Source organism: Setaria viridis, chromosome 7 (genome assembly GCF_005286985.2).
Source record: "Setaria viridis chromosome 7, Setaria_viridis_v4.0, whole genome shotgun sequence".
NCBI classification, from domain to species: Eukaryota; Viridiplantae; Streptophyta; class Magnoliopsida; order Poales; family Poaceae; genus Setaria; species Setaria viridis.
Genome location: NC_048269.2, coordinates 26,282,718 through 26,343,665, shown reverse-complemented (window position 1 = coordinate 26,343,665; position 60,948 = coordinate 26,282,718). Strand labels below are relative to the sequence as shown.

Sequence of the window (60,948 nt, the reverse complement as noted above, 5' to 3'; positions counted from 1 at the left end):
GTCCTCCAAAGATCGCGATCGGCTTACCCCTCGCTGCTCGGGGTGTTGCCCACCTGAGGTGTGCCCCGACCTCAGCCTACGATACCCAGTCATTGCATGCCCGCACTGGACGAGCAAGCGGTGCCTCCGCTGGATCTGTAGGCTGGACGAGCAAGCGGTGCCCGCGCTAGATCTGCATGCCTGACCCAGCATCGATGGGGAGCCGCTAGATCCAGGTGTTTCGGCACTAGATCAGACCTCTAGCAAGCCCCTCCAGGACGAATGTGTCCTTTGCATGGGGAGGAGCAGCTATGTCCAGTGGCCGGTCCTTTGATTTGCTCCATTGCTGACCTCAAGGATGGCGGCGACAGCGGCGAGGGGAGTCGAGTGGGGGCTTTTTTGGCTGGCGGTGGTAGTCGCCCTCGGTTGGGAGCGACGTGGAGGGCCTCGGGTTTCTCACGTCCTCGAGACAATTAGAATACTCTTTCCCCTTGATCTTAAGCATTAAAACTATATTGACGTCCAATTGCCCAAAGATTCAACTGCTGATTGTTTATGCCTCAGCCACCATCAAATAAATTCCTGAAAGCAGTCACATCTGCATGTACTAAGCCTGTAACTGAAAAGGATTCCAACTTAGCAAGATGCCAATCCTTACCAGTTCAACTCTACATTGATGGATTCTATGCTTCACAACAAAATTCCAGCTAGCTGCATGCGACCTCGCGTCGCGTTCTCTGAACCACGAGGCACCGGCCGCTCGCAACCGCGAACGGTCTGAAAACCCAATCCTGACTCTTTTCATCCTCATGCAATTCAAATTTGCCTCTCTTCCATACGCTGTCACTTGTTTCATGTCACCAATGGCAAGTTGACATTGCAAAATTGAAGTTCTACGCCCGTTTTTTAATTGTCGGCGTAACCGATGAACACGACGCCGCGACAGGTTAGCCGTTCATGTGCGTTACAGAACAAACAGCATATCCTTTGGATTATCTACTACTGCGGCGAGGGATTCAAAGATACTGGCATGTACGTATACGTACTGCCGTACGTATTTTTTTTTACGCTCCATTATGCCATCCAATAGGAAATCATGTCGTTTGCTTCAAGATGCATGTATATATATACACATGACGGACCTTGAGACGAATGGCAGCATCTATCGCTCTGAAGAAACTGAGAGCGTCAGCAGCCAGCACCCAGCACGGGCAGAGGGGCTAGCTCCAATGGCTAGCCGCCGCGGGTCATTGGCGCTCGTCGTCCTGTGCTCGTTGCTCGTGCTCGCGCCGCACGGTGCCGCGAAGAAGCCCCGCCTCGTGCCGGCGATGTTCGTGTTCGGGGACTCCCTGGTGGACGTCGGCAACAACAACCACCTGGCCCAGTGCAACCTCAGCTGCAAGGCCAACTACGCGCCCTACGGCATCGACTTGCCCTGCCGCTCGCCGACCGGCCGGTTCAGCAATGGCTACAACATGGCGGATCAGCTAGGTATAATGCATCGGGAATCTAGGCACGACATTGGTTGTCTGTGGTCGCGGAGGACAAAGATTTTTTTTCTTTAAAAAAAATCTGAACAATTTTTTTTTAAAAAAATATTCTAGGACATGAGATGCACTGCTCGAGATGTTTGCGACTTGGAACTGTTGTGTAGAGTAGAGAGTAGGACTGTGACTGACAAGAATTATATTGTTGCCGATCGTCGACGAACAGCTCAGCTGCTGGGCTTTGCCAAGAGCCCGCCGCCTTTCCTCTCCCTGTCGAACGCGAGCGTCTACCAGCGGATGAGCACAGGCGGCATCAACTTCGCGTCAGGAGGGTCGGGGCTCCTTCCTGAGACCGGCTTCAACACGGTAATACGCGCGTGCACCTGCTCGGCGCCGCTCGGCCGTTGTTGATCGCCGTCGGTGCTCACCACTGGTTCTGTTCTGTGTGCAGTGTGGCGAGGTGATTCCCATGTCCGAGCAAGTCGGGAACTTCACGAGTCTCGTTCGAAGAAGGTCTGGAAGCGGACGAGACCGGACGGAGGCTGACCTCATCTCCAAGTCTCTCATCTTCATTAGCGTCGGCAGCAATGACCTGTTCGAGTATGCCGATAATTTCACACAAGCTAACGTCAGTGACCCTAGCCGTAACGACACGGAGTTCTTGCAAAGGCTCATTGCCTCCTACACGGGTTACGTCAAGGTGTGCATCTAAAGAACTCACTCTCTCCAACAAGATGACAATTTAGTTACAAAATGCATCGTTTCTCAACGTGAGGTGAAATGCTAGGACTTGTATGCCGCCGGGGCGACGAAATTCAGCGTGCTGAGCCCATCGCTGGTTGGCTGCTGCCCATTCCAGAGGGCGGTAGCGAAGCAGTTCAATGGCAGCGAACAACAGTCCGGCTGCCTCGGCTTGGCGAACAACCTCTCCCGGCAGCTCCACCCCATGATCGCCTCCATGCTGCAGGACCTCAGCCTGGAGCTGCCCGGCATGAACTACTCCCTCGGCGACGCCATCGAGATGGCCGAATTCGTCTTCAAAAGACCTAGAACGCGTGACTACAGTAATAATCAACTTATAACACTAATGCTCCTGACATAACCCTTGTCGTCAGAACTTTCTTAGCAGCGTTTCTGATGTTGATGTTCCTTTTTTTTTTTTGCATAGACTTCACCACGCTGGACCGTCCGTGCTGCGGCTCGGGCGAATTCGGCGAGGGCATGTGCAACACCTGGGATCCCCTGTGCCAGAACCGGAGCAGCTACTTCTTCTGGGACAGGTTCCACCCCACCGACGCCGCGTCGGCGATCACCGCGAACGAGCTCTTCAACGACACCGGGCACTTCGTCAGCCCGATAAACGTGCAGCAGCTGGTGGCGCCGGGACCGCGACCATAAGGACACATTATTTGGTTGCGTGAATGCCACTGTAATACAAGTAATAATAAGTGGCCGTGTGGGTGTGACGATTTAGGATGTTGATTGAGGGCTCTATAGAGATTGTTGCGCGCTTGCGGAAGGTTCTCGTGGCGGCGTGTTCGTGACCGAAGATTCCTAGACGCATTGACATCTATTTGCTTGTCATGTTTGTAATTGTCCCAAACAAAAGACGGGGTATATACACATCTCCAACGAATGATAATGACTGCATTGTGTTGTTTCTGTATTAGTTTTGAGCAAACTTGTGTCTGTATTGTTAAACCCTTGTGCGCCGGGTTAGTCCTTTTCGTAAGGTTGGAAAAACAAAGGGTGAATAGACAATATGGTCACTTTTCGTCAGGAGACAATATGGTCCTCAAACTTTTTAAAAAAATGATTTGATGCAGAAATTTGGTTTTTTTTTACAGCAAGATGAAGAAATTTGGTTATGTGCTCCGGGTCCAGCTCGGGGTTCACGGTCCAGCCCAGAACACCCCCTTCGGGCAACCAAGAGACAAACCACACTACAAAGGCCGAAAGCCCGTCGCTGCCGCCGTCGAGGAGGGAAAAGAGGGGGCGCGCACGACACGGCCCGCTTGGCACTGTTTGCTGCCAAGCCCATCTGCTCTGTTCGCTCGGCGCTGCCTCGGTCTCTCCCGTTCCCCGTCTCCGCGCCGCCACGCCTGGAACTCCGCCCCCGTCGTCTCGCCGCGAGGCGCCCGTTCCGGCGGCCGGGAGCTATTACTGAAACGAGATTAAGCGTAACCTGTGCTTGACCGCCTTGCTCGCAGCAGCCCGTGTCACCAGTCGGCACCGCGGGATTAGATAGGATTCAACACCCTTCCATGGCTGAGGAGGAGGCACGGAGCATCCTTGAACGCGCCGCGGAGTCGTCCTTCCCACCGCTACACGCCGTTCACCATCTCCTCTCCGTTGGGGTACGGCTGCTCTTACCTGCTTGTGTGATGTTGACTTACTTAGTGTTTGATACTTGATCACACCTTTCAGTTCGCCTCGGCGCGAACCCGTTAGATTCGTGGAGCGGTTTTTACGTCTGATTTTGTGTATATTCGAACACTGGTTTTTTCGCTGCTTCTGTGCTACAAGAGCATCTAGTACTATCAGGGTCGATTGTTTGAGCGAGTTTGGAAGAGAGGCTTTGATCTGTGGAGTGGCCTCTTTTGATTTAAAATTCTGACTGCTGTTTTTTCAATAGGGAGGAACGCTTTGTTTCCTTGTGCCTCTAGTAACTAGTAAGCATGCTTGGGAGGTTTATTTATTGAAATTGTTGTATATTCCCACTTCTATTGTTACTCAGTAATGTACATCTTACCTGCTGATGCTTAATTCATAATTGGAGAAACACGTTGAACACTCTGTTGTATTGCAGGTCTGTGTGCGCTGCATCCTGCGCCTGCTTGGAGCCTATAGCAGTGCCTGCTCATTTGCATCTCTTACGGCATCAGTTTTGCATTCGTTTCTTGAGGAGCGTGACAATTCCATAAAAGGAGGGTCATGTTCATGTCTGTCAGCAGATGATTCCTACTGCTCTGTCTGCTTGGGAGTATTGCTGCCAGCCTGGCATCGAGAAGAGGGTGTAGAAACGTCCCATGGCGGTTTTCACATTGACAGCATCTCTTCAATGATATCTCAAGTAGTGCAAAAGGAGAGTTACCTAGTTGACGAGTTCTCTCTAGAAATTTCACTGCCTCCAGTCATAGCTGCTAATGAGCGTGCGGTTAGGTAAGCATCTCTACTTAACAATACAGATTCAATCTATAAGGGGTGCTTGATACAATCATATATTGTAAATAAGTGCCATCACAACTTTGTTCAACTAGCGAAAGTTTCATAGCACTGGGCCATATTTAGTCTTCAACTCTTAATGGATAGTTAAATGCAAATTCATGCCTTCTCTATTGCTACGAAACATGTGGTAACGCATCAGTGTTTGTATAACATGTTGGCTTTTACCTGAACAGATTGTACATGAAACAAAAATTTGGCAATGAGAATTGGTTCAAGGACAAAATGTTTCCACAACAAATCATGTCAGTGAAGGAAGCCTTGCGACTTTTGATGGTGCCATCACTCGAGAAACAAATGGTTAGTGTTTTCGTGACTTCACTGTGATACCAGGTTCTGAAATTAACAGTTGCTTGTTCTCTTACCTCAACATGGTTGGCTGAATTGTTGCAGAATGCCAAACATGATAACTGTTCGTTTAGAATTCGCTTGACATATACTCATGATGATGCTTCACAGAAGCTTCTTAGTTTATTGCCGAATGAGCACGGCCGTAAAAGGAAAACAGGTTTCATTATACTGGCGCACATTTTTCAACCCAATACTTTATTCTATTTAAAAGCTAAGACATCAGATTTGTTCTCCAATTGATGTTTTTTTTTTTGTGATATAACAGATTCAAGAAATGGAAGTGATACTTCAAATGAGGCTCATAAAAGAAATTCAACAGATGGCAACAATAAACAAATAAGTGAATCAGATTCATTCATCTACAAGACTCTTGAGGGCATCCAAGATCAAGAATTATGTAATTTAATTCAGTTGCCTCCGGAAAAGGTGATTACTCTCTGCTCTATTATATCGATTGTTCTAAGGAATAGGAAAACATTTATACCAACTTTTTTGTCATCTATTTCGATCATTTCAGGTGTCCAAACCCTGCCATCTTGTGATATCTTGCATGAGATCCCCTATATATATTGGTGGAAGGTATTTGAAGGTGTGCACAGTTAATCCTTTATCCAACCTGCATCATCATTCATAGCAGATAATTGTATGTATACCTTTTTTTTTATTTCACTAGGTTTCTGTTCCCTAATGATACTATTCTTCGTTGCCAGCTGTCAAGGAATGTCAGTCAATCATGTTGGATAATAGATGATGAGAGAATGGGGGAAGCTTCAGTTGAGGTAAGCTTGTCTCTCACTCTCCTTCCAAAAAAGGAGTGCTGCTCCTAACCAGCTCTGTAACCTTTTTAGGAGATAATTGGGGAGAACGTCCGTGTCATCTGCAGAGGTGATAGCTGCAAGTTCCATGCTGCTGGAAGAGAAGACATTGATGTAATGTTATGATCTGGATTCTGGAACTGTGCCTGTTGATATTTGCTATGCTGAACATATCATATATGCAGGTACGGATGCTTGGATCTGGTCGTCCATTTCTAGTTGAACTATTGAACGTTCGTTCCATCCCATCTGAAATTGAAGTTCAACAAATTGAAGACAGAATTAACAACTCTGAAAAGAAATATGTAAGCTGAATCCTGAGACTGAATCAAAATCGTAGAGGATGCACAAACTGAAACGCATTTGGATTGCATATGATTTGCTTATTTCATCATTTCGTAGGTCAGAGTCCGAAATCTCAAGTTGGTAGGCAATGAAATATGGACAATGATGCGTGAAGGGGAATCAGAGAAACAGGTACTACATGCAATTGAGGACAATATCATTGTGCTGAATGATGCTAGATTTGTTACTGGCTTCCTTCAATCTATTTTCTTTTTTGGTCCTGCCATGTTGCATTACCAACTGAATTGCTGAACCTATATGTTGCCTTGACAATTAAGGCTTATTTTACTATATATTGCAGAAGCAATATACTGCCCTTATATGGACTTCTCGTGAATTGGCGGAAAATGATCTACATAATATATCTGTTACGAAGGATATGGTATGCCCAAACCTGCAAAGTATTGTCTCGATTGATGTTCTGTAATTTCTTTGTTCAATAAAATTTGTGTCATAACATGTGACGGTATTCTCGTGGCTCTGTTGTAGGAAATTGTACAGAAGACCCCAATAAGAGTACTTCACCGTAGAAGCCCATTAGAGCGGAAACGTATTATACACTGGTGAGCCTCAGCTTTATATATATTCCACTATTCAAAAATGGGCATAATCTGAGCAGCAGTATTCTTGTCCATCAGGATGGAGATTGAGAAACTCAAAGGCAGCTCAAACTATTACTTGTTGCATCTATGCACGCAGGTTGGTACTGCAACCATCTTGCCATTTTCCACAGATAATTTCACTGTATATCATTATCATTGGTGGCTGTATGTTTGTTTTTCTGCAAAACAAGATGGATTATAAAATGTTCCAGAGGTTCAATTCCTTTTTTAGTAGATATCGCTAGGAGAATGCATAAAAAGTGAGGCCCAAATGTGCATTCAGTGTTCTGTTTGCTCTTTCTCATAATCCACTGTTATATGCTCATAGGCTGGAACATACATCAAGGAATTCGTGCACGGCGATCTTGGACGCACGCACCCCAGGTATCATTGTCTCTTTTCTTTTCCTTTATTTAGCCTTGTCATTTGCCTACAGTCACATTTACAGTAGCTTACTGTGGTCCCATGAAATAAAAAAGATGCATGTTTAGCCCTCGTTCCATTGCTGTTGCAGTATCGGAGCCATATTTGGGTGCAGAGCTGAGATTTTGCAACTCGACGTCACTGATGTTAAGATGGACTTCCTCCAATAGGCCATGCTCAACTAGCACGGATGGCTCTCGCGGGTGCCCCTGCAATCTACACTAACAGGTCGCCACCCCTGCAGTCTTCTGCAGATAATGAGGCAATGCAGCATTGAGAAGCGGCTCCAAAATATGTTCCGCTCGCTGCCCGTACAAGCTCGGCTATATTTTTTTACTCCTGCGTTGTTGAGAAACTCAACATGTTATTCCTTGTGCTGCTGTACAATGGCATTATATGTACATTGAGTAACACTGCGCAATGCACGACTTTATCTTTTTTTTCCCCGAAAAGGACGGCAAGAACTCTGCCGGGAAATTTAAAGAAAAGGCAAGTGCAACTATATACAATACTAATCAAAGAAAGGGAGAGAGCAACCATGACAACCAAGAAGCCACTTCTCGAGAGAGAGAAATCAACCGCCGGCGGAGATATAGCAATTGAAACTCTGTTGAATTGATCAAAATTAAGTAAGAAGGACGCTTCTACAGCTTGCAGTTCAACTCGCTTGAAAGTACGTCGGTTCCTCACTCCAAACGTGCGACTATACTGATCTATCTAATGCTGTCATCTGATAATCTCCAAGCAAGCAAATGGCAGTATCACTGTTAAGCCCATTGCACAATTTTTTTCAAAATTTAAGTGTCATTGCCTCATTGGGCAACCACATCTGACAATCTCCAAATAAGAAAACTGCATCATATTTTAACTTGGTAACTTGCATACACAAGGTACGACAACACAAACTATCAGCAGCAACTACGGAGCCGTATTAAATCCAATAGAAAGGTTAAGCCAAATAAGTAAAGGGTTGCCTCTGTAACTCAATGACATATCATGGTTCAGCCCAGTGCACCAATTTGTTCAGAATTCAAAGGTACTATTACACCCGAACTATGTTTGGGGTACAAACATGGTTCAACCATATTAAGCACAAAAAGGAAACTGAACAGAATCTTAAATCAATATACATCGCTGCAGTTTGGTGATTATTAGCCGAGAAACTGAACATCTGCCTAGCTCAAGCTCTGCTGCTCATCCAGTCCTGCTTGGGGATGGGTCTCCAATATGCTATGGTTCATGAAACTTTACAGCAGTTGAATGAGCCCACATAAGTCACAAACACTGAAGACTTGCCTCAAATTACTCAGACAGTTCAGTAGGAAAGCAGCATCACTCAGCAGCCTGCACATAAATATTTGTTTCAGGATTAGAACTCAGAACTACATCATTCTATACACATAATATAATATGCATAGCCATTTCTGCTCCCGAAGGCCAACATGAAACAAAGTTATCATTCCTAAAAATTTAGTTATCACTGCATGATGATATTTTAAACAGTAATGCCCTCATGAGTAGCTTATATGCAAGTTTGCTTCCATTCTTTTTTAGATGTGTCCACACAAACCACCAGAAAAATTTGATGAGATTAAGTGACAATTTCAATTTAAATGTCTTGATGCTGATGACGGCAGGTTCACATAAATCAGATTAACTAAAAATGACCTATGACATAGGGAAAAACATGTCCAGCAGATAGAAGTTGTGGTAAATATCTTATGTAAGCAAACCTGGTTAAGAGGATTGTCTGGAGATTTCTTCCATAATTTCCATATCATGTCCTTGTACTGATTCAGTGTTAGGCCTGGCTTTTCTTCCTTCAGCTTTGGGAGTTCTGCCTCTTCAAATGCCTGGCACAAAGATTGTTTCAAATGCATTTCAGCACCAAATGTCATATCAAAGAGTGGTTGAGTTAAATGTCCTATCAAACAGTTGTTGAATCAAATGCCTACTGAAGTTGAAAAAATAATCAGACCAAGTTGAAAACATAACCATGCAGAACAGAACACACTGCCTTATTGAAAGCCATGTAATTAAATATGTATCTACCTGTCAGTTACACTTACACTGTATTCCAAATTCAAGTAGTGAATATAGAAGATAATGAGTGTAATCTTTGAAAACTTAGATATTTTTACTTCTAATATACATGACACGTTACTTCCTAGGTTTGAACCAAATCAACTGAAATGCTATATTAAGTCTAAATGCGTCACTTATCAGCTACTATTGTACATTTTTTACAATTCTCAAATTTTGATACCATGACAAAGTAGGAATCAAACCAAAAGGCATTATGCATATGCATATTCCTGAGGACAATCACAAGCAGGAACAGCCTAGAGCAGGAAAAAAATGTACAATCCTATTGCAGTATTGATTTTGATATCGCATCTCAACCATGAAGACAGTGTCTACAAGAAGTCTGTTACACCTAATGGATCAGGTATTGACCCCATCCGCCTCCTACTTTAGAAAAAAATCAAAGTTAATTGTATCTACTGATGATGAAGATAAGCCATACATCACAGGAAACACTTGGCCAATTACTAAATCATTTTTAACCTTTTCAATTGCACAGCCTCACAGGTCAGATGAACCAAACACTAGCATATAACCTAATGACCATTCAATGGTAGAATTAGACAACAGTTTGATTTTTCCAACATATCTAGAATTGTAGATTTATATTTTCTAAATGATTTACAAAGTTTCAAATAGCTGGAAACAATTTAGAGTAAAGGGGGATGGCAAATTTTGGTCAAATTATTGTACCTTGAAGGACGACTTGAGGCGCCGCTCAGGATGCTTGTCAGCGGGCAGTGCCGCCTGCGGATCGACAACCGACATCCGCGCGATGGCCTCCTCTACCGACCTGGCCTCGATGAGGGAGTCGTCCCTGTTGGTGTTGGCGACTAGGACGACGCGCTCGTACTCCTCCTCCTCGGCCATCCGGGCGGCCCGCTTCTTGGCTGCCTCCGCCTCCCGCTCGAGGCGGAGCCTCTCCTCCTCGCGGAGGCGCGTGAGCTCGGCCTCGGTGACCTTGGGCGGCGGGGCCGCGACGCGGGACGCCTTGCGCGCGGCGGCCTTGGACGGCGCCGACGCGGACGCCGCCACGGCCGCGGCCTCGGCCTCGGCGAGGCGGCGGTTCTCGGCCTTGCGCGCCGCGGCCTCGGCGCGCTTCTCGGCGTCCTCCTCCCGGCGGCGCGCGGCGCGGGACTTGGGGCCCTCGGCCTCGGCCCAGTACTGCTCCTCCTTGGCGCGCTCCTGGCGGTCGCGGCGGTCGGCCTCCGTGGCGGATCGCCGCTCGCGGGCCGCCTCCGCCTTGGAGTTCACGCCCATCTTCTTCGGCATCGCGCCACCCGCGTGCGGCGGCTGGCGGCGCGGCGCGGCGTGTGGCTGGGCGGCGGCGGGATTGCCGGAAGGAACTGCAATCTGAACTCCGCCACGCGAATTGGGGGGGTTACGTTGTGCTGTGGGCGAGGTGAGGTGCCTTGGCTGCAGAAATTGGCCGGCGGCGTGGGGTGAGTCCGGCTAGGGCACGCGTTCGAGAATTGTTCTCTACGCGGTGCTGGTCTTGGATGACGGAATCAGGTGGATGCGCAGACGCACACGTTTCCCTTGTTTGGGATGGGACCTGGCGTGGCGGTAACAATTCTCGAGAGCCAAGAAGTGTTCAATCAGAATGAGTATGTTATTTATACTCCCTCGGGAGTCGTTTTGGACAGCGACAAGGTCTTCAATAGCCTGTTCGCTTCAGCTTATTCAGCCGGCTTATCAGCCACCAAACAGTGTTTTCCTCTCACAACAAATCAGCCGTTTCAGCTTTTCAGCCGGCTTATAAGCTGAAGCGAACAGGCTGCAAAGTATTACTTTGACTCATTGTTTTTATAAAAATATTTATCAAAAAGTGATATATGTATATTTTTATGAAAGTATTTTTCAAGACAATCTATTTATATGGCTTTCACATTTCCAAACTCAACAACTTAAAAGTTATTCATGATTTATATTCCCAATGTTTAACCCAAATATTATCCAAAACGATTTTATTTTCCTATACGGAGGGAGTATGTACACATCATGTAAGCCGTGTCGAGTCGACCCGGGCAGTTATACAGTACATCACGTTATAGCCTCAATACCGGTTCAATCTAGTAGCCTGCTAGTACTAGCAAAGGGCCGCCTGCCAACTTCGCATGGTGGGGGTGAGGCCGTCGGAGGCTCTCAATCGATCCAAGACACGCCCATCATCTTCGCAGCGAACGCGTACCGATCCGCCGCCTCGTCGATCTGACAAACAGAACAGAGCGATTCAGGTCAAGTAAGGGATTGGAGCGAGCACAAGATCAGGCGTTGCGCCGTTGCAGAGGCGCTCGAGAGAGGCAGAGCATACGATCTTCTGCGTGGAGCGTCCGCAGCCGTGGCCGCTCTTGCGCTCGATCCGGCCGATGATGGGGTTCGTCTGCGGGCTGCCCTCCGCGCCCGCGCGCAGGACGTGCTGCAGCGTCTGCAGGATTGGCGGATTGGATAGGTTGAGACGGGAACGAGCCCTCCTAGGTGGAAAGAAAGAAACAGAGGCAGACCCCCAACTGGACTGTAGTATCACGTACGTACCGCGAGGAACTTGAGCGTGTGCGACGGCACCACGCGGTCGTCGTGGTCCGCCGTCAGCAGCATCGTCGGAGGGTACTGCCCGCCCCAGCACACGCGGCGACGGGGGTCGTCGTCACCCTTCTCCTCCCACGGCCGCCGCACGTTGTGGAGAGGAGAGTACCTGCACCATCGGTAGATTCAGCAGTGAGTAAGAGCGATGACGAATTGACGACAGGCAAAGCTATGTTGCCCCGACGTTCAGACTTTCAGATAATGAAACTGTGTCATACGTACTTGATAAGCCAATGGAATTCTTCCTCGTTCTCCGAGCATCCAAAGTCGCAGGTCCAAGCACGGCCTGTGCAGATGCAGAGGAGGAGCACACCCCATGAGATGTCACCATAGCTGAAGCAAAACTAGTTTTGTAACAAGTCGTGGTTTTCAGGAACAGAGGCGGAACCTATGGTGAACTTGTGGAACCGAAGCATGTCCATCACCCCCACATGAGCCAGAGCACACCCGAACAGATCAGGCCGCTGCAACCACAAGTCCAAGTCCCCGCTCATTTCTCCTCCGCACCAAAACCATGAACTGACACAGCACGACACGATCAAGACTACTGACCTGATTCAGGCAGGCGGCTACCAGGAGCCCCCCGTTGCTGCCGCCCTCGATGCACAGCCTCGTCGGGTTGGTGTACCCCGCGGCGACGAGGAACTCGCCGGCGGCGATGAAGTCGTCGAAGCAGTTCTGCTTGTTCGCCAGCGACCCGGCCCTGTGCCAGCCCTCGCCGTACTCGCCGCCGCCCCTGATGTTGGCGACGCACGTCACGAACCCGAGGTTCCTCATGAGGACGACGCGGGTCACGCTGAACTGCGGCGTCATGCTCATGCCGAAGCCGCCGTAGCCGAACAGCAGCGCCGGGTGTGATCCGTTGAGGTTCAGGTTCTTCTTGGAGACGATGAACATCGGGATCTTGGTACCGTCCTTACTTGGATAGAACACCTGAAGAAAACAAACAGCAGATACTTCAGATATGATGTTCAGGTTAGTCAGACAAGAAAAAAAATGTTTCTTGACAGTTCTTTTTTCCCCCAGATTATGAGAGTTACCTGCTTTGCTTCAAACTCGTTGCGATCAAAGCCAGGGACTGAAATCTCTCTGTACACGCTCATCTCCGGGACTTCAGTGCTGACATCGCACCTATAGATGATTCCCGGGGTAAGGAAGCTCGCGAACTCGATGAACACTTCAGAATCCACTCGTCTACCGGAGATCCCGTTGACAGTGCCGATGTCAATGGGTATGTCATGAAGCAGCTCCCCAGTAACCAGGCTCCTCATCTGCAGGACATACTTGACATCCGACAGGTAGTTCACCAGGAGCTTGCCGCCATGGACGGCGCAGGCCGATTCCAGGACGGCCTTCTCGTCCTCAGGAAGAACGTCTGCCCACGATCCGGACTCGTCGACGTCCACCCTCGACAGTTTGTACCTCGGAGCGTCTTTGTTAGTGAGAAACGTGAACTCGGTGCCGTCGTTGGCGATGAGTCCGTAGTACGCCTCGAACTTGTCCACGAGCTTGACGAAGGGGAGCATGCCGTGGGTGCCCCTCATGCCTTCCAGACCATGAGCGAGAGCTGAGAGGTCGCAGTAGTACAGCTTGTTCACCGGCTCTGAAGTTTCTGAAACTGACAGAATCACATACTGCCGCAAGGAACAGCAGATATCACATTAGGATTACCGTCGCTTTTGCCAGTGCTTAGACAGGGTAGGTGAAGAACTTTGTACCAAAAAAAATACCTTGCCGTCTTCTGTGACTTCAGGGATGTAGATGTACTTGGGATGGTCAGGGTCTCTCCAGCACAGCACGTCCTGCGACTGGTCCGTTCCGAGGAAATGGTAGTAGACTTCGTGGTTGAGGTTGACGTCAGTCTTGATCCCGGATTCGAGTGCTTCACCATCCCTGCTCACCATCACCAACATTGCCAACTGAATCTCGAAACACAGTTGCCATTTCTTCAAAAACAAGTACAGTCGTGTAAAACTAGAAACTTTGGCACCAACCTTGGAGCCGGAAAGCGAGAGTAGAAGAACCCCAGCCCGTCACGAGTCCACGCGATGCGCGAGAATTTCACCCAGGAGAGCGTGTCTGGCAGGTGCTCCCTGTCGCGCACGCGCATGACCCTGATGGTGACCCAGTCACTGCCGCTGGCGCTGGTGCCGTAGGCGAGGTGGTCGCCGGCGTCGCTGACGCCGACCATGCCGAGCGACACGGTGCCGTCGTCGCTGAAGGCGTTGGGGTCGAGCAGCACGGCGGAGTCGCCGCCCAGCCCGTGCTGCACGTAGAGGGCGCTGTGCGGCCGGAGCCCCGGGTTGTGGAAGTAGAAGTAGCTGCCGCCGCGCTTGAAGGGCGCGCGGAAGCGCGGGTGGTCGAAGAGCGAGGTGAGCTGCCCGCGCAGGCGCCCGCGGTGGTCGCAGGTGGACAGCACGGCGTCGGCCACGGCCGCCTGCGCGGACACGAATTCCTTGACCTCCTCCGAGTCCAGCTGCTCCATCCTGGTAACCGGCAACACAGTACCATGAGAAGCAGAACTACGTTTCTATGATTGTGAAGGAAGGAACGAATCGAATCATGTATTACTAATTTGTTTTCCAAAACCTGTTTTCATTCATATTTGATCTACTATGCTCGATGCAATCCATGTGTTCACACATGACTGATACGAAAAGTTTTGAGCCATCCCTAGCAGACCCTCTAAACAGCCTGCTACTCCATGTTAAAAACACGCACTTCAGCATGACTTCTACTTGCTCCTTATTTTGGGAAGGATTCCAATTTTCCCCTCCACACTCTATTCCTAAGGCTCTATGGAGCCCTCTATCCATGGAAATTATTGTTGGAGTTGGACACATTTTTATAGTCCTTAAAAAATAGAGAATCCCATTTGATCTCTAGAGAGAACCCCATTTGATCTTTAGAGATTTTGATTTGAGGGCTATCGTTGAAATTGCTTTTAATCAAATGGGATTAGGAAAAAATCCCTCCAACCATATGTATGGAAAGTGAATTTTAAAAGGAGTAAACAAATAATTAGAGATCAAAGCTGGAGGAGCGACATCATTTGATCCAAAAGTTTCTTCACGCAACAGCAGGGCTCCTTGACTCCTCAATCATACCAGAAAAAAAGGTTGTTTTCGACTTGTCGGTGGTCAGACTTTAGCACCAGCGGGCGGCACCCTGGATGCCGGAATGGAACTTGGAGGCACGACACGATTGGTTTCGCGGTGTTTAGGTTAGAGGTCTGGGTTGAGGATCTGGCGGTGTAAACCGTGCCTTGCTGCGCCAGGGAATTCAGAGGATCATGTGGGGCTCTGACAGAGCCACAGCAACAGAGGGTGCATTGCATGTGTACTTTCTGAGTTTTTACCGCCTGTGCTGCAGGGTACTTGATGCATCACCGATTCACCGTGGTGCTTAGGTGAGGAATCAGTAATTCTCTTAGGAAACGGTAATTCAGCAAAAAAGAAAAAAAAGAGAAGGGGTGGATTGGACCATGAAGTTGTTTAATTCGACTTCTGTTCCAAAGGAAAAACTACAGTTCCAAAAATAAACATAGTTGCTGATTGTTCAGTGAATAAAAGGCGTTTCTCTGCTATTCTTCAGAGTATGCTCTACGTTTATTATGCTAGGCAAATTTTATTACAGCAATAACGCTAGCAGTAACATATATACTCCCTTCATCCACAAAGGCGTTCCTTTAGATTTGTTCTAAGTCAAAATGTTTTAAGTTTGATCAAATTTATAATAAAGAGTATCAATATTTATAATACTAACTAGGTATGCTATGAAAACATATTTCATAATGAATCTAACGAAATTTGGTAGACATAACAAATATTGATATGTTTTTATAAAAATTTGATCAAATATAAGATGGTTATAAAACTAAATAGACACTCGCATAGGGACAGAGGAGTGCAAAGGAACATAAAGTACTTCCAAGAACGAGAGTTTTTCAACAAGCTACAGAGAAATCAGGTGAAAGGCACATGGAGACTCACCATCTGTAGGGGTCCGGCACGGGAACGCCATGGTAATCGTCGACAATGCCGTCGTCGCGGCGTGCCTGAGGGTACTTGAGCGGCAGCAGCGGCTCGTCGGCGGCGGCGAGGGACCCCATGGCGACCGGAGAAGAAGCAAAGCAACGGCGTGGTAGCTAGGCAATGGCCGCCGTCACGCGCCAAGAGCGGGAAGCAGGCACGAAGAAGCCACGCGATGGCAACACAGTGGACGGAGCCTTATATAGAGGTAGAGCCCCCAGGATGTGATCATGCGGCGGGCGTTTCCTTTTCGTTCTTTAAAGAAGTTTAGGCAGCTAACTATGCCGAGCGAGAGAGAGAGAGAGTACCAGAAAAAAGAAAAAAAATCTGCAACGACGGATAAAGTTTCGTGATAATCCATTCGACATCTTTGCTTTGCTTTACACCAACGCAGGTCTGCTGGCAGGGGAGAAATTAATATAGAATGGATTTTGTTTATTCTCGTACAGAGAGAATCAGAGAAAAAGGAGGGGAGGCAATTCCAGCAGACTGAATAATGTGAGGCCACATTGACCTGCAGGAACGCGAGGATGTCGCCATGGGGGCGTAACGATGTTGCCATGCATGGACTCATTCATGGGGATGCGTCGCTGTCACGCGCGAGACGCTGCACTACTGCACAAGGGCAGAGCTCACGAGCCATGGCCTCGTTGGAATATACTGTCGAGGTTCTCCTCTGGTTGTGTATTTTTTTTTCTTTTTACTGTCGAGGATCGAGATTCTTGGCTGGGCCTGGGCGTCCATCTCTAGGATTGGGGATATGCAAAAATTTGTTGAGTAAATACTAAAGATCAGGGAGGGAACGCTCACTGTGACACTGTTCCTGGACCCTGTATCGTCGTCCCCTGGCAAGTGGCAGTAGGGTAGTTTGTTTTCAGTTTTCACTCCATCTCACACAATCACCGCCGAAGTGAAAACCTAGAGCTCCGCACTTGTCCAGGGCCCACAACCCACTTTTGTGTACGAAAGCACATACCTCTGGCTGGACCTGGAAACTGGCCCAGTTTTGTATACCACGCGGGCGGAGACACCGTAGTAGGCCCGCAGACGAAACTGATCCTTGTAATATTCTCTGCCCAGAAAGGCAGAAATGTTCTAGAATCGTGGGCTATATGTGCCAGAATGCAGCCCACTCGTATAATAACCTAGTTCTACCGGAGATCCTATCCGCACGATCTCCTCCCATCGCCCTCGTGCAAACATCTTCAACCGTTGCATCTTCTCTCCAAACCCTAGCCCTCCAGTTATCATGCCAGCTTGAGCTGCAAGCGTACGAATCAGTTGTAGCTTTTTCCTTAGAGTATTCTTTAAGGTTTATCAATTCGTAAAAATGGTTATAGGATCTAGACTAACTAAGCATCGGGAAACATGATTCGAGTTGCAAAGTGATTGTGAATAGGCATAATAGACATGGATAGATAAGAACATCATCAGATATGAATAAGAGGTAACTCATCTAGAGCAAAATTTGGACTATGCATATATTGTAGTTCTAGCTAGATGGCAAGTAAACACATGGTCCTCATTCAAAGCATCTTTAAACCATCACATCTAGTTTGACTCCCAAAAATCCCCACCTTACACGGTATTAGATCCTGTCACGATCCTACCTATCAGCGCAGGAAGTCTAAGAGCATGAACGTAAAGCACATGTCTAGATGTTATGATAGATCAGACATGCAAATCTAGTCACCATGACTACAAGAACACCATATGCAATCTACAAGCTTTATAGATTGGAATAAGCAAACTCATAATAGTAGAAATCATAGAAGGAGGCATATGGATCGCTAATGAATCGAAACCAATCTATTACTTCACCATGAATAATTGTTCATCACAAAGATTTCCACCGAGGCCATACCCGTGACTTGTGAATCCTAGCTCCAGAACTCCGGCATGGATCTTCCTCGCAGGGTGATCACGCCGGCTAGAGCCTAACCTAAGCTATCTTCCGGACAACTGCATGGCCCTCAGCTCTCTGTAGATGGTTGTCCCTCAAGTTTCTCAGCTTCTTCTGCTTCGGATCTGATCTCCAATCTCCGTGCTCGATGAAATATCGGGGTATTTATAGTCTGGAGAGGGTGCCATCCAAAAGGCAAGTCAATGGGGCGAGGGAAAGGCCCAGGCCGATCGGCTTGGGAGGGTCCAGGCCGATCGGCTTGGGAGGCCTTCATTTTATTACCCCCTCGCGTCCAACTTCGTCGTCAAGTCTTCTCTGATATTTAGGAAACTTATTTTTACTTGCATGCGAGCTTGTCATGTCAATAGCCTCGGGATCAGGATGGATCTTGATATCTTTCCAAAATCCTACTTGTTTAGGTCTTTGATCCTGAAGTGAACTTGTCATATCTTGTGAAACATAGCCCTTAAGTCTTCTTGGAGGGGTCCTCATCGAAGATGAGGATGAATGGGCTCCATGGGACCCTAGGCCGATTGGCCTGGGCTCCATAGGCCGATCGGCCTCGGCCCTTTTTGGGTCTCTAGCCTTCGTCTTTTTCTGGATTGTTGCTTGTCTTGAGCCTCATCCAATTATGCTCCAATTAAGTCCAATTTCCTAAAAAATAGAATGTCCTCCAAAACACAATGCGTATGCAAAAATGGCCCAATTATTGAGTATGATCAATAGTTATGATATCATTTGTATGGCATTACTGAAGATAAACAGGAGTAAAACTGTGTAAATGACGAGCATCAACACCCACACACCTGCCCATACCTGCATCCCTCCCCCGCCCCGGCCGGCGCCTGTAGCTCGCGCCGCCACCCCACACGCGTGCCTCGACCACCGCGCCGCCGCCAGCCCCCACGCGGACGCACCGCCTCTGGCTGACACGTGCCGGCGGCACCCATGCCGGCTCACTGGCTGCCAGCCTTCCGGCCGCCATGCAGCCACACCACCGCGCGCCTCCCCCGCGGCTGTGCGAGCTCGCCAGCACCGGAAGCCAACTTTTTCATTCAAATGTTGAGTTTCAACTTTTTTTAAAAAAATGTTCCAACATTTTTTCCCTAATCGAACATTTTTATGAAAAATGTTGGGTCAACTTTTTTATAAGATTAGAAGACCTAACTTTTTTTATAAAAATGTTGGTTCAACATTTTTTCCAACATTTTTTCAGTTAAAATGTTGAATGGGCCATTATCCTAGATACGATCTAGGCCTTTATGGTTCTATTGTTTCTACAATCTTTTATTCATCAGTCATGATGTTCATAAACCCTTTGGCCCTTTTTTCCCTCAAAAACAGATAACTAACTGTATGTATTTTGTTATCAACAAGCATGTCATCTATAACTCAAACTAGCGAATTGGGATGAATAATTTCCATGACAAGAAATCTATCCAACTTAGATCATGAATTGTAATTTGTAACCATCACTTAGTGTTAGGTTTGCTTCTTATGGTGAAGCTCCTCTAGCTTTCAATTCACCACGAGAAGTGATTCTATATGATTCTTTATATAAAATCCTTCAAATGTTGAGTTTCAACTTTTTTAAAAAAATGTTCTGACTTTTTTTCCCTGATCGAACATTTTTCACGAAAATGTTGGGTCAACTTTTTTATAAGATTAGAAGACCCAACTTTTTTATAAAAATGTTGGTTCAACATTTTTTTCGTTAAAATGTTGAATGGGCCATCATCCTATATACGATATGGGCCTTTATGGTTCTACTGTTCTAGAATCTTTTATTTCCTTTGCTTGTCATCAGTCATGATGTTCATGAACCCTTTGGCCCTTTTTTTCCTCAAAAATAGATAACTAACTATATGTATTTTGTTATCGATAAGCACGTCATCTATAACTCAAACTAGTGAATTGGGATGGATAATTTCCACGATAAGAAATCTAACCAACTTAGACCGCGAATTATAATTTGTAACCATCACTTAGTGTTAGGTTTGCTTCTTATGGTGAAGCTCCTCCAGCTTTCGATTCACCTCGAGAAGTGATTCTATATGATTCTCTATATAAAATCTTTCAAATGTTGAGTTTCAACTTTTTTAAAAAAATGTTCCAACATTTTTTCCTGATCGATTATTTTTCAAAAAATGTTGGGTCAACTTTTTTGTAAGATTAGAAGACCCAACTTTTTTATAAAAATGTTGGTTCAATAATATTTTTTCGATTAAAATGATGAATGAGCCATCATCCTAGATACGATCTGGGCCTTTATGGTTCTACTGTTCTAGAATCTTTTATTTTCTTTGGTTGTCATCAATCAGGATGTTCATGAACCCTTTGGCCCTTTTTTCCCCCCTCAAAAACAGATAACTAACTGTATGGATTTTGTTATCGACAAGCACGTCTTCTATAACTCAAACTAGTGAATGGGGATGGATATTTTCCGCAACAAGAACTTAGACCACGAATTGTAATTTGTAACCTAACAATGGTGAAGCTCCTCCAGCTTTCGATTCACCATGAGAAGTGGACCATCATGTTCACACTGTTCATATAAATTAACGTCATTAGTCTTTCAATCGACAATTGACTCCATTCTAACTCAGGCTCGTGTTTTCTTCTCGACACATATTTTCCTCTTGGCGCACCGCACATGCACCTAGGTCACTTGCCCCTCCTCGCACCTCCTTCCACCGCAACATTCGATGGCGTCTCTACCATTGCCATCCACATCACGATAACATAAGACTTCTCCACCAACGGCCGTCGTCTCTACCATTGCCATCCACATCACGATAACATAAGGGCTATGTTCGCTTCAGCTTATTCAGCCGGCTTATCAGCCACCAAACAGTGTTTTCCTCTCACAACAAATCAGCCGTTTCAGCTTTTCAGCCGGCTTATAAGCTGAAGCGAACAGGCCCAAGACTTCTCTGCCAACGGCTGTCGATGGTCTCACTACCTCGCTTCTCTGTCCCCGTGCCCGCTTCCTCCATCAGTTCGGCCTCCTCTCCCCAAACTCTTTCAAAGGACGCGGAGTACAACCAACCCGACAAACCCCCACCCCTAACCCTAGGCCAAAAGCCATGGCTGTTGACTTTGGAAGATCACTGTGGAGCATCATGTTCACACAGTTCATACTCAATTTTAGGTGTTTGTGTAGGACGCTTGTCAAAATAAACAGTCACGGTGTTAACACAATGTAGCAAGCCGCATGGGACAAGCCACGTTGCTCTCATATGAGATGCCTTTAAGGCAGCGGGTATCAGGAGGATCGCCGGAGCAAAGGCGAGGTCAGCTGCAAGCCTACAACTGCAAGGCAGTGACCAACGGTTGAATCAAGCGCACGTGAGGGACAAGGACGCGCATCAAAAGCGCCCAAAAATAGCCATGGTTAGCCCACCGGAGCTCAGCACCAGGATCGCACAGCCCCAACTAAACTTCGCTCGCCGGCGGTTGCGGGGAGCACCGCGTCTGCATGCTCGCCAGCCACGACCCCAGTGCACGCCCCCGCCGTTCCCCCCGACCCCTCCGGTATATACTACCCGCGAGGCTCCCCTGCGCTCCCGTAAACGCGCGCCGCGCGCCCGTCGCCAGAGCAAGCATCGCCTGGTGGCCCGCTCGCTGCCAGACGCGTGCGCCGCGCTACCCGGCGAGCCAGGAGCCCCTGCCCTTTTGCTCGCGGCCGGGACAGCGCGCTCGCCGCTGGTGCATGCGTGCGTGTGCGCCTTCGTGTCCCGCTCTGAGGCTCTGGCTTGCTGCTACCGCCAACGCGCCCCCGCCCCCGCCGGCGCGGCGCGCATGCATGAGCGTCCACGCATGCCTGCCTGTCGCCCCGCGTTCCGAGCCGAGTTCCCCTGTCAATAGCAGACGAGCCGGCCTGTGACCGAGCGGCTGATCCGATTGGGTTGCCGCCTTCCGCCGGAACCATGGATCAGCAGCGGAGGAGCAGCCTCAGGTCGTACGGGTCCAACGCCTCGTCCAAGTCGGGCTCCTTCGACTTCGACCACGACCAGGACAAGGACCGCGCCGGCAGCCAGCACGGCGACGGCGACCGCCGCGAGGTCGTCGTCAAGATCGATGCCGAACCGCACTCGCCGGTCTCCCTCAGCGCGGCCGCCGGCGTGTCCCGGAACAACTCCGCGGTCAGCACTCCGCGGGCCGGCGGCGCGGTGAGCATGCTCGCGGCGTCTGCGTCCGGGTCGAGCGCGTCGACCTCGCCCAGCGTCGGCGGCGACGCGTCCCGCTCCGGCGACTCGTTCAGCTTCAAGAACCGCCCGCCGCAGTCGCCCTCGTCGCCGGGGGAGTCCAGCGAGGACCCGCCCAGCCGCCTCATCGGCAGCTTCCTCCGGAAGCAGGCGGCGGCCGGCGGGGAGCTGTCGATCGACCCGGACTTCGAGGTGGACGACATGAGGAGGCCACCGCGCGCGCCGACGTCCGTCAGCGCATCCAGGGAGCTGCGCGTCTCGTTCCAGAACCCCCACAAGCGGTTCTCCCCGTCGACGTCGTCGGCGTCCTCCTCCTCCTACGACGGCGGCGACAACCGCAACCAGAGTGGCATCGACGGGGACACCGCCGAGGTGCTGCGCTGCACGTCGACGTCCACCGGCTCCTCCCTTCTGGCGCGCAGCAAGACGCGCTCCCGGCTAATGGACCCGCCGCCGCCGTCGAGCGCCCCCGCCAACGAGCCGGACCCCCGCAAGTCGTTCGTCTCGAAGGGCCTGCCGCCCAAGTCCGGGCAGCTCCGGTCGGGTCTCATCGGCAAGTCGGGGCTCATCGGCAAGTCGGGCGGCTTCGACGACGAGGATGACGACCCGTTCGTCGACGAGGGAATGACCTCGGACTTCAAGCGCGACACCATGGACTGCCTCCTCATCATGGAGTGGGTCAGCCTGGTGGTCATCGTGGGCGCGCTGATCTGCAGCGTCACCATACCCAGCCTCTCCAGGAAGAAGGTCTCGGGTCTCCACCTCTGGAAGTGGGAGCTCCTCGTGTTCGTGCTCATCTGCGGCCGCCTCGTCTCCGGCTGGGTGATCCGCATCGCCGTCTTCTTCGTGGAGCGCAACTTCCTGCTGCGGAAGAAGGTGCTCTACTTCGTCTACGGCGTGCGCGGGGCCGTGCGGAACGTGCTCTGGCTGGGCATCGCGCTCGTGTCCTGGCACCTCCTTTTCGACAAGGACGCCAAGCGGGAGACCCACACACTGGTGCTCCCCTACGTCACCAAGGTGCTGTGCTGCCTCCTCGTCGCCACCGTCATCCGCCTCGTCAAGACGCTGCTCCTCAAGGTGCTCGCCTCGTCCTTCCACGTCTCCACCTACTTCGACAGGATCCAGGAGGCGCTCTTCAACCAGTACGTCATCGAGACCCTCTCCGGCCCGCCGCTGGTGGACGAGAGCCGCATGATGGCGGAGGTGCAGAGGCTCCAGAGCGCAGGGGCGGCCATCCCCAGCGAGCTCGAGGCGACGGCCATGCCGAGCAAGTCCGGGCCCGTGCCCAAGAGCGGCCGCCTCACGACGGCCCCGTCCAGGCGAGGGGGAGGGGTCAGCAAGCAGCTGCAGAGGCAGAAGACCGAGCGGCACCTGGACGATGGCATCTCGATCGACCAGCTCCACAGGCTCAGCCAGAAGAACATCTCCGCATGGAGCATGAAGAGGCTCATGAAGATCGTTCGCTACGGGGCGCTGACGACCATGGACGAGCAGCTCAAGCATGCGACGGGCGAGGACGAGCTGGCCACGGAGATACACAGCGAGTATGAGGCCAAGGTTGCGGCCAAGAGGATCTTCCAGAATGTCGCCAAGCCTGGATCCAAGTGAGTGCTAGTACATCTCTCTTCTCTGCAAAAGTTAAATCTCAGTACACATTTCCGTGTTCAACACTTCGTTTGAAATTTGAACATATATCATGGCATCGTTCGTTCTGAACTCTGAACCTATTGCATGCAGGCACATATACCTGTCAGATTTGATGCGCTTCATGAGGCAGGAAGAAGCCTTGAAAGCGATGGATCTTTTTGAAGGAGCGCAGGAGAACAACAGGGTCAGCAAGAGGTCGCTCAAGAACTGGGTGGTAACGATCTTGACACAGTTTCTCCTCTTATCATCCATCTCAGAGAGAAATTTCCTGGTGCTTATTGTGTTCCACTGTCGTGTGAATTTCTGTAGGTGAACGCGTTCAGAGAGCGCAAAGCACTTGCCCTGACGCTCAACGACACGAAGACCGCGGTGAACAAGCTCCACCAGATGGCCAATGTCGTGGTCGCGTTGATCGTGCTTGCGCTCTGGCTTCTCATCCTAGGGATCGCAACGTCCAAGTTCTTCGTCTTGCTCAGCTCGCAGCTCCTCGTGGCGGTCTTCATGTTTGGGAACACTCTCAGGACCATCTTCGAGGCGATCGTGTTCTTGTTCGTGATGCATCCTTTCGATGTCGGCGATCGATGCGAAGTTGATGGAATGCAGGTGACTGGTTCTCCTTGATGCTCTATCTACACTGAATAATTTTGCTTCGCACGAGCTGAACTGTTAAAATGCGCACCAGGTGGTTGTGGAGGAGATGAACATCATGACGACGATCTTCCTCCGATACGACAACCTCAAGGTGTATTATCCAAACAGTCAGCTGGCCCAATTACCGATCATGAACTACTACAGGAGCCCTGACATGGGAGACGCCGTCGACTTCACTGTTCATGTCGGAACACCAGTGGAGAAACTGTCCCTCATGAAGGAGAGACTATTGCAGTAAGTACCAATGCATTAACATCAGTCCATTTCCAAAGATTATAATATAAATTCTTTATGCCATCTGAGTATCTGACTGCTTAATTAAGATTACTGATCCTGTTTTTTCTTTTGAAATTTCAGTTACCTCGACAACAAGAAGGAGCATTGGTACCCTGGCTCCATGGTGGTCCTGCGCGACGTGGACGACACCAACAAGCTGAAGGTCTCCATCTGGTGCCGCCACACGATCAACTTCCACGACATGGGCATGAGGTTCGAGCGGAGAGAGCTCCTGCTGCAGGAGATGATCAAGATCCTGAGGGACCTCGAGATCGAGTACCGGATGCTGCCACTCGACATCAACGTCCGGAACGCGCCTACCATCCAGTCCGCAAGGATGCCGTCGACATGGACGTTCAACTACTGAGATCATGCTGGATACCTTCGTCAGACTTGTTTGTGAGGTTCTGCTCTGAAGTTTGCTAGAAGTAGAGTAAGTATTCCAGAATCCTAAGCCAGTGTTCCCCTGAGTGCTTTGAGCTGTGACAGCCTGCTGACGAGAGAGGCAACAGGTCTTGCTGTCCCTGCAGCCATCACTAGTGCTTTCCTGTAGTTAATTGTGTTGTTGGTCCGTACTTTTTGTGCCTATGATGACAAGTAGACATCTTATATGCTACAGAATAAGTGTGATTATTTAGCTCATCTAAAAGATTGAAGTTATGAATAATTGTGTCTATTTCAATTGATAGAACAAAAGGAATTTTATGAATTTATTCTACATGCAAATATTGTATATCATGCTAATTCTCGAAACAAAAAGGTACGCCCATCTTTATTTTGGATCGAACTTGCATTCTCTGGGCCAAGTATGAGGAGGCATTGGCGTTTGCATTTACAAATGGAGGTACAAATCTTGTCACTGTGTGCCATGTACTGAAAGTCTGAAAGAAAGAAATTAAACGTGACGGCAATACAAATGCTCAACTTAACTGGAAATCAGCAGCAATCAGATCGCATGACGCTGTCACCTGGTGTACCTTGACGGCGTCGAGAGCAGCAGCTGCCGGGAGCGCACGCGCACCTGCAGCCTCACGAGCACCTTCATGAAGCGGATGGCGACGTTGGCCTGCTTACGCACGTACGCGCCCCGCGCGAACGCCTGCAGCTTCACCAGGCTCCTCAGGGCGCGGAACGCCTGCCTCGCCTGACCACGAAATGGATGGACCTGATCAGAGCCTGAAGCACTAGAGATCATGCATCCTACTGAACTTTATGCAGATCGATCAGTTGTGGCGTGCGTACCAGGTGGCCGCGGAAGTGGGCCTGGATGGTGGCGGCCGCGGAGTGCTCCACGGGAAACTCCTGGTTGCCGGCTCCTCCCTCCGCCGGCACGGCCGTCGCCGCGGTGGCGCTCGTCACGGGCCTCGGTTCCACGGCCCTGGTCGTCGTTCCGCAGGGGGGCGACTGCGCGAACACGCGGTTCATCCCGCGCGGGCGCGGCCACCGGCGACGGCGAGGCTTTGGCGTCTCGAGCCGCTCGACGTCCGCGCTGCGGCTGAGCCGAGCGGCGCCGGACGGGCGGGTAGTGGTGCGTCGCAGGAAGCTCTTCCTCGCGGCGGCGTCGTCGCCCCTAGCATCGCCACCGCGGCCGCCATGGCGTTGCCGAGGTCGCCCGTGGCGGCGGCGTGCGCCGAAGCAGCAAAGCAGACGCCGGAGGAGCGCGTCCATGCGGTTCTCGATCTGGCGGTGCCAGGCGGAGATGGCGAATTGGCGAGTCCACGCGGCGGACCGCGGGTTTCGAAGTGCGCGGGTGCAAAGAGGAGAGAAGACGTGCCAGGATGAAACCCAGCGATGGAGGGATGAGCTGTGTAAGAATTTTGTTGTATCGAGAGAGAGAGAGAGAGAAAGATGGATAACTTTGAGCCGGCCCATAAGAGGGCCACGTAATTGATCAGAGCAGGCCGACCGGGCCCACGTACGCCTGGATAACCTCAGCCCGTAGACCCAAACTGCTAGGTCCATGCCCCCAAAACGTTAGGTCCATGCACGAAAGGCTGAAATTCCCCATCGCCGCCGACCGCCGAAGGGACGCCTCAACACGAGACGCCGGTGGCCTCGGCGACGGCCGACGGGCGATGTCGGGTCGGCGGAATCGAGGGCTACGCGCCGCGCATCGACTCGTTCGAAGATGCGTCGCGTGATGGCTTTGCCCTTGCAAACCGCAGCTAGGTTCGCTGTCTGGATCACCACCTCTTCTTTGTCGGCACAAGTTTGCGTTCCCCAAGAAGCTTCGGTGTGGAATGATTCCTTTTCAGCCTTCGCGAGGGATTTTGGTCTGGACTGACTGCAGAGTAAAGTAAACTCCCCATCTTCTAGGTTTTCATCGTTTACCTTGTGCAATGTCGATATCTTTTGAGACAATCAATTGACTGGTAGTGACGATTGTTGTATCGACTCATTCACTTAGCTTCCTGGCAAACCAGACGAAGTACAGAGGGGAGACAAGCTAATAAATGTAAGGTAACTTCTGTTTTGTGCTACAGTTTAAATTCATCCCAGTGAAATTTGATTGTATTTTCTCCACAGTTCTCTAGCTAGGCAGACTGCTTGCTTTGTCATGGCAAGTTTATATGCACCAAATATGACAGTATACTATTAAAGGACTTTAGGACTCTTTTTAAATTTTTAGATATGCCGCCTTGGGTAGATAGAGGACTTGTTTACTCTTTTAAATTTTAAATACGGTGTCTTGGATAGATTGGGGCGCTGCAAGAAACAAAGGGAGAAGTTGTGATGGGATATTTGATGTTACAAATAGATTAAGAACTAATCTGGACGTTGTGTTGACTTCTCCATGTACCTAAGCGTTGCTCAATAGCTGTGCTATAATTTAGGATGTTGCTAACATGAAGAAATGTCCTTGCTGACAGATATATCCACTTCCTCTGGTTTCCCTTTTTTTAAAAAAAAACTCAGTGGAATCATTAGCATACATGCATCTTACTCTATTTCTTTTTTGTTTCATTATCGTTCCCTCAGGCTCACTAACTTGTTCAATTTAGGAAACTTGTTAGCGCCAATTTTCAAGAATGCGCAGGACTGCTGCGTAATCACCTTTTTGTTGATTTCCAACATGTATACACTTTGAAACTTCACTAAATGCTGCAACCTATATATTCCAAGTAGTCAAGGATTCAGGTGATAGAACATAGCGGCAAGCAATGCTGTTTAGACAATTTCTCATTAGCAGCGATCTTACTTTATATGTGAAGCAACATGGTTATCAATATTTGTTACATGATCTGGTAAGTAGTACTGGAAGACAGATATTATACAATTAAACACCAAATTGTTAACAATATGTGCAACTTATTCGACCCAAAGTATAACCGACACATAATCACATCCATCTTTCCTGATTTCCCAACATCCCAGCATTTCCCTGGCATGAACGCCTAAAAGATCGCACAAGCAGTGGAATTTGGCTGACATGGAGTTGATGTGAAGAACATGGTGCATCTCTCCTGCGGAATATATGTGATAGCATGCTTGCTTCCACCGTTTTCATCCATGGACAGTGCAGGCGCATTCAGATAAGCATAAGCACTTCTTGTCCACCTGCACCCAGTGGAAGAAGAAGGTGGTCTGTCATATCCATATGCACTTGGATATGTAAGATTCTTCTCCTAGGACGTAAGCACTATAATATAAGCATGGAACCGTGTGATAAATTGATCTTCTGAAAATAGCCATGTGGGTACTGCATCATCAGAAACATTTTTATAACATACATTACTAAATTGTGATCTACGTATATTGACTCTTGGTTCCTTAGTCTAGTTGATTAGCATCTATTTTTTTGCTACAGGTTCTTGGATTCTTATATTTTTGATAGGATAGTGCTCATAACCATTATATGGCATTATGACAGGGAATCCAACTAAGGGATTGGATGGAGTGGGATACAGATTGTTTTCCACACTGGGCCACTTATCCAATTTCTAAAGGATGATGGAGCTTGCTATTTAGAAAGGTGCGCACCACCGACAGCGCAACTACAGAAAGCAGCAGAAAGAATGGGTAGCTTTTGTTCAAAAAAAGGAGGAATGGATAGCATGATCCTATGAAGAGTTTACCAGTGTTTGATGCCAATGATCCGTGCCTCAGTGCTACCGGCAGCAGCCGGCCCCATGGTTGCCCCACCTCCTGTGTTCCCCTCCTCGAGGATCTCCCTGATCATCTGCTCGAAGAGCACATAGTCTTCCATCTGCTTCCAAATGATCGGCTCACCAAGTCACACGATTGTAAGAAGACTCGAAAAACATGATCGTAACAAGACTTGAAAAACATGATCGTGGTAAGATGCATCAGATATCCTTTTTTGATTGCCTCTGATGAATTTTCTGATATGTTAGACATGATGCTGAAAGCCTGAAACCTAAGTAGGCTGTACTGACAGGTAACCGATACAGTTGGTCAAATGCAAGGACTGACCTTGAGCGCCTTGGCTTTGATTCTTGCAGCCTCCTTGTCGGCAGCGAGGCGGCGCTCCTCCTCTTCCACCTCCTTCCTCCTCCAGAACTCGTCGATCTCCGCCCTCGTGATGCTGTACACTGGGACGGCCGCCATGATCGTTGCAGCTCTGGCCTCCGGGAAGCAGGGCTTTGGTGGCTGCAGAGGAGGGAACCGGTGGCAAGAGGGATGGGATGGCCGGTCTATCTCTCTACCTCATATATATGCACTGCTACATCTTTATCTGCAGGATCTTGCATCACCCGGCCCACCTACCTATCTGCTGATAAAAGCTAGCCACAACTTACGGTCACAGGCCACGGGTGCAGTAACCTGAGCTTCGATCTGGTGGAGAACGATAGGTTGGGTTGGGTCCCGTTCCGTCTACTCTTCTCAACCATCAGTTGTGCAACTTTTGTTAGTTTACTTGTCGTTGGTGGAGAGCCAATGACTTAAAAATGAAGATGGATGAACAAAGTGGGGGAGAAAGGTGGTTGGGGGCTTGGGGGCTTGGGGGTACAATAAAAAAGAGTGAAAAAAGAGAGGCTAGGAGTGTGCATGTGTGTATCCCTCAGTCTCACATCACCACAACTGTTAGGAGCTTCGTAGGGTTAAAGCAGGTCATTGGAAATGTCTGCGTGACTTGGCAGGAATCACCGTGTGGTCGTTCGCTTTCGTCAAAATGAACGTTAGGAATCAAGGTGGTTTGAGTATGCGTCAAGGATCAAGATGAAACCTGTTACCATCACTTTACTGCTCTGGATATCATTGTGTATATTCTGAAACACAGCTGTTGATGTCAAAACTGAAAAAAGTTAGAGCGGAGATGGCCTATCACAGTCACATGCTACCAAGATGATGGTAACTGAAAAAAAATACTTGTCACTGGTAACTCGGATTGCGATCATTTTCCAGTTAAGTGATACTTAGCTACCAAGATGATGGTTGTGATGGTGACTTTGAAGCATCTATTTTACTCCGGCACGGTGACGATACCCTTTGTATTTGACTTACGGATGTGATTCCGGCAGTCCTGATAAATAAATATTCCCTCCATTTCATATTGTAGATCATTTTAGTTTTTCTATATTTATAGATACTATTATGTATCTAGATATACACTATATATAAGTGCATAGCAAAAATTATGTAACTAGTCAAAATGGTCTGCAATTTAGGATGGAGGGAGGGGACAATAATCATCTGGAGCGGATGCTTTCCGAATGCAAACCCCCCAAGGCCGAAGTGACCCGTCTGGCTTTTTATAGAAACCGGGTTTATATTTCACATATGTTTTGGTGGTTACAACCCAAATCTTACAGAGACACTCTTGAAGTAAGTTCCTCCTGGTCTTCCTCGCCACTGGCGGTCGGAGCACCTAGCTTGAAACCGACCTCCTCCCCGGCGAAGGAACATAGTTTTTTGTTGCCGTCTTGAGCAGCACATCGAACACGACCTACTTTGTAAACGCTGAACGACCCGGCTGAAGAAGATGGTCATTGGTCATCGCATCGCTAGAGATCCTAGCTCACCGGATGACGACGAACCCCAAGGGGAGCAGAACCACCAAAAAAAAGGTGGAAACCAAAGCCCAACCCAGCTTCTCAAAGAGTTGGTAGATGTACCTCCCTAATCTTCCGCCAGCGTTATCTGACGGAGACGAGGAAGGGACAAAAGAACCTGATGCTGCCGCCGCTCGCGATGTCGGGGAAACCGTCGTAGATGTCGGAGGAGCCCACACCGAAGCTCGACATGGCGTCATCCTTTCCGCCTCTCCGCCGTCGCACACTGGAGCCGCAGCAGCACAGGGAGATGAACCCACACCGCATCACCGGCATGGTCAAACCTAACCCTAATCTACCTAATCCAAACCTAGTAGAGTAGGATATGTACAACGGCCCCCCAATCCACAGGTCCCCACCCTCCTCCGACACCGACGAGGCTGGCGTAGGGGGGAGGACCTAGCAGATTCGGCGCCGAAGTGAAAATCATCCTCGACTCGCCCTGTTGTACTGTAGAGAGGGGAAAGGAGAGGAGACCAGAAGACCCGAGCCCACACTCAACTGACCAACCGAGCCTGGCTGGTTTGCTGCCACACCATTTATCACCAGCCCACGGCCCGGAGTGAGATGTGAGGTCATTCAGACTTTGGGCCATCCACACTGAATTTCCAAGCTTCCTCTCAAGCCGAAGGCTGAAATCTCAAGTCTAAACTCGTCGGATTAATAATTTTTTTATATATTTTTTACGATTTTGCAGAAATAAATAGTCAAACCAAAAATTTACAAAAATAGACCTATGCCGCCGGACCAAACGGCGGTAGCAGCTTATTTCCAGTTGAAATGGCGATAAGGGGTCTTACCGCCGGGTGAAATGGTGGTAAGGCTCTTACCGTCCCCCATCCGGCGGGCCACCCACAGGTTGGAATGGCATTGGTTTCGAGGAAGTTTTGCCGTTTCATCTGGCGGTAAGGGCGCCCCGCCAGTTCAAACGGCGGAAGCCATCCCTTACATTATATATACGGCGGGGCCTCCCATTATATATACGGCGTGCGGCAGCTCCCACCCATGCGCCAGAGCAGATGAAGCAAGCCAGCTAGCAAGGGAGGGAGGGAGACCGAAGGCAGGAAGGGAGAGGAGAAGGGAGGGAGGGAGGGAGGAGGAGGAGGAGGAGGAGGGAGGGAGGGAGGGAGGGGAAGGAAGGAAGGAAAGAAGGGGGAGGGAGGGGAGATTGAAATTTTCGGTTGTTGCTTCATTTCAGATATTTCTTTAAATCTCGTAGTTTAGTTAATGTAGATATTTAGTAGTACATAGATCTAGGAGTTAGTTTAGTGGATGTGAGACTTAGAAAAATCTAGCGGATTTTAGATGTGGGAAAATGTAGCATAGTCAGTACAGTGGATTTAACTTAGATATTTAGTTCACAGTAAATTTAGTTTGTTGATTTATGTAGATTAAATTTAGATGAATGTTATTTGCATTGCTAGGGTTATATTTTGTTTAGGTATTGACAATGTAGTTGTTATAGTGATAGTTGGAATTATTAGATTTAGTGAGAACCTTTGTGCTTGTCACGTATATTATCCCAGGTAGATGCCTATGATAAATTTAGTTCGTAAGGTTGGTTTACTCTTAAATAGTTGTTAGTGTGGATGATAGAATTAAATGATTCCACCATTTATTGAAATGAAGGCGTCGTTCGAGTTAATTTAAGTTATTGAGAGTAATTTAGACTGCTCGTTTCGTGTATGTTGGCAGGCACGTCGGATAGTTTATATTTCCAAGTCTTCTATAGTCCGGGGGAGGTTAGATATGGTCCAGAAGGGATAGATTTGAGTGGATTTCCTTATTTCTGCAAGTATTTACCAAGAGCAAGAAAGAGGACTTGGGGGGCATATGCAGGTGGCTTTGTAAGGATTTCGGTGTTGATAGAGATCAAGTGGATGTGTCTGTGACGGCTGTAGCGAAGAGACGGTCCGACATAAACTTTTGGGAGCTGCTCCCGCTTGAAGGAACCTCAAGCTACCGAGCTTATGTAAAGGGTTGCACGAGGCGCGGTTTACCGCTCATATGGTATGTTCAACGGTTCACGAAGGTTGGATCTAGCAGTCAAATGGAAGAAGAAGTGGGAGGTGCTGAAGTTGAAGTGGAGGAAAATGTGGAGAGTACTGATGGGGCAAATGAAGAACTTGACAATGATGGGGCAGAAGGGGCAGATGCAGAGGATGATGTTGCAGCCTATGAGCCAAATGCAGGAGGACCGTGCACATGACGATGATGCATTCGTAGCGTACCTTTGGTGGTTCTTGCCGAGGATTAGGACGCGGGTCACGTACGTTCCGAGTCAGCCACCGACGCAGACCGCGCCTATCACGCAGACGTACCTGCGCTCGAGGGACTTCAACTTCGACGTTGCGGTAAGCTTCTTCATCATCTTTGTTACTCAACTTGCATCATGTGGTGTGGCTAACTTCAACCCTATCCTCTTCCCAAAGTACAACGTTATTGCAGAGGTAGCCACTGAGCTGACGTACAACGTCGAGCACTTCCAGCACCTAACTAATCATCAGCACGAGATGCTGTACAAGAGGACCTTAGGCGCCTGCAATAGGTTCCTAAGGGTCGTCAGCTACTGTGGCAGTTGCGGGGACGTCGGGCTTCCACCACGGGCTGCCTACCCTCGTTCGTCCTCTCCACCTCCTACTCACCAAGCTGGTATGTCCTCTCAGCCACCCGTTTGTCCGCTGTACCCCGGCCCCTGTACTGCACCACGGGCACATGCACATTCATCAGCGGCCGGGCGTCTTGGGCCACACCGACACCACCGCTGTTTTGGCATGCCCCCGCACGGCCTGTCCACTGTTCCACGGTACCTGACCCTGACAAGTACGTGAACATTATTTTGTCGTACACCATTGATGAAATGTTATCCAATTAACCTTACTAACTAATTATTTCTTAACTCAGCCTCGCATATGTACGGAGCTTACAGTGGAGCGAGCCCTCTTCTACTGCACCAGGCATAGAGCTACACCACTACGGTGCGTGATGAATACATGTATTCTATTCCATTTTAAATACGCAACAAAACTAACAATACCATTTCCTTGGTTGCTTAACAGGGTTTGCAGACCGCGGAGGGGCTTCGGAGGACTCCATCGAGGAGGAGGGACAGAGGTCCAGTGTCCATGCTTAGGTGGATGAAATGTTGAGACCCGAGCCTGACGTGATCAGTGCTTCGCAGTTGCGTGACGCCCCGGCGCGACCCAGGACTTTGCGACACCACCTACGGCTGCAGCAGGACGTCCGCCTCGTGACGTTGCCCCACGGGAGCCCTTGATGTACGACCAGTTCCAAACTAGAGCTGCGCAGCGGGCAGCGAGGCGTGGTCGTGATCACGGTGAGCCTCGTTTCAAGCGAGGACGCATTTAGTGCGTAAGACCTCTTTTTTTACGTCAATGTAGGCTTTCATGTGTACGATTGTATAGCGTACGATGTGTGGTCATCCGCAAACTACTTTATCTAGGTCGGGAGTTAAATCATTTTTAATTATTTCATTCAATCACTCTATCTCTCTCAAATTACGAATTTACATATTTTACTTCCAAAAATATCATAAAAAATAAAGGAACAATATTTAAAATAGAGGTATAGCCTCAAATTATGAAGTTACGTACTGCAATGGAACTACATAATTCACTTTCATAAATGTCATAAAAAATGAAGGAAAAAAAAATTAAAACGGAGTTATAGCCGGTTGAACCGGCTGCAGGCACTTACCAGCCGGCACCCTTGTGCCGTTTCAACCGGTGAAAGGTAGGCCTACCGCTATTTGGTCCGGCAGTATAGGTCCATTTTTGTAAATTTTTGGTTCGACTACTTATTTCTGCAAAATCATAAAAAAAAAATATAAAAATAAAAAATTATCGGATTAACCAAGAAAAGAAAAGAAAAGGCCCGGCAGGGAATGAGTTGGCTGCGCAGACCAGCTGTTTCTCCATCACCGGCACCACCGAATAAAAATCGCCCCCGCCGCACTGTGTGCATATATAGGATAGCGTGATTCCCAGGCATTGCCTGAATCTTCTTTTCCATCTCGAGACAACCAGACAACGCATAAAGCTCAAAACCCGGCCAAGAAGCAAAACAGCTAGCGAAGGGGATTCATTTCAGCAGTTGAGTTGAGCATCACGTCAAGTCAAGCTTTGCCGCCAGTTGCCCTCGTATCATATCCTCGTCATCCCTTTGCTCACAAAAGGAGCACTCGGAAAACCACCCCTCAAACCGTCTCGTCTCGTCTTGTCTCCCACCAGCCACCACCACCTTCGACGGCGGCTCGACGTCGTCGTCGGTCGTCGCCGTCCTGCCCAAACGAACACAGAAAGAAGCAGCAAGGAGGCGATGGGCAACTGCTTCACCAAGACGTACGAGCACGAGATACCCATCACCGTGGACACGCCGCGGCGGCCGTCGCAGCCGCAGTACCGGCCTCCCCACGAGCGCAAGACCCGGGACGTGCCGCTGTCCTCGGGCTCGCGCTGGCCGTCCCGGACGCAGACGCAGGCGCGGCGGCCGCCCTTCCCGTCGTCGGGGTCGAGGATGGGCGGCGCCAGCCGGCGGGCGCCCTCCGGCGAGGTGGGCCCGGTGCTGCAGCGCCCCATGGTGGACGTGCGGACGCTGTTCCACCTGGAGCGGAAGCTGGGGAGCGGGCAGTTCGGGACGACGTATCTGTGCACGGAGCGCGCCACGGGGCTCAAGTACGCGTGCAAGTCCGTGTCCAAGCGCAAGCTGGTGCGCCGCGCCGACGTGGAGGACATGCGCCGGGAGATCACCATCCTGCAGCACCTCAGCGGGCAGCCCAACGTGGCGGAGTTCAAGGGCGCCTTCGAGGACGCCGACAGCGTGCACCTCGTCATGGAGCTCTGCACCGGCGGGGAGCTCTTCGACCGTATCACGGCCAAGGGGAGCTACTCCGAGCGCCAGGCCGCCGCCGTCTGTCGTGACGTCCTCACCGTCGTGCACGTCTGCCACTTCATGGGGGTCATGCACCGAGACCTCAAGCCCGAGAACTTTTTGCTCGCCAGCCCCGCCGACGACGCGCCGCTCAAGGCCATCGACTTCGGCCTCTCCGTCTTCATCGAAGAAGGTTAGCTTAATCGCAACCAAAAGTTTCCAGCAAGCTGGGCTCAAAAGTTGCAGCTGAAAAGTAATAGTATCAAACAAGAACAAAACAAGCATACACGATGTTGCTAGAGAACAGGGGACAGTATAGTTCATACGCCGCACTAACCTGATCACTATAGACAAGAACGAAACGAACAATTCACCATACACGCACAAGTAATGCAAGGATATTGCCCCCAACCAATGCAGGTAAAGTCTACAAGGACATTGTGGGAAGTGCATACTACGTGGCGCCGGAGGTACTGCGCCGGAATTATGGCAAAGAAATTGATGTCTGGAGTGCTGGAGTGATCTTATACATTCTTCTATGTGGGACACCGCCTTTCTGGGCAGGTGAGTATTGATACATCTTCATCCTAACGTAGTACACTACCTCAGCATCAGAGGCTAATTTTCAGTGTTTGCATATATCTGAGCAGAAACAGAGAAAGGCATATTTGATGCTATACTGGTCGGCCAGCTTGATTTGAGCTCCGCCCCGTGGCCCTCCATATCTGAAAGTGCAAAGGATCTCATCAGGAAAATGTTGCATAGAGATCCTCAGAGGCGCATTACTGCAGCTCAGGCCCTAGGTAGCACTCTTTAACTGCCTTATCATATATCACTTCAGTTATGGAGGCAAAGTTCATCTGCATTTGTATGGTTTACATTTCATCCCAAACAAATGAATGACTCTATGTGCAGAACATCCATGGCTCAAAGATGCACCTGACAGACCTATTGATAGCGCAGTCATGTCAAGAATGAAGCAATTCAAGGCTATGAACAAGCTAAAGCAACTAGCACTCAAGGTAATCTCCCTAACAAGAATAACTACTTTTTCGCCTGTGTCAAATTGAGCTTGACAGATCGTCTCCTTCTACTGTAAGGTAATCGCGGAGAACCTATCACCAGAGGAGATAAAGGGATTGAAGCAGATGTTCAATAACATGGATACAGACAAGAGTGGCACAATCACAGTCGAAGAACTGAAGGAAGGACTGACAAAACTAGGATCAAAGATTAGTGAAGCAGAGGTTCAGAAGCTTATGGAAGCAGTAAGATTGCTTATTTCGTTTGACTTTCAGACTATCACCAAGTTAAGTTTAAGTGTATGAAATGCTTCAATAATAATACTTTGGTCGGTGCAGGTTGACGTGGACAAGAGTGGCAGCATTGATTACACAGAGTTCCTTACTGCCATGATGAATAAACATAAACTGGAAAAGGAGGAGGATTTGATCCGTGCATTTCAATACTTTGACAAAGATGACAGCGGGTAAAATTAATTCTGTTGAATCAAGAAAGTCATTTATTTTCCATGCATCACCTTGATGAAGAGCTATACAATTGAATAATGCTAGAATTTTGTAAAAGCATATTACACGCCACTCATTTTGTTCATAATATAACAAATTAACAATGCTCAATACATGCTAGTGTCGCAGTGTCATTTTGCTTGGTTAAACTCATTTGCGAAAACAAAAAGGTTCAATATAATTAACCCGAGACAACGTACATAACAACTGCAGGTACATAACAAGAGACGAACTAGAACAAGCTATGGCAGAGTATGGAATGGGCGATGAAGCAAGCATTAAACAAGTACTAGATGAAGTTGATAAAGACAAGGTGAGAATATTCTTCCCAGTAACCAATCCCAGTTGCATATATCTAATCATCACCCCACTGAATACACAGGATGGGAATATCGACTATGAAGAGTTTGTGGAAATGATGAGGAAGGGAAGTTATACCTGAGGCATCTCTGATCTCATGATGGAAGAGGTTGTATATATATGTTTCAACAAGTACTGCAAGTACAAACAACAATGCAAGTTTAACTCAGAACAAGTTGTTTTCTGCAATTATGGTCCGATAGTAGTATGTACATTTGTTGATAACCAAATATGCTGCAAGAGAGAAATTGTGCAGACTTAAATATTGGCATCATACATACATACATACTCAAAAGGATATATATAACCTATCTGAAACCTGGAGCTAATCCTGGTGCAAGTCACTTTCACTAACAAAGTATATTTCCTTTGTTTTAAATTAAACATGTTCAAGATTGAGGCTAGGAAAAGGGAAAATATGCTTAAACAAAATTATGTAATTCATGGAAAACCACAATTTGTGCAATATATGAACAGGGAAATGCTATTGCATAGCCAGCAAAGAATGACAAATACAGGGGTAGGATAACATAGTTTCTGTTAGGTGTTGTTCACCCAAAGTAGCTGAAAGCCATCAGAAAAGGTAGCCAATTTTCTTAATAGTGCATACATAAGCTTATATGTCCATAACATTGAATCCATGTAAGTTGCACTGCTGGGGAGATATTTGGTGATTTTTTTTCAATGTGAAGTGCAAACTAACCTGTGGTATTCCATATATGTATAAAAAGAAGTTATAAAGCAAATAAAATGAGAACTAGCTGACCTTTTACATATGGGCCCTATGAAAAATGGGCATCGGTCCACAGCCATATGGAAAAAAAATCCGAACCACATTATTGGAGAAAGAACTCTGAAAATGGAATTTGTGACTTCAGCTCATTGGCTCTTCTGCTGAGATTACGCAATGTCTCTATATAAGGCTCATCTCCTTCAACTGCAATTATTTTGGCAAAGTCCCCAGTGCCAAAATAGTCCACCACCCTATTAGCGGCCTCAAGTCCAGTTACATATGCCTTTTCCTACGATAAAAAAGTATCAACCCATAAATACAACCTTTCACTGTTTCTCCGAAACATTTCGTGACATATTATGCCTCACTTTTGAAAAGGATCCATGTCGATTGACAATCCAATCACCAGCAATAAACAAATTCGGAAAAGAAGTTGATCCTCTTGGTGTGTACTTGTAGGAACCTGCAAGAAATGCATTTTTTTTTTGGTGTACCAAATTAAATATTCCTCAGAGTATAGTCTGAAACAACATTCTAAACCAGCACTTGAGATGCACTTATACCACAAAAGTAGGATTTTTATTATTATTATGATTCTTGGTCATCGTCACAGAATGAATTCACAACTGACATCAATTTGCTTGGACACTATGAACTGAAATGATTTAGAGCATAGCATTACAAATTGTATACAATGCTTAATGGTAGCTTGTTAATTACTACATACAGAAAGTTATCAAGAACAGTGGCCTTTTAAGCATTTACATTAGAAATTTAAAATGAGATCATGATCTCACTTCACCTGGAAGAAAGTTGATTACAGATTTAGGAGATCTCCTGACTGATTTTTGGATCACACTAGCACCCTCAAAATCTTGTATGCATTTGATAAGATGCAGTGAAGCTTCAGAGACAATATCATCATCATCTAGAGGTATCAGCTGGCTAGCATTATACTGCAAAAAGAAATTAAGTGTATATGATACATCCTAGCAGAAATGCTGCATATTTTTTAATTGAATAGAGGTGGCCTTGAACATACAAATTCAGCCTCCACCACTGTTATTGATTCTTCGTAATAATCATCATATATTGAGGTAAGGTCAAAGAACGTCCAACCAGATGAATCATCAAACCCAGAACATACGTTGGCAACCTTTGGAATTGTGATCTGCAAAATTTCATAAAATTATATTGGGGGCACAACGTGTGAACAGTTAGCAAACGAAGTGCATACTCTGCTTACCTTTTTGTCAAACCATAATTTTACAGAGATCACATCTACTGCAGACAGGTGAAGAAGATTGGCGAATTCTCGATGAGACCATAGGGATGGACTTCACTTGTCAGAAAAGCACATAAATTAATTGCAGATTTCAAGTTGTAAAACTTATGGCTCCTCTAAGTAGATTATATTTTCTTACCAGCTTCCAAGAGTACTACTGAATGTAGTAAGCTAAGGCAAAACTGACCCAGGACTCATGCAGTGACCACATACAGTATTACCTGTTTTTGACAATGGACTGTAGAGAAGAGAGTCCCGTGGCTGAAACAAATGCATCTGCCTTATATACATCGTCACCACAGACAATAGCAGAGATGCATCCACTATCCGTATCTATAGTCATACTTGATGGAACTTTGTTTGCTACAAATTTTAAGCCTTCCATCTCCAACAATTGCAGCCAAGGAGATAAAATTTTTTCTTCTACTTCGCCACAGCACAACAAGAAGTCAGAGTTTTCCTGTAAAATAGGGAATTCATTAAAAAAAACTAGACCTACAAAGAGACAACAAGATGATAAAAGCTTCATTTATCAAAGTATTATCTTAAGGAAAATGATCATTGATGATGTCGAAGAGCATAGGCATAGAACCTGATGAGACAACATATAGTAGTACAGCATCCCCAGCGTTGCAGCTGCACTACATTGCTCACCAGGAGCAAACAGGGCTGCCTGAATAGCTGGCTCAAATACTTCCTTGTAGAGCCTTTGAGAGCAACCGTACATCTTAAAAAGCTCTCTTGCAGTCACTGCAGATGAAGACACCAGCAATAATTTGAGAAAGATAAATAAGTCACAAAGACACCATCATACACGTGCTCAACTCTGAGCTAGTTGGCAGATTCAAAATGTTGAGACAATAGACAATGAGACTTTCTTACTTGCATCATATTTCCTCCAAGCAGTGTCAGTGTTGTCAAAGTCAATTACTGGACCAAAGCAATGCATAAGTGGTTAGGAAGTAAGCTGATGTATAACACAAGCTGAACAGTTGGATACCCGTACCTGCAGCTATGACAGGAATTGAAGTCAACCTATCAATCAAAGGAAGGTTAGGGAACTGCAACAAAGAAAATTCAGGATATTATGACTAATTTAGAATCTGATAAAAAGATAACCAGATTAAGATACAAAGAAAACGTACCTCTGGATATGCAAAGACTCCAAAGGGAGCTGGTAACCGTGGCTGGTTATGAAATATAGGGAATTCGACCTACATGGTGATCAGAAGGATTAAGTTAACATTCAGGATGGAGGGACGTTAACATATAGTAGATAATTTAATCCAGACTACAGTGCGGTCAGTATAAACTAATATTGCTATAGTCCGAAACAAATTCCTGAGTTTTCCTACTGATATCCAGTATAAGTAATAAATCCACCAAAGAAATAATTCCAAAAGGCGTAGAGAAATTGACGGATTCATTCCTCGTCGGATTTATTATGAGAAATTCATTAGCTATGATCCAATGCAGTAATTCACTAAACAAGTGAGAAAACGAAAATAAAGCAAAGAAATTACTGAAAGGCCCTCTGGAGAATAGTAGGCTGCTCTATTCCAGCCCGTGAAAGGCGAGATCCCCAGCTCATCGACTAAAGCGAAGATGTTGCGGTACGGGTACCAGAATCCTGTGCGCAACGCCACGATGAAGGAATTACTGAAACAAAACTGGCACCAGATTGAAATGTATAATACGATACTGTACACTGAAGACTGAAATACCTCTAAGGCCAACCTCCTCGGTTGGGCCACTCTCCGCGGCGAGAAGCGTGACATCGTACCCCTGATCATCAAAACGATTTGCAGATTGGCAGTAACGATCAAAACTACTCCTCCAAACTTATGTGTACACGAATCCACGAGCTACTACAATCCACAGGAGAGCTCTAGCGCGAGGCGAACCTGTTTGACGAGGTGGTGCGCGGCGGCAAGGCCGGCCCAGCCGGCGCCCGCGACGGCGACCTTCTTCCGCTGGGACTCGCCGCCTGGTGAGGCCTCTGCCCTGACGGAGCTCCCTCGGCGGCGACGGAGCCGGCGGGGGATGGCGAGCAGTGGCAGACGGCCTCCGGCGACGAGGGCCGAGCACCCGCACATTCCGTCCGCAGGAAGCTTCCCGAGTCGAGGAGAGCGCGGCGACGAGTGGCTGATTGTCCCCGCGAGGTGTTCGTCTGTATGCCCCACACACGAGCGGAGTGTCGAAGTCGAACGTTCACGTCTTCACTTTCACCCCACCTTGTATGAAACTTTACACTTTTGTCCCCTGAGATCTCGAATTTGAACACTTTGGGTCCGTATAAGCCAAAGGAACGATCGGCTAAAACCAATCAGAAGGTTTGCTTGGAAGGGAAAGAGTGCCTACAAGTTTCTTAGTTTATTAACTATTAAGCTGACATCTAAGACCACCTAAGATTTACATGTTTTAACAATATATCTGACACGTATAGGTTTTTGCCACAAGTCTTGTCAATTTTGATACGTGGCATCTAAGATCCAGTTAGTAGGATATGCATTTTAGGTTAAGCTGATTATTGTGAAAAAATTATTTTCATGATATCTGAGGCAAATTTTACAGTACTAGGCGCTTGGAAGCTTTTCTTTGCCGCGGCTTGCCTTACCAAGCTAGGCAAAAGAAAACACGCTTGTTTTCGTTGCCGCATCACGTCGAAGCCTGCGCTAGGAAGTTTCGTCTTGCTGCAGCAAGCGAGTCGAATCGACTCTCCACGGTGGACAAGGCGAGGCAAGGCTACCTCGATATCCGGAGATATTTAACTATTTATCATTCTTATGGATATGACACTTCTTCGGTTGCCATTCTTACGAATTTACCTACAGATTTGTCATCCCTGCATCAATGAAGCAACATTTTTACCATTTTTGCAGACGTGATCTGCCAACTCACTATGCCAGTGTGGATGAGGGACACGAAATAACTAAAATGCCACCGCCTTATCCCTTCAGCCCCACGGCTTGCCCAACCCTCAGAGCAACTCCAAGAGGCTGCTAATCTTACCCCCAATACCTTTTTTAGGAAAAAAGAGAGAAAAAATGAACTCCAACAATCCACCTAAACCTTCCCCAATTTTTTAGCGACGCTAAAAAATAGCCTGCCACCGCGTATATTTTAGCGTTGGCGTTCCTCCCCCAATCCTGATTCCCGCACGCCCGCGCGTCCCTTCCGATGGGCCCAATACGATGACGTGGCCTGTGTTTGAAATATTGGGGGCTATTTATTAGCGATCTGCTGTGGACTAATATGTTTTTGGAGGAAATTTTTTTAGGAGAACCCCCAATACATAGTTTTGGGGAAGAATTTTTTAGAATACTCTTGGAGTTGCTCTCAGCCACAAGCCGCTCGTTGCCTCATTCCATTCCCCTTCTCCCTCCACTGATTATGCCACCGCCGGCCGCCTCCCTCCGTGCAGCGCCGCGCAAGCACCGGACGCCGCCGCTGAACACACGTTGGTCACGTCGCGTGCTCCCTTCTACCCTCCGCGCCGCCCACGCTGGCTGCCCTATACCTCTACCGCCTAGCGTCCCTGAGATCCGCACCGCAGGTGACCGTCCGACCCAGATCTCCGTGTGCGCCTCCGTCCCACCGACGATACCTCGTACATCCCGTAGCTCCCGCTGCCAGAGACACTCACCTGGCTCGGGTCCATTCTCATCTTTGGCGTCGTGTGGACATTGCTAGGCGAGCGAGCCCCCATCAAGGAAAGCTGGCGGTGTTTGGCAACACTCCACTTCAGAAAAAATAGCTTCACCCCACCAACTCCGCAAAATTTCCTGCCAAACATGTCCAGCTCCACCAACTCCAGCTCCAGAAAAAATGTGGAGTTAGGGCCAGATCCACGTTTTTTCTGAAGCACCTCAAAGGATGCTCCAAAAACACGAATTTCAAACCTCCTCGTAGAGTTGTCAGTATTTAACCACCGTTACCACCGATTGCCCACGTACAACGTTTCTATTTCCCGAGCCCCCACCTGACCTTCTTCTTCGTCGCGTTGTAGAGGCCGCCAGCTGCAGGGAGGGCATCACCGTCAGCCATGAAAGGCATATGAGGACTTCCGCTGAGTTGCTGACGCCCGCGAGGACCCGCGACCGCACCGCCGCAGCCTCACGCGGTGGCGCCAGGTGGCTCTACCCCTGTCCCCCGCGCGTCGTGCCACCCTGACCCCCGCGGCGGCGTTGGGGCTGCAGGCTGCTAGGCCGTGGGGGCTCCTTGCTGCGCATCGTGGCCTGCAGGGCCGCACCCTCTTCGCGCGCCATCGCTCCATGGCCGCTTCGTGCTGCTGGTGGCCGCCGTGGGGATGTTGGTCCTCGTCGTGGCGGGCCTCCCGCGGGGCTGCGCCACTACCGTCAGCGAGGCAAAGCCAGGATAGGTCTCTGACCGCAATTGCTCCTGCAACAATCAATCGTCCTCTTTCGTATAGGAACTTCAATTCCTTTTGAGAGTTTTTTTTATCTTCGATTTGTTCAATCTCAAATGAAATGGAGTGCTCGATTTGGAAGAAGAGCAAGCTGCTTGCTTGCTTGCATGACCGGTGGAGATGAAGGGAGCAAGAGAGAGAAGGGATCCAGTGTTGCCACAAACGCCGGGCTCCAACCATCGTCCTGAAGTTGGACTTCCAGAAGGCATTCGATTCAGTGGCTTGCGCCTCCTTGGATGCAATTCTGGAGTTTTGGGGCTTCAGGGAGGGGTGGCGTGCCATGGTCAGCTCACTCCTCGCCACTGGGAAGACGGCGATCATGTTGAATAAGGTCCCCGAGTCGTGGAACCAGTGTCGCAGAGGCCTACGGCGAGGGGACCCACTGAGTCCCTACCTCTTCCTTATTGTCGCTGACCTGCTACACAAGATGATTGCCACCGACAACAGTGGGCTCCTGCATCCCCTCGTCCCTAACATGCGCCCTGCACTGTGATCCGGTACGCGGACAACACCCTGGTCGCGCTGCCGGCGCTCCCGAACCAAATCTGGCGCTTGAAGGGGATCCTCGACGCCTTCGCCGCTGCCACTAGCCTCCACATCAACTTCCACAAGAGTGAAGAGCAAGATGCCTGGAAACTAGCAGCTGTCCTAGGGTGCCCGGTAGTGAATTTATCTCAATCCTACTTGGGCCTCCCACTCTCCGTCAACAAGATCCCCGTCTATGTGCTCGACTCGCTCGCCATCAAGGCAGAGAGGTCGATCCCCGGGTGGCGCACCTCCTTGCTGACGTCGACGGGCGGCTCACCCTCACCATTGCCGTCTTGACGACACAACCTCTCTCCGCTGCCATTGTCCACTGTAGAGAAGCTAGACAGGGTCAGGAAGGGGCTTTTCTGGAAGGGTGCCACCAAATGCTTCGAAGGCGATTGCAAGGTCGCCCCGCACTTGGCTTGCAGGGACACCGATGATGGGGGGATTGGCCTCAAGGATCTTGCAACCGTGAACAAGAGCTTGCTCCTCAAGAACATCCACAAGCTCTTCATCGGCGAGAGCAACCCATGGACGGATTGGATCCACCTCTGGTACGATGACGGCTGGGCGACGAAGGACACACCCTGCTAGCGGTCCTTCAAGAAGCTCATCCCCGAGTACCGCGCGCTAACGACCATGTCACTGGGCGACGACCTCACCACCTCATTCTAGCATGGCGCCTGGGTGGAGGCGGGGCGGCTGTGCGAACTCCTCCCCACTCTATACTTTCACTGCCTCGACGTCGAGAGCACTGTGGCAGAGGTGCTCCTCGCGTCCCCCGGCGCCGTGCCGGCGCTCCTGGCGTGGAAATCGTGGGTGAAGACCCGCAAGGCCTCGAACCTCGACCTCGAGGAGGCGGACTCCCTGACGTCCGCAGCCACGCCGCTCCTCGTCGCATCGAAGGCGGCGGGGAGGAGCGAGGAGGACGAGGTGCCGGTGCCCGGCGAGCGGCCGCGGCTCGGGGAGGAGCACACAATCGCGCAGGCGCTGACGTCGCTGGACTTCTGCTTCTAGCTGATGTTCGCGTCGTTCCTGATGGGCGTGGGCGACATGGTCATTTTTCGTGGCCCATCCATGCTGGGTACTATAGATTTCCATTTGGCCCGCGGCACGTGGGCCGGCCCACGGCACGACAATTTGGCCCGGTACAGGCACGGCCCAGCACGACGGCCTTGCAGGCCGGGCCGGCCCGGCCTACATCACGGGCCGGGCCTAGGCCGCTACCTCAGCACGTGGGCTGGCCCGGCACGGTCTGGCACATTTGGCCCGTGGGCCAGCAACGGCCGGCACGGCCTGTTAAGGCCTGCCAGGCCTGCCTCGGCCCGGCCAAACGGCCGTATATAACGCCGCGCGGCGCCGGCGGAAACCCTACCCGGCCCCCGCTCCCTCCCGCATCGACTCATCGAGCCGCCTCGCCTCTCTCAGTCTCTCTCGCTCTCTCGCCTCGCCTCCTCCCCGCTCCCTCCCGGCTCCTCACCTCCTCCCCTAGATCTAGATCCACCGCCGTCCTTGCCCGCCGCCGGCTCGCCGGTGGCCCCTCCGCCTCCTTCCCCCCCGTAACTGCTCCTCCACTCTCAGATCCGGCGTCCTCGCCCACCGCCGGCTTGCTGGTGGCTCCTCCGCCGGCTCCGCCTCCCTACCCTTGTAACTGCTCCTCCCCTAGTCTATTCTCAGATCCGGCGTCCTCGCCCGCCGCCGGCTCGCCGGTCACCCATCCGCCTCCCTCCCCGTAACCCCGCTTCTCCCTTAGCCCCTCCGGCCCTCCGCCTCCCTCGGTTCCTCGCCTAGTCGCCTCCTCCCCCCGACCCTCGCAGATCCGCCTCACTCCCTGGTTCCCCACCGTTGCGGTTCGTCTTCTCCGGCTCCGGGCTCCGACTGCGCAGGTAAACACCACTCCTCTCGTTCCTCTTCTTCTTCCGTTCTTCGACACCTCACACTCTCACAGATCCGCCTCCCTCACTTTCTTCTCTTTCATCGTGTAGGTCTCCTACAGGGGCCGCGCGTCGTTGAGGAACGGAGCCGCCGAGGCGACGACGTCAACGGTGGAGGGCTCGAGGGTCTGTTCCGGTTCCGGGTGTGCTCGAGGATGGACGACGACTATCCAACCTGCCTCAATGATGAGTTGCGGTTGATGGGGGAGACCGGAGATGATGATTCTGATTTGGAGGCGGATCGGCGGGCGCTGCTCGGTGGTGCCGTCCCGGATGCTCAGCCAGGTCCTGGAGCTGGAGATTCTCCAGCACCTGCTGCTGCTGGCTCCAGTGCTGGTCCGGGCTCGGAGAGTACAGGCAGCAAGAGGACTCGTTCTTGCACCTCTAAGGTGTGGGATGACTTTGAGCCTCTGTACGAGGTAAAGAACAACAAGAGGGTAAGAACTGGTGCTAAGTGCCTACATTGCAAGAAAATTTATTCTGGTAAGTCTGCTAGTGGTACTGGACACTTGCATAGGCACCTTCCAAAGTGCCCAGTCTTGCTAGGTGCTTCTCGTATGGCTCAGTCCCAACTCAAGTACAATCCTGATGGCTCTCTCCATATGTGGGAGTACAATCCTGATGTTGCTTGTATCCAGTTGTGCAGATTGATTGCTAGACTAGACCTTCCTTTATGCTTTGGTGAGTCTGATGCATTTGAGGAGTATATTAATATTGCTCATAATCCTAGATTCAGTTGTGTGTCTAGGCAAACCACCACCAGAGATTTTGTTAAGTATTTTGATGAGCGTCGTTCTAAACTCCTGGCTTCTTTGCAATCTGTTTCCTCTGTTGCTCTTACATCTGACATATGGTCTGGTAATGCTAAGGAAGATTACCTTAGTGTGGTTGCTCATTATGTGAATGCTGATTGGCAACTAGAGAAGAGGATCTTAGGCCTTCGTTTAATTGATGTTTCTCATAATGCTGATAATATTGCTGAGCGCATTACAGCTGTTGCTACTGATTATGGTTTAAATGATAAGATATTTTCTATCACACTGGATAATGCATCGGCAAACACTGCCGCCATTGGTAAGCTTCATCCTTCACTGACTGGTTACATGGGTAGACTTTTTTTTCATTAGCGTTGTGCTTGTCACATCATTAATCTTATTGTTAAGGCTGGCCTTGATGTTTTCAAGCCTATGCTTAGTTCATTTAGAACTGCAATTTCATTCCTGAATTGTTCTAACTAACGTATTGCGGCATACAAGTCATATTGCATTGCTGTTGGTGTCCGTCCTCGTAAGTTTGCTTTGGATATGGATGTTAGATGGAATTCAACTTATCTCATGTTGAAGCATCTATTGCCCCATAAGACCACATTCCATCAGTTCATAACCACTCAATATGGTTTGGTTGAAGGTCAAACAATTCTTACAGAATTATACTGGTATATTGCTGAAAAGATTCTGATATTTCTTGAACAATTCTATGATTCTACTGTTATTCTGTCTGGTGTTTACTATCCTACTGCTCCATTAATCTTGCATCATATTCTTGAGATAGCTGGGCACCTTAATTTCTATGCTGATGATGCTGATCTGAAACATGTTGTTGCACCCATGAAGTCTAAGTTCTTATCTTATTGGGCTGATATACCTATGCTTTATGCCTTTGCTTTTATATTGGATCCTAGAGCTAAGATTACTGGTTTTAGCAATGTGCTTCAGCTGATGTCTCAGCTAACTGGTAAGGATTATTCTAGTTACTTAACTGATGTAAGAGCTGAATTGTCTACAATCTTTGGCAAATATGAAGCTAAGTATGGTTCTGTGAGGATGCAGAGGGCCACTCAGCCAGGCCCTGCAGGTAAGAAGAAGACTGCTTGGGGTAAGATCTTTGGTTCCCAGGCTGCTTCATCTACTTATTCTGCTGCTAGCCTTGGTGCTGGCATGGGTTCTACTTCTGTTTCCTCCTCCCTGTCTAGGAGACAATCTGCTAGTGCTTTGTTGCAAGCTGCTCAAACTGGTGCCTCTCTTGCTGCTGCTTCTGAACTGTCTGCTTACCTAGACAGTGACACTATCAATCAATATGATGATGACTTCAACATATTGACCTGGTGGCATGAGCATAAGTTATCATATCCTGTTCTGTCTATCTTAGCTAGGGATGTTATGACTGTGCCTGTCTCTACTATATCTTCAGAATCTGCATTTAGTACCACTGGCAGGATCATTGAGGAGCGGCGACGTCGTCTGACCCCTGAGATGGTGGAGATCTTGGCTTTGATCAAGGATTGGGAGCAAGGAGATGCAAGACTGCAGCATACCGTCGACGATACCGAACTTGAAGAGTCATTTGAGGATTTGTATCTTGATGAGTAAGTTTTCTACTCTCATTTACTTCTAATCAGTATACTCTCATTTACTTGTGTTAGTTGTTACTTCAGTATACTTGTGTTAGTTTTTACTTGAATTATTGGTAATCCTCCTATCATTTTTTGCAGAAGCTAGATGCCTTCTGCCCTGTTGCCTGTTGGTGCTCTGTCAGTGTTCAGGAGCAAGTCAGCAAGATAGAACTCAGAAAGTCAGAAGTTAGAAGCCTTGTGCTGTTGTGCTTGTGTAGATCTTGTGAGTTGTGAGTTGTCAGTTGAGTTGTGAACTTGTGTGATTGTGTATAGTGTATCTGAACAATGAACTTATGAGCTGGCTGTACTCTTTTTTCCTTTGTAGGGTTTTCTCACGAGGTGTGAGTTTTTACCTACAAAGGTTTTTAATGAGGCAGCAATACAAACAGCTCAAAATAATATTCATATTGAATCAGTTGAATTTGTGAGTTGAATTTGTGAGTTGAATCTATGAATATATTGAATCAGTTGAATTTGTGAGTTGAATTAGTGAGTTGAATCTATGAATATATTGAATCAGTTGAATTTGTGAGTTTTTACCTATTCAAAATGTCTTCCTTTGAATATATTAGATTCTGGTGAGGGCTTTTTGTTAAAATGTTACACGGGCTGGCACGGGCACGGTAAGGCTGTTAAGGCCCGCCGGGCCAGCGGGCCGGCACGGCCTGCGTAAGAAGTAAGCAGGCCGGACCTGGGCCGCTCTTTCGGCACGCGGGCCGGCCCGGCCTGGCACGACACATAGGCGGGCCTAAACAGGCCGGGCCTATTCGTGCCCGTGCCCGGCCGGGCCGGGCCGCCCGTTTGGCTATCTATACTGGGTACGAGTAGGTGGCTCGCTCCGTCAGTAAAAGTGATAATTTTATTGCTTCGTTTGTTCGGAGATGGTAAATACGTAAAAGCAACTGAAGAATATCAGCTAAAGAAGTGTCGTCTACGTAGATGACAAATAGTTAAATATCCTCCGTATCCGAGCACGTCCATCTTTATACTACGAACTGTAGACCCCTTTGATCGATGAAAAATGACATGCAGAGAAGTCCAAGACGCGGCACGGTGGTGAATAGAGAAAGGTTCCGAGTATAAGTTGATGCATTATTTAACAAATTATTGACCAGCACATCGACACTTTTATCATGGGTAAGGATAAGATTTTTTGTTCAGTTGGCCGCTGGATGTACACTTCAAGCACCCCGGTTCTAAGCTTCCAGCGCTCAAGACTCCGCAGGCGATCGACGGACGACGGCGATGGCAAGAGAGGACAGAAAAATGGCAGAGCCACCGAAACGCCTTCCAAGCCAATTCCATGACAGAAAAACCAGTCAACTCTGAAACCACACGGCACGCGGCACGCCCCTTTCTGACGAAAATGGCAGCACTTCTCCCTGTGCTGCTCGCCCACCTACTCCTCCTCTGCGCCCATGGCGCCACTGCCTCCGCGGCCGCGACTCCGCCGCCTCTACCGATCCTGCCGGTCCCGTCCTACGCGCAGCTCCGGTGGCAGCTCTCGGAGATGGCGCTCTTCCTCCACTTCGGGCCCAACACCTTCACGGACTCCGAGTGGGGCACCGGCCGCGCCGACCCGTCCGTGTTCGCTCCCTCGGCGCTCGACGCGGGCCAGTGGGCGCGCGTCGCGGCGCGGGCCGGGTTCCGCCGCGTCGTGCTCACGGCCAAGCACCACGACGGCTTCTGCCTCTGGCCGTCGGCGCTGACCAACTACTCGGTGGCCGCCTCGCCGTGGCGGGGAGGGGCCGGGGACGTCGTCGCCGAGCTCGCCGCCGCCGCGCGCGCGGAGGGGGTTGGGCTGGGGCTGTACCTCTCACCGTGGGACCGCCACGAGCCGGTGTATGGGGACACCGTCCCGTACAATGAGCATTACATGGGCCAGATGACGGAACTGCTGACCAGGTGTGATAATTCTTGCGTTTGAACTGAAGAATGAATGAATGATTGCTGTTGTGGTTGTCGCTGGGGCTTTTGCAGGTGAATTTTCCGATGCAGCTGGTGTAAATCGTGATCTTGATGTGGTTGTGCGACTCGGTGTCTGGAAACTAAGAAAAAACAACCACCTACTTGTTCGATTGCAGAATATGCAATAGAAGCAGCTGATTAGTTTGCCTCCTTGATGGCATATTCGATTTGCGATCATCAATGATTAGTTATGGTGCCGTATGATACGAAAAGACTTAGGTTTTGTAGCATTTCTTGTGGATATAGTCTGCTGCACTTTATCACCATGATAGTAATATTCAATCTTTCTTGTTTAGCACTTTACTGCATGCATTACTTCGAATTCTGGGATATATAGAGTTAATTTTGAGTACATTGCAGATTCCACAGTATTTGGGTAGCATTCATATACTTTCTACTCGGCATTGCGCACACACAGTTATTCATTTCCTGCATTTAGCATAATGTAAATACCACTCCTTTAAATATGCAGGTATGGAGAGGTAGAGGAAGTTTGGCTTGATGGTGCAAAGGGCGATGCCAAGAAGATGGATTATATGTTTGATGCCTGGTTTTCACTTATACATCAGCTACAACAAAGGGTAGTTATCTTCTCAGATGCTGGACCGGACACTAGATGGGTGGGAGACGAGGTAGGGGTTGCAGGTTATACTTGTTGGTCTACCTTCAATAAAAGCTCAGTGACAATTGGGCACACCATTGCTGAGTAAGTAATGCAATGACTAGTTAGATTTATGTTTCAAAATAAGACTAGTTAGATTTGCCTGTCTGTCGTTGTTTCTCAGCTTAGCATCACATGAGCCATACCTCTGTCAAGATTCTAGTGTGGACGAAATTTCAATACAATCTATCTCATTTGTGAATTTCGGCTTTGTTAGTAGTATATTTCTAGATTATTATTAAAAGGGATAAATAGGGCCTATATGATGTTCTTATTAAATAGGAGACAATCTCTGTGTTTGGAAGACATAGCCTTTTAGTTTGATGCATCGATCGTTTCAGTTATGACTGCATACTTACTTGGAGTGAGATAGCTATTCAATTGTTCCTTTGAACCCACTTCAAAGTTAAACTACCATAGTACATTCTCGATGGGGCCAGACCTCTAACCTTTACTTCAAAGCATGGTGCTATAATTCTATCTTCTCTGATCACAAATGATGACTTATTCGAGCAAGTACTCTTGCAAAAGTAGATAATCGCAATGCTATGTGTAAATAAATATTGTACTTTTCTTCTATTTGAACTTTAAGGATGATGCTTTATAAAGTCAGACCATTGTTATTTGGTTAGTGTCAGCATTATTTTTAGATGGCTGTGTATCACAAAGTGTCCACTGCAATATCTGCACCAAATTAAATTTCCAGCATGGTCCTATAGCAAAAAGGTTTCAAAATCGGAACAGTAGACTCGTTGGTTTGGTTTATGAATGTTGCACTGTGTCAGGGAATGAAGAGAGACAAATGAGCTATAAGAGTATGGACTTAATTTGTTATTTTTCTCGAATGCGACATATTTAGTCATTTTTCTCGAATGTAACATATTTACTTATTTAGTCATAGAATTTTGGTACTCATTGAACTTAGTTAAAACCCTCCTTAGTATAGTTCTGTATGATAACATTGGGCGTGGCAAATTTTCAACATGATATAACCTGTAGTTGATGTGCATGTAGAATTGGTGCCATTGACAATAAGGTAACTCCATAAACTTTCACTGTTCTGCATTGAGTGAGTTTGATGAAAGAGAAAATTGTTTGTTATTGTTTCTTCAGAACAATCTGATAAAATAAACGGTTCAGAGCCACAAAGATCATTTGTTATTGATATCATCCTGCTTTTACGTATTCAGTATGACTAAAAATGCTAACTGTATTGCCAGATACTCACGCTGTGGGGATCCTTATGGGCAAGACTGGGTTCCTGCAGAATGTGATGTTTCCATCAGGCCAGGTTGGTTCTGGCATGCCTCAGAGAAACCAAAAAACGCGACAACTCTGCTTGACATATACTACAAATCAGTTGGTAGAAACTGTCTCCTCATTTTGAATGTCCCTCCCAATTCATCTGGCCTCATTTCCGATGAAGACATGCAAGTCCTTCAGGAATTCACTGAGATCCGGCATACAATTTTCTCTCATAACTTTGCTGCCAATGCCACTGTCACAGCAAACAGTGTCCGTGGTGGGCAGGATAATCTGCAATTTGCACCCTCCAATGTGCTTGAAGACAGCATATACTCCTACTGGGCTCCGCAGGAAGGGCAAACCTGCTGGGAAATGCTCTTCGACCTTGGGCAATCTGCTTCCTTCAATGTGCTCCAGCTCCAGGAGCCTATACAGCTGGGACAGCGTGTTATTGAGTTTCATGTGGATATCCTCATAGATGAACTGTGGCAAACAATTGTTGAAGCCACGACAATTGGGTACAAGCGGCTGCTGAAATTTCCAGTCACTGAATCTCGATACCTGAAGCTATCTATCAACAGTGCACGCGCAGATCCCCTGATCTCATTCTTCGGTGTCTTCATGGATTCTTTTTCAGGCAAATATAACTTGGAGAATCACAACAAGCGCACAAATAGCAGTGAAGTTATAATGTTGAGGACGGGCAGTGCAGCTGGCAACAGGAGTACTGCCGCCATGTAGTTGCCTCGTGTACTGCTGCCGTGTAAAAGTACAACTTCTGGTATGGCCTGGTCCATTCACCATGCTAGAATCTCTTGCATGTTGATTTGTTCTTTGTAATTCTATGTCCATTGGGGTGAAGAAGGCCGTTCAATGGTGAGCAATGTGTATATATCTCTAGTTTGGCTTGCCAAAGCAACTTGAAATAAAGAGCTCCACTTTCTGCAATCATACATGGTGTTCTTCCCCAAACTGGTTGCTCTAAACTAATTGAAAGATGTGATCAGAAACTTCTTCTGCATCAGTTGCTGTTGAATGATGCTAGCAGGAAGCCAGAGACTCGGAAGAAGTGAATATGCACCTCTCTCTTTTGTAAAATTGTAAGCACATATGTGAACCTCCCTGGAAGATAGTGATTCCTGAAGACTGGACTTGATTACTTGAGTACTTGACAGACACCTTCGAAGGCGTAACTGACCCTTTACGTAATCTTGGCCTGAAGGCGGAAAAGGAAGGCTTAGCGCCTGTTCCACCTGCACTACGCTGCTCTCGCGTCTAAACCCATCGAGCAGGTGCCCCCCTGCCGCCGCCGTCGCCCCTCGACGCACGCTGCCGGCGACCATGTCCGACCAGGCGCCACCTTACGCGCCTCTCCCCCTCGTCTCCTCCCTTCCCCCAGATCCTACCGCCACCCCGTCACGGAACCCCACCCTTGTCCTCCCTAATCCTGCCTTCCCCAACAAGCGCAAGCGCACCGGATTCCGCCGCAAGGTCCCCTCCGGGTCCCCGGCCGCCCCCGCCCTCTCTCCCGCGGCGCCCTCCCAGCCGCCACCCCCTGCTTCCGCCGCCGACGACATCATAGTGATCAATCGGGAGCCTACCGCGGAGGCCCTCACCGCGCTCACGGCGGGCTTCCCGGCGGACTCCCTCACCGACGAGGAGATTGAGGCTGGCGTGGTTTCCGATGTTGGCGGCATCGAGCAGGTCAACTACATCCTCATCCGCAACCACCTCCTCTGCCGGTGGCGCGAGACCTACGACTCCTGGCTCGCCAAGGAGCCCTTTGCGACGCTCATCCCTCCCCACTGTGAGCACCTCCTCAACGCCGCCTACTCCTTCCTCGTCTCCCACAGCTACGTTAACTTCGGTGTCGCGCCGGCCATCAAGGAGCGCATCCCCAAGGAGCCCACGAGGCCTACCACCGTCGTTGTCATCGGTGCGGGCCTTGCTGGGCTCGCCGCGGCACGGCAGCTGGTGGCGTTCGGATTTAAGGTTATCGTCTTGGAGGGCCGCAAGCGGTGCGGTGGCCGTGTGTACACGAAGAAGATGGAAGGCGGTGGGCGCTCAGCTGCTGGTGATCTTGGCGGCAGCGTGCTTACTGGAACGTTTGGTAACCCGCTGGGAATTGTGGCTAAGCAGCTCGGCTTGCCCATGCACAAGATTAGAGACAAGTGCCCACTATACCGGCCGGATGGATCACCAGTTGATCCAGAGGTGGATAAGAAAGTAGAGATTACATTTAACAAGCTTCTTGATAAGTCGAGCAACCTGCGGACATCTATGGGGGAGGTGGCAGTGGATGTTTCGCTTGGTGCTGCGCTCGAGACATTACGGGAGGCAGATGGAGGCATCTCCACACAGGAGGAGAAGAACTTGTTCAATTGGCATCTAGCAAATCTTGAGTATGCCAATGCGGGATTGTTGTCGAGGTTGAGCCTTGCGTTCTGGGACCAGGATGATCCATATGACATGGGCGGGGATCACTGCTTCTTGCCTGGTGGCAATGGGAGACTTGTGCAAGCCCTGGCAGAGAATGTGCCGATTGTTTATGAGAGGACGGTGCACACTATACGATATGGAGGGGATGGGGTGCAGGTGGTTGTCAATGGAGGGCAAGTCTATGAAGGGGACATGGCACTGTGCACAGTTTCACTTGGGGTTCTGAAGAATGGAGGCATCAAGTTTTTACCTGAGTTGCCACAGAGGAAGCTTGATAGTATTAAGAGGCTTGGATTTGGGTTGTTGAACAAAGTAGCCATGCTGTTTCCACATGTTTTCTGGAGCACTGACCTAGATACATTCGGGCATCTGGTTGAAGATCCAAGGCGTCGCGGGGAGTTCTTTCTGTTCTATAGCTATGCGACGGTGGCTGGTGGCCCATTGCTGATGGCCTTGGTTGCTGGTGAAGCTGCTCACAATTTTGAAACCACGCCGCCAACTGATGCTGTCAGCTCAGTTCTTCAAATACTAAGAGGTGAGAATATTCTACAATCAAAGTTTGATTTTCTTCCAAAAAAAACTAACAAACTTTGCATCACTATTCAAGTTACTCTGCATCATGTAGTATTTCAGCACCTCTCGCCAAACCAGGAGTTACTTTAATACATAATCTGTAGTCTATTCACTTCCAAAGATATCCTGAAGTATATACAGTTATGTTCATGTCATATAAATGGATTTGACTGCTTAAACCCCTGGGCTTTTATCTAAAAGATGCACCTTTTGTCCACAGGTATCTATGAACCACAAGGGATTGAGGTTCCTGATCCTCTACAGAGTGTTTGCACTAGATGGGGCACTGACTCCTTCAGTCTAGGTTCATATTCTCATGTTGCTGTTGGAGCATCTGGAGATGACTATGACATATTAGCCGAGAGTGTTGGTGATGGGCGTCTTTTCTTTGCTGGTGAGGCTACCACGAGACGTTACCCAGCAACAATGCACGGTGCTTTTATCAGTGGTTTGCGAGAGGCTGCCAACATCACACTCCATGCCAATGCACGAGTAGCAAAGACTAAAGTGGACAAAAGCTCATCAACAAACACGCAGGCTTGTGCTACTATACTAATGGACTTGTTTAGGCAACCAGATTTGGAGTTTGGGAGCTTCTCCGTTATTTTCGGAGGAAAAGCTTCTGATCCGAAATCCCCAGCTATTCTAAAGGTAGAATTTGGTGGCCAGCGAAAGAAAAATGCAATTGAAGGCGCGAAGGCAGAACAGAACCACTCAAACAAATTGTTGTTCCAGCAGCTCCAGTCACATTTTAACCAGCAACAGCAACTTTATGTTTACACATTGCTATCACGACAGCAAGCTATGGAGTTAAGAGAGGTTAGAGGAGGTGATGACATGAGGTTGCATTACCTCTGTGAAAAAATGGGGGTGAAATTAGTTGGCAGGAAAGGCCTTGGTCCTGGGGCAGATGCGGTGATTGCATCCATTAAGGCAGAACGTAACAGGAGTCGAGCTAAACCTGGCCCCTCAAAGCTGAAAAAATCCATGAAGCCTAATGTTACTGCATCATGATTACTGACTGCTGATTTTTTGTGGGGCCTGACTGCCTATAGTTGATATCTACCAGGCAATGAATGTGTTCACTTGGATGGAGTATTCGCTCATGCTGATTGCTGAACTTGTCTTCAGGCCAACTTGCATCGAATGTTTAGCAATTGCTTTAGCTTAGTACAATTTGAATGAGATCTCCCAGATTCCAGTGTTTTTCATATTTTTTTTTCAGAGAGAGGCTGTTGTGATGTCGCATCTGAAATATGTGGATCCTGCAAAGCTAATATGGCTGCGGTTTAACCACTAATTCTTGAAGAAGCCTGTAGTTGGATGTACTTTTGTAATCTCAAATTGAAAGAACATTGTAGATGGTGTACATGGCTTTAGGAAACTGGATAAGAAATGTGACTTTTCTTGGAATTATTACCCTTGTGTTTTCTCAATGCTCCATGGGAACAATTAATTGTGGCTGTTTCTTCTTTGTATGGTTCCTGATTCCTGAACGATGCATTCACTTCGCAATATTTGAATACTGCTGAATGTAAGTTCGTTCTGAAATGAAAAGGGGGCTGGTTAATTTAAGCAGTAGCGCCTGGTAAATAAGTGAACTGCTTATTTTAATCTCACACAATCCAGTCTCCATGACCAGCAGTGTTAGATGCGCATTTCCATCAGATATTAACCATGATTCAACGCATCGAATTGTGTTTGTTGTTTCAGAAGCTCGTTTTCTGATTGTTATCTTCAACTTGGGCACAAGCACCGAGAGCTAGACAAGAGCAGCAGGTATATGCTGAATATACTCTAGTAAATATGGCCATAAAAAAATAGAACAACGTTACTAGTTACAAAAATTTTAAAAAACAAAATCCAAGTCACATTCAACATAAACGGTTCATGAGAACAGTGGGTGCGGAAGCTAGTGACAAATAACCATCAAGAATGCAACCAAAGCCGATCATGTAATCTCTCCTCTCCTGTGCCAAGCATCTCATCAACCCTTTCTCCATCTCGATAAAAATGGAAGGTTGGGGTGTAGCGTATGCTTTGTGTTGTTTCAGGGCACTCATCAATATCAGCATAGATGAACGTAAGATTCTCGAATTCATTGCTCAACTTGCAGAAGGATGGAAGAATCTGACTGCAAACACGACACCTACATACAAGGCAGGAATCAGATTGGTTAATCATACAGAGCCAAGAGAAGCAAATGGTATTCCCATATACGGTTACCGGTAGATGCTCTAGCTTTGTAAATTTGTATTGATAACGGAGCCAAATAGTGAAACTGTTCTTTATTTGACTTGGTAGGTATCATACGGGATCACAGAATTTTAGCACCGAATCAAGCATTTGACAGATTTTAACTTAATCCATGACAGTAATCAACTCTGAAGATGTTACATCCCGAAATGACTGCAACATAAAAAAAAACTAGTGAAGATTAACAGCAAACTAGTGAGATAAGTGGTGTCTCCTAGAATCAAATCACATGGGCATAAGACTATCGTTTATAACACAATCAAATTCGAGCAAAAAACAATAGTAAGAACAAATGCCAAATATTGTGCGTCTCCAATTCCTGAATTAAGTCCTATGAAAAAAACATAGCAAGAGCGGTAACATACCATGAGGCACCATAGTTGACCACAGCCTGCAAAAGAACATGCCAAAGAGATTTAATCAAAATAAACTAGTTAAAAACAAAATTCCATGTGCTAAATGATAGCTCATCTGTGTTCTAACTTCTAAGAACACTGCACACAGCCACACACTGTTTTCCCTTTCGCTCTTATTCCCTTGTCGATTACAAGTGAAACATTTTACAATAAAAAGAACCTGGAGGCCGTTTGGTTCATTCGGTGAATCGGTCGTGAGTGCAGAGGAGCATCTGTACTTACAGGGGACTTGGAGGATTTAAGCGAATCGAGCAACTGCCTCAGCTGTTGGTCGCTGCCGGCGCTGCGAAGGTTGCCATGGGAACTGCCTTGTAGCGGCAGGCCTGTTCCTTCCAGTCCTGTCCTTTTGGTGTCCTCCTTCCCATTCGCTTTCTCTGCCATATTCCAGCTCACCGTTGCTTATTCCTCCTGAGGCCCTGCAACCCAAGGCAAGATGAAGATGGATTTATCTTAAGATTCAGAACAAGGGAAGTAGACAGGAACTGAACCGGACAGCTGGCGGACCCAGGCCCAGGGTATGTCACCGATACTCCAATATGAATTCGGTGTAATCGAATATACAATCGGAAAAGAAAACTACAAAATTTGCCAAACAATTCGGTATACAAGTATAAAATAACTAAAAGTACAGTAATATATTTAGAAGGTCTCATAATACCTCAAATTCACAAATAATTCTGAAAAGGCAATGCAATGTCTTAGTTCTTCATGCCTCAATTTTCTGATAGCAGTAGCAAAAAAATGACATATTAAGCCCTGATTTCAGGCTAAACTAATCAGAGCTACCATGGGACACCAAACGCATGACATAAGAACAAACTGCGGAAGCAGTTGTACGCCCGACAACACTAACTAGCACACGTAAACACTAAACCATCATTTCTTTGACATTGAATAGTGTAAGTCGATCCGAATTGCAAGACCAAACTAGAGCACAACGTACACGAGCAGGCAGGAGCACGAGCAACATCAGATGAACTGATGAAGCTAAATCGGACAACAGGCACCAAATTAAGGGAATCAAACAGAGCACGCAGGAATTTTTAATCCACTAATCTTGAAGGAGTATGACTGTGTGAGTATAGCAGCAGTAGTACCAGCGAGCCGCGCGGGGCGCCGGGTGGCGCGGGCGCACAACGGGGGCGCCGGGGGATGGGATCCCGCTCGGCCGCGAGGTGTCGGCGGTGTGAGCGGTGGCGGCTATTCGTCGGGCGGCCCCTGGAGAAGGGCGGCGTGTGTCGAGCGGGCAGGTGACGTGCGTCGGGCGACTCCGTGTGGCTGACGGCGCGAGAGAAGGAAGACGGACGACGAGTCGTGAGTGTTCTTGGGCCGGCAAGTGTAGCAGGCCGCCACTACTCACGAGCAGCGGCGCGGGAACGACGTCGGTCGGGCCGTCAGGCGGGACCTCCGCGGGCCCATCGGAGTTTTGGCGCTGCTGCTGTGTGCGGTGTGCCGTGTGCAAACCGAGTGTGCGCGTGGTGGTAATCCCATTTATCTCCACGTGACGGGTCACGGCGGCATTTGAAGTTTGAACCACCCGATCCACCGATGCCTTTGGCTCAATTCACCATTTTTGGAAACGAACTTGGCTCAACATCTTTGAGGAAAGAGGACGCAACAAAAAAGAACATGGAGAGCCTGAGAGCCAAGCCGAAGGCTGGGAAGATAAGAAGATGCATAGGAAGATGGATTTAGATTCAAAGAAGAAAAAGGAGGACGAAAGAATCCATTCAGTCAGTTCAAAGAAAAAATGTTAGGAAGAACAATCAAGCAATGGTGAAGGTGAAAGCCACAAAGACATTCACAGCGGTAGCATATAACAGAATCAACCGGTAATGCTATTTTTCCTTTCATGTGTTCTTATCGCCCTGCATTATCAATTTATATGATCTTCTTCTAGCGGAGGGAGAAAAAAGTACACATCCTTTTGCACCATTCAACACTATGTGTTATGCAGAGATTATTGAGATGGTATTAGGCTATTAGCTACGTCAAAGATATATATATATATATATATATATATATATATATATATATATATATATACACACACACATATACCGGGGAGTGGGTGGAGCACCTATGGGTGGCGGCACTATTCAGCCACTATTCACTCACTATTGCGTACTATTGAGCTACTATTCGGGGTCGCTTTCAGGGGATACGAGCACGCGCGGGTGCGTGATTAGGTATATTCCTTAATTAAGCCTATTCTACGGATCTTTGCGGGTTGGCGAGACTGAAGATTCAGCCGGTCGTGCTGCTATGCTTGTGACAGTCCTACTCGGTACTCACCGCATGCCTCGCTGGCTCACTTCAGAACCAGGCCAGCCCGGTCTGCACCCTCACCATCCCCAGCCACGCTCACACAGGACTCAGGCTCCACCGTCTCCCCAGGCAGTTCCACCCGAAGGAAACACTTCTCTGCGCACGCAGTGTTCTCCTCAAACGCCGCTACCAGGGCTAACACGAGAACGACACACGCAGAGGTTTCTCCTCTAGGGTCCCTAGCGTAGAGACATCGCCCCATAAGAACGAGCTTAAAGGAAGGCAGGGATGCTACCAGGACAGCTTAATCCATTTCCACGGGACAAGCTTACATGCGGCTTTCCCTTTCGGGAAACCCCAAGCACTTAGCACAAACCTTGATTACCTTACAAACCAAGGGACGAGCTCCAACGG

The 60,948-nt window shown here is 48.4% G+C and overlaps 10 protein-coding genes across 12 annotated transcripts; 5 read left to right on the top strand and 5 right to left on the bottom strand.

Moving 5' to 3' along the window:
• Positions 1 to 1,138: 1,138 nt before the first annotated feature.
• Positions 1,139 to 3,455, top strand: LOC117863896 (GDSL esterase/lipase At1g71691). The gene is made up of 5 exons (XM_034747802.2): positions 1,139 to 1,470; positions 1,693 to 1,832; positions 1,918 to 2,166; positions 2,254 to 2,530; positions 2,635 to 3,455. Exons 1-5 carry the CDS (start codon positions 1,209 to 1,211, stop codon positions 2,862 to 2,864), a joined length of 1,158 nt encoding a protein of 385 aa, XP_034603693.1. The 5' UTR covers positions 1,139 to 1,208; the 3' UTR covers positions 2,865 to 3,455.
• An 89-nt stretch (positions 3,456 to 3,544) lies between these two features.
• On the top strand, positions 3,545 to 7,671 carry LOC117863895 (uncharacterized). The gene is made up of 15 exons (XM_034747801.2): positions 3,545 to 3,823; positions 4,276 to 4,628; positions 4,868 to 4,991; positions 5,085 to 5,199; positions 5,308 to 5,468; positions 5,560 to 5,631; positions 5,753 to 5,821; positions 5,891 to 5,971; positions 6,043 to 6,162; positions 6,260 to 6,334; positions 6,504 to 6,584; positions 6,692 to 6,765; positions 6,841 to 6,901; positions 7,133 to 7,188; positions 7,319 to 7,671. The coding sequence occupies exons 1-15, from the start codon at positions 3,731 to 3,733 to the stop codon at positions 7,395 to 7,397; spliced, it is 1,614 nt and encodes a 537-aa protein (XP_034603692.1). The 5' UTR covers positions 3,545 to 3,730; the 3' UTR covers positions 7,398 to 7,671.
• Positions 7,672 to 8,186: 515 nt separating this feature from the next.
• Positions 8,187 to 10,899, bottom strand: LOC117863897 (uncharacterized). Its single transcript, XM_034747804.2, has 3 exons — positions 10,006 to 10,899; positions 8,961 to 9,080; positions 8,187 to 8,571 (listed from the first exon to the last, which is right to left on the bottom strand). Exons 1-3 carry the CDS (start codon positions 10,582 to 10,584, stop codon positions 8,560 to 8,562), a joined length of 711 nt encoding a protein of 236 aa, XP_034603695.1. The 5' UTR covers positions 10,585 to 10,899; the 3' UTR covers positions 8,187 to 8,559.
• A 320-nt stretch (positions 10,900 to 11,219) lies between these two features.
• Positions 11,220 to 16,114, bottom strand: LOC117863894 (uncharacterized). Its single transcript, XM_034747800.2, has 10 exons — positions 15,891 to 16,114; positions 13,893 to 14,384; positions 13,629 to 13,791; positions 12,939 to 13,532; positions 12,451 to 12,831; positions 12,287 to 12,362; positions 12,121 to 12,184; positions 11,848 to 12,007; positions 11,627 to 11,740; positions 11,220 to 11,523 (listed from the first exon to the last, which is right to left on the bottom strand). Exons 1-10 carry the CDS (start codon positions 16,007 to 16,009, stop codon positions 11,458 to 11,460), a joined length of 2,229 nt encoding a protein of 742 aa, XP_034603691.1. The 5' UTR covers positions 16,010 to 16,114; the 3' UTR covers positions 11,220 to 11,457.
• A 5,059-nt stretch (positions 16,115 to 21,173) lies between these two features.
• Positions 21,174 to 25,280, top strand: LOC117863222 (mechanosensitive ion channel protein 5). Its single transcript, XM_034746840.2, has 5 exons — positions 21,174 to 23,644; positions 23,778 to 23,901; positions 23,997 to 24,290; positions 24,370 to 24,572; positions 24,696 to 25,280. Exons 1-5 carry the CDS (start codon positions 21,762 to 21,764, stop codon positions 24,979 to 24,981), a joined length of 2,790 nt encoding a protein of 929 aa, XP_034602731.2. The 5' UTR covers positions 21,174 to 21,761; the 3' UTR covers positions 24,982 to 25,280.
• Positions 25,281 to 27,781: 2,501 nt separating this feature from the next.
• Positions 27,782 to 29,184, bottom strand: LOC117862735 (uncharacterized). The gene is made up of 3 exons (XM_034746241.2): positions 29,049 to 29,184; positions 28,691 to 28,821; positions 27,782 to 28,172 (listed from the first exon to the last, which is right to left on the bottom strand). The coding sequence occupies exons 1-3, from the start codon at positions 29,181 to 29,183 to the stop codon at positions 28,010 to 28,012; spliced, it is 429 nt and encodes a 142-aa protein (XP_034602132.1). The 5' UTR covers position 29,184; the 3' UTR covers positions 27,782 to 28,009.
• Positions 29,185 to 34,704: 5,520 nt separating this feature from the next.
• On the top strand, positions 34,705 to 37,670 carry LOC117864103 (calcium-dependent protein kinase 12). The gene is made up of 8 exons (XM_034748114.2): positions 34,705 to 35,711; positions 35,939 to 36,082; positions 36,169 to 36,321; positions 36,434 to 36,540; positions 36,619 to 36,786; positions 36,880 to 37,007; positions 37,261 to 37,360; positions 37,430 to 37,670. The coding sequence occupies exons 1-8, from the start codon at positions 34,967 to 34,969 to the stop codon at positions 37,487 to 37,489; spliced, it is 1,605 nt and encodes a 534-aa protein (XP_034604005.1). The 5' UTR covers positions 34,705 to 34,966; the 3' UTR covers positions 37,490 to 37,670.
• Positions 35,907 to 41,603, bottom strand: LOC117864104 (uncharacterized). 3 transcript variants are annotated; one of them, XM_034748117.2, is made up of 15 exons: positions 41,330 to 41,603; positions 41,150 to 41,210; positions 40,949 to 41,055; positions 40,571 to 40,639; positions 40,432 to 40,486; positions 40,308 to 40,355; positions 40,018 to 40,175; positions 39,647 to 39,885; positions 39,387 to 39,477; positions 39,183 to 39,311; positions 38,943 to 39,096; positions 38,509 to 38,603; positions 38,174 to 38,429; positions 37,486 to 37,641; positions 35,907 to 36,243 (listed from the first exon to the last, which is right to left on the bottom strand). In XM_034748117.2, the coding sequence occupies exons 1-13, from the start codon at positions 41,519 to 41,521 to the stop codon at positions 38,244 to 38,246; spliced, it is 1,584 nt and encodes a 527-aa protein (XP_034604008.1). In that variant the 5' UTR covers positions 41,522 to 41,603; the 3' UTR covers positions 35,907 to 36,243; positions 37,486 to 37,641; positions 38,174 to 38,243. The 3 variants fall into 3 exon arrangements, with proteins under 3 accessions (XP_034604008.1, XP_034604007.1, XP_034604006.1); XM_034748116.2 differs by having other exon boundaries at positions 35,907 to 36,633; positions 37,486 to 37,542; XM_034748115.2 differs by having other exon boundaries at positions 37,486 to 37,542.
• An 8,290-nt stretch (positions 41,604 to 49,893) lies between these two features.
• On the top strand, positions 49,894 to 57,010 carry LOC117862965 (lysine-specific histone demethylase 1 homolog 3). Its single transcript, XM_034746522.2, has 5 exons — positions 49,894 to 50,613; positions 51,149 to 51,382; positions 52,558 to 53,319; positions 54,325 to 55,556; positions 55,815 to 57,010. Exons 1-5 carry the CDS (start codon positions 50,012 to 50,014, stop codon positions 56,606 to 56,608), a joined length of 3,624 nt encoding a protein of 1,207 aa, XP_034602413.1. The 5' UTR covers positions 49,894 to 50,011; the 3' UTR covers positions 56,609 to 57,010.
• Positions 57,011 to 57,376: 366 nt separating this feature from the next.
• Positions 57,377 to 59,544, bottom strand: LOC117862963 (thioredoxin-like 3-3). The gene is made up of 4 exons (XM_034746521.2): positions 59,364 to 59,544; positions 58,489 to 58,682; positions 58,216 to 58,241; positions 57,377 to 57,743 (listed from the first exon to the last, which is right to left on the bottom strand). The coding sequence occupies exons 2-4, from the start codon at positions 58,645 to 58,647 to the stop codon at positions 57,524 to 57,526; spliced, it is 405 nt and encodes a 134-aa protein (XP_034602412.1). The 5' UTR covers positions 58,648 to 58,682; positions 59,364 to 59,544; the 3' UTR covers positions 57,377 to 57,523.
• Between the last annotated feature and the right edge of the window lie 1,404 nt (positions 59,545 to 60,948).

Coding starts and splice junctions, on each gene's coding strand:
- LOC117863222 (XM_034746840.2), top strand. CDS start 21,762: ATGGATCAGCAGCGGAGGAGCAGCCTCAGGTCGTACGGGTCCAACGCC. Junction 23,645..23,777: donor GTCGCCAAGCCTGGATCCAA/GTGAGTGCTAGT, acceptor TATTGCATGCAG/GCACATATACCTGTCAGATT. Junction 23,902..23,996: donor GGTCGCTCAAGAACTGGGTG/GTAACGATCTTG, acceptor GAATTTCTGTAG/GTGAACGCGTTCAGAGAGCG.
- LOC117863896 (XM_034747802.2), top strand. CDS start 1,209: ATGGCTAGCCGCCGCGGGTCATTGGCGCTCGTCGTCCTGTGCTCGTTG. Junction 1,833..1,917: donor CTGAGACCGGCTTCAACACG/GTAATACGCGCG, acceptor TTCTGTGTGCAG/TGTGGCGAGGTGATTCCCAT. Junction 2,167..2,253: donor CCTACACGGGTTACGTCAAG/GTGTGCATCTAA, acceptor GTGAAATGCTAG/GACTTGTATGCCGCCGGGGC.
- LOC117863895 (XM_034747801.2), top strand. CDS start 3,731: ATGGCTGAGGAGGAGGCACGGAGCATCCTTGAACGCGCCGCGGAGTCG. Junction 3,824..4,275: donor ACCATCTCCTCTCCGTTGGG/GTACGGCTGCTC, acceptor GTTGTATTGCAG/GTCTGTGTGCGCTGCATCCT. Junction 5,632..5,752: donor TTGGTGGAAGGTATTTGAAG/GTGTGCACAGTT, acceptor CTTCGTTGCCAG/CTGTCAAGGAATGTCAGTCA.
- LOC117863894 (XM_034747800.2), bottom strand. CDS start 16,009: ATGGGGTCCCTCGCCGCCGCCGACGAGCCGCTGCTGCCGCTCAAGTAC. Junction 13,792..13,892: donor TCTCGCTTTCCGGCTCCAAG/GTTGGTGCCAAA, acceptor GATGGTGAGCAG/GGATGGTGAAGCACTCGAAT. Junction 13,533..13,628: donor AAGTCACAGAAGACGGCAAG/GTATTTTTTTTG, acceptor TCCTTGCGGCAG/TATGTGATTCTGTCAGTTTC.
- LOC117862735 (XM_034746241.2), bottom strand. CDS start 29,183: ATGGCGGCCGTCCCAGTGTACAGCATCACGAGGGCGGAGATCGACGAG. Junction 28,822..29,048: donor TCAAAGCCAAGGCGCTCAAG/GTCAGTCCTTGC, acceptor ATTTGGAAGCAG/ATGGAAGACTATGTGCTCTT. Junction 28,173..28,690: donor ATCATTGGCATCAAACACTG/GTAAACTCTTCA, acceptor CACTGGGTGCAG/GTGGACAAGAAGTGCTTATG.
- LOC117862963 (XM_034746521.2), bottom strand. CDS start 58,647: ATGGCAGAGAAAGCGAATGGGAAGGAGGACACCAAAAGGACAGGACTG. Junction 58,242..58,488: donor TTAAATCCTCCAAGTCCCCT/GTAAGTACAGAT, acceptor GTTCTTTTGCAG/GCTGTGGTCAACTATGGTGC. Junction 57,744..58,215: donor GTCAACTATGGTGCCTCATG/GTATGTTACCGC, acceptor CCTTGTATGTAG/GTGTCGTGTTTGCAGTCAGA.
- LOC117864103 (XM_034748114.2), top strand. CDS start 34,967: ATGGGCAACTGCTTCACCAAGACGTACGAGCACGAGATACCCATCACC. Junction 36,083..36,168: donor GACACCGCCTTTCTGGGCAG/GTGAGTATTGAT, acceptor ATATCTGAGCAG/AAACAGAGAAAGGCATATTT. Junction 36,787..36,879: donor TTCAGAAGCTTATGGAAGCA/GTAAGATTGCTT, acceptor TGGTCGGTGCAG/GTTGACGTGGACAAGAGTGG.
- LOC117862965 (XM_034746522.2), top strand. CDS start 50,012: ATGACAGAAAAACCAGTCAACTCTGAAACCACACGGCACGCGGCACGC. Junction 50,614..51,148: donor ATGACGGAACTGCTGACCAG/GTGTGATAATTC, acceptor TTAAATATGCAG/GTATGGAGAGGTAGAGGAAG. Junction 55,557..55,814: donor AGTTCTTCAAATACTAAGAG/GTGAGAATATTC, acceptor TTTTGTCCACAG/GTATCTATGAACCACAAGGG.
- LOC117864104 (XM_034748117.2), bottom strand. CDS start 41,521: ATGTGCGGGTGCTCGGCCCTCGTCGCCGGAGGCCGTCTGCCACTGCTC. Junction 39,886..40,017: donor ACTATATGTTGTCTCATCAG/GTTCTATGCCTA, acceptor CCTATTTTACAG/GAAAACTCTGACTTCTTGTT. Junction 39,097..39,182: donor CAGTGGTGGAGGCTGAATTT/GTATGTTCAAGG, acceptor TTCTTTTTGCAG/TATAATGCTAGCCAGCTGAT.
- LOC117863897 (XM_034747804.2), bottom strand. CDS start 10,584: ATGCCGAAGAAGATGGGCGTGAACTCCAAGGCGGAGGCGGCCCGCGAG. Junction 9,081..10,005: donor GCCTCAAGTCGTCCTTCAAG/GTACAATAATTT, acceptor TCTTTGTGCCAG/GCATTTGAAGAGGCAGAACT.